Raw genomic sequence first — 69658 nt, forward strand, 5'->3', positions numbered from 1 at the left:
CACATAATGAAGGGGGGGGGGGGGGGGGGTAAAGAGAGGAATTGGTCATGTTACAGGACTCATCACTGGATCTGCACAAGACTAATGTACAAACAACTGCATTGAAAAATATGTCCTGCTCAATAAGAGGGAAGTGAAACTCTTGCCTGTATTTTGATTTGGAGGAAGTTTTGTCCAACAATAATCTTACACATAGGAGCTTCTTGCTGACGAGGCTCTGTAGTTATTCACAACTCGAGGTGTCAACAGCTTTTTCAAGGTTGCAATAGATAAGCAGGAAACTGATCAACTGGTTTCTCATTTCTTCTGCTTGGGTATCAGTGGGTAGCTGGCTGGGATTTCCCCCTCCCCAACCCATGAGGTCAACTGTTGGGCCAGGATCAGCTAGGGATAACCTGGATCTTGTGACTCATTTTCCCCCTGGCAGTGCATTTAACCCACTGAGCTATGAGGGAGGCTATTCCTCACTCTGAGCTTGGAGTGTTAACATTCCAGCAACTGTGCATTCAGCTGACAGTGCAGTACACAAACAACCAGCAATGTGCAAGATTGAAAGCTGGAGCTCCAGCCCTCCTCCTTCCCTCCACATTAGCTTCCAAGCCGGAGGTCTGAAGCTAAAGGACTTGCGCGGAGAAGCACCAGTAGCTGTTCTCTTGGATAACAAAAACTGGGAAAATATACTCTCAGTAATGATCTTACCCCCAGTGATATAGTCATAAGATCAACTTGCTTGTGGAGGAGTTACATCATACTTGGCGTGACCCTCCAGTTTAGCACCTCTTGGGGTGGGCAGAATCTCAGGGAATGCCATGTGTTTTGCAACTGGGAATGTTCCAGGACAGTCCAAATGCTGACCAGAAGTCCATCAAACTAAAGTCCAGCACTTCTGCAACATCTTCCAACCTCAGGCATCCACTCCTACCTCACCACCCTCCTAATTTAATTGGTGTATTCCAATATTAAGCAGCGTTCTTCAGAGAAGTGCCAAACTCTCCCCACCCCGCTAAAAAGGCAACAATCACCACCCCGACCCCCCCCCCAAACACCGACTCGCTTTCAACACACTGCACATCAAGGGACGTGACCTCAAGCCTGAGCAGAACTGTAAAGAACAGATTTAAAAACACATCTGTAAAGAGCTCGGAGAGGCTCAGCAGCCCCTTGTGCCTTCCTCACTTGGAAAATTGTAGACAGTTTATGTTTATCACAACACATGGAGAACCATCAATGCAGATTTATTGAGCAGGACAGAAGACTTAAAAGGATGAATCGGAGGAGACTCAAGTGTGTGTGCATCTATATATAAATTAGTCCAAACCATTTGAAGTGGCCTTTTGTAAAAAAACAGCCCCATTTGTGGTAGTCAAGGAAGTTCAAGTGTGGCTCTGTTTTAGCCGGTCACCTAGAAAACAGACCATTAAAAAGAGACAATTAGAAATTTCCACACATTGAAGAGACCAATACTTTCCCTGCAATTGATTAATAGCAAAGACAGATATAGGTGTACATATCCATATATAACACAAATGGTGAATTCTTGAAAATCAAAGACATCAGTAAATCTAATAAATAAACTAATATTCAACAGGGATTTATTCAGGAATGATGAATTGCCTCAAAAGAAAAATGAGAAAATGCTCCGCAACCCATCCCTCCAGTACCTCAACTCCCCACTGAAGCCCATTCCTCTAAATATTCTTAATCTCCCTGCCAAAGTTTACCCCTCTAGCACCTCAACATTCCTAGCTAGACATCCAACTGTGTTTTGAATATTGCTGTCACTATATTGTGCCTGGTGGATTATTTCAGACATTTCTCACCCTTAAATGTGGAGAAAATCCTACTTGTATTCCATCTAAATTTATTTTCACTGGTTTATATTGATGACCAGTGGTTCTACTAATCTAACTTGCCTAATGCTTTCACTATTTTACATGGTTCAACAAGGCTGCTCCCTTTAAACAGTTTGCCCCAAGGTTGTAGTGACTGAGTCTCAGAACTCTTTGGATGCAGGACTTACTTGCTGAAGGTGGTGCTCACTGCGAAGATATCTGGGTCTTTCCTACAGTCTGTCTTGTGTCTGTAGTCGAATTTATGACCAATCCACTTTTGGACTTCATCCGTTCCTGAACTGATCCTGGCTGCCGAGAGAGAAAGAGAGGGGGTAAATTTACCAGCAGGTAAATAATTTGTTTAAAAATTTTTTTTTTTTATAAAGAGATACAGCACTGAAACAGGCCCTTCGGCCCACTGAGTCTGTGCCGACCAACAACCACCCATTTATACTAACCCTACAGTAATCCCATATTCCCTAACACTTACCTACACTAGGGGCAATTTACAACAGCCAATTTACCCATCACCTGCAAGTCTTTGGCTGTGGGAGGAAACCGGAGCACCCGGTGAAAACCCACGCAGTCACAGGGAGAACTTGCAAACTCCGCACAGGCAGTACCCAGAATCGAACCTGGGTCCCTGGAGCTGTGAGGCTGCGGTGCTAACCACTGTGCCGCCCCAATTCATTCACAGCATGTGAGAGTCACTGGCAAGGCTGACATTTTTTGCCCATTGCTAATTGTCCTTGGAGAAGGTGGTGGTGAGCCGCCTTCTTGAACCGCTTCAGTCCGTATGGTGTAGGTACACCCACAGTGCTTTTTTTTTTTAGATTTAGAGATACAGCACTGAAACAGGCCCTTCGGCCCACCGAGTCTGTGCCGACCATCAACCACCCATTTATACTAATCCTACACTAATTCCATATTCCTACCATATCCCCAGCTGTCCCTATATTTCCCTACCACCTACCTATACTAGGGGCAATTTATAATGGCCAATTTACCTAACAACCTGCAAGTCTTTGACATGTGGGAGGAAACCGGAGCACCCGGAGGAAACCCACGCAGACACAGGGAGAACTTGCAAACTCCACACAGGCAGTACCCAGAATTGAACCCGGGTCGCTGGAGCTGTGAGGCTCCTATGCTAACCACTGTGCCGCCCTGTGCTGTTAGGGAGGGGGCCGACATTAGAACCTGCATCATCAGGTCCAAGCTATTCTCTCAAATTATGGAATAAACTTCACGGTATTAAACAAGCAATCACTGGGGAGTTCTGAAGATTTGCACCAACAGCCTAGGATCAAGTTAGCTGTTAACATTTGTTGTGGACTGTTCACCATAAATGGATGAGGGGACAAATGCCCAGCTCCAATGTAGAACTGAGCCCCACAGACCAGCTTCAATCTTCAGCAAAGAACTCTCATTTACAGGGGAGCTTTTACACCCTGTCACAAGCAATGAAGGAAGTGAGGTTACTGTTCATCGGCACAAACAGCAGCTAATTGGCACAGAGTAAGGTCCCGTGAATGGCAAAATAAGATGACCGAGTAATGCTTTGACGGTGTTAGCAGATCCCAGACAGGGCAGCCTCTTTAGGCAGGAAATAGATCTTTCTTCCCGGCCTCTCTTTGGGAGCTTTGCTTCAAACCCAGATCCTCAAGGAGGTGAAAGAGTAGTTTTTAAAAAATGCTGTGCCACCCCAACCCTTCTTTCTACTTCTCCTCCAATAGTAAGATTTTCTCCTGTGGCATTGAGAACTGTTACTGTGACAGACAATGTCGGCTAGCAGTCCGGAGCAATGTTGAGGAAGCGTTGTGTCAGAGGTGCCATCTCTCGGACGGGTTAGTAAATAATCGCATGGCGTTACTCTCAAAGCATCTTCTTTTCCCCTATTCATTCACAGGATGTGGGATTTACTGGCAAAACCAGCATTTGTTGCCCATCCCTAATTTCCCTCAAGAGGGTGGTAGTGAGCCACCTTCTTGAACTGCTACAAGGTGGTTTGCTGGGCCATTTCAGAGGGCAGTTAAGAGCCAACCACGTTGCTGTAGGTCTGGAGTCTCATATAGGCCCAGACTGGGTAAGGGCAGCAGATTTCCTTCCCTAAAAGACATTAGTGAACCAGGTGGGTTTTGTGACCACCATTACTGAGAGTAGCTTTTTATTCCAAATCTACTTAATTAAGTGAATTTTAATTCCCCAGCTGCCATGGTGGGATTTGAACTCATGTCTCCAGATCATTAGCCCAGGCCTCTGCATTACAAGCCAGTAACATAACCACTATGCTACTGGACCAGTATCCCTCCCTCTACCAACACCACTGGTCATTCGCCCAACCATAATCATACTGCACTACAGAAAATCATTGAGTCACAGTTATATTCTAAGACAAATGCAAGTTTTTCTTTCATATAAAGAAATTGCTGTGCTGCTGAATGAAATACTCCCTCGACCAAGTTGTATTTACGTGGGAGCAATTTTTTTTCCAAAAATATACTTTATTCATAAAAATCCGTAAAAAAAACATTGCAATGTCAACTTGGAACTGTTTTGTAAAGAGTGCAAAATAAATCAATTTTCTTCACTACAGAACGCAAGTTGCCTCACAACCCTTCCATTCCATTTTACATGCAATGTACACTTGCATACAAACCATATTTTGGTGTATACAGCCAGAGGGGTTTTACACAGGTACCAGCCCCTCAGTTCCTCTGCATCTCTTTCCACGTGTGCTTTGCAAAGGCACATTCGAGAAGGAGGTGGGCAACAGTCTCTTCCCCACTACAGCCACCTCGAGGGCAGCGTGCGGAGGCAGAGATATTCCGGGTGTGCAGGAAGGATCTGACTGGTATGGCCCTTCTCACCACCAGCCAAGCTACATCTTGGTACCTGTTTGAAAGTTCTGGTGATGAGGCATTCTGCTAAATGACTTTGGCAGTATGCTCAGGGAACTATCCGACAGGATCCACCATCTCCTTTTCCTATAGGGCCTTGAGGACATTCCTTGCAGACCACCGCCTGATGGATTGGTGGTCAAAGGTGTTTCCGGCACAAATTATCCACGAAGGATAGGTGGTAAGGCACGGTCCAACTGGATGGAGCGTTCCACGTTAATGTGGCCAGACCCATCCTTTGCAACACTGGGGACAGATAGAACCTCAGTTCGTAGTGACACTTGGTGTTTACATACTGGGGTTCTACGCACAGCTTGATGCAGCCGCACAAAAAAGGTGGTCAACAGGAAGAGGGTGGCGTTGGGTACCTTTTTTCCCCCTTTTTCCCCCCGAGGTTTGAACATCGCGTCCCTCCGGACCTGGTCCATTTTGGATCTCCAGATAAAGCGGAAAATGGCTCGGGTGACCGCCACGGCGCAGGAGTGGGGTGTAGGCCAGACCTGCGCCACGTACAGCAACGCGAGCGTCTCGCACCTGATGACCAGGTTTTTACCCACAATGGAGAGAGAACACTGCTCCCACATGCTGTTTATGGTGTACCACGGCTCCTTGCACCTTCCAGGTCTTGGCGCATGTCCTGGCCCCTCCAAACCATATCCCCAGTACCTTCAGATAGTCTGACCTGATGAAGGGGACAAAAGGATTGGTTAGCCCAGTTCCCAAGGAACATGGCTTCGCTCGAGGTGATTTACTTTGGCTCCCGAGGCCAGTTTGAAATGGTCGCAGATGTTAATCAGTCTGCGAATGGACAGCAGATCCAAGCAGAAGGCAGTGACGTCGTCCACGTACAGGGAGGCTTTGACCAGAGTGCCTCCGCTGCCTGGGGTTGTCACACCTCTTATTCCCGCATCCTTCCTAATGGACTCAGCAAAACGTTCGATACAGCAAACAAACAAGGCAGGGGAGAGAGGAGAGCCCTGTCTGACTCCAGATTGGATCGGGAAACTTCCTGGTTCCCACCCATTGATTGAGACTGCGCTACTGATGTTTGTGTAGAGCAGTTGGATCCAATTGCAGATCCCCTTCCCCCCCCCCCCCCACCCCCAAACCCCATTTTGGAGAGCATGTAGGTGTGCGATATCCTGTCAAAAGCCTTCGCCTGATCCAAGCTGATGAGGCAGGTGTCCACCTCCCTGTCCCGTACATAGTCTCGTGCTACTCAGGGATACGATCGCCTATCAGAGATCTTCCTGCTGGGTACAGTGCAGGTCTGGTCAGGGTGAATCACCAACTCCAGAGCAGACTTGACCCGACTGACAATGACTTTGGACAGAATCTTGTAGTCTACATTAAGCAGTGAGATGGGACGCCAATTTCTGATTCCGCCTTCTCCCCCTTCCGCTTGTAGATGAGGGTAATGATGCTTTTCCTCATGGATTCTGACATGCTGCTGGCCAGAAGCATACTCTCGTACGTTTCCAGCTGGTCCGGGCCGACCCAGTCCCAGAGTCAAATACAACTCAACTGCTAAGCTGTCGTTTCCAGGTGTTTTATTCGTCTCAAAGGGCCCGACGACCTTTGTCAGCTCATCCAGAGTTAGCGGTTTGTCCAGACTCTCCCCAAGACCGCTGTGATTTTTTCCCCAAAAATATACTTCAGTCATAAAAAAAAAAAATCTGTAAAAAATTACATTACCTCCACGATAGAGGACAGGAAGGACTGGGAAGCTGCGCAGCCGTGCAGCAACCTGGAAGGTACCGTGCAGGCCACTCTGAAGTTGTCCCCTTTAAGATACTGTGCGCGTGTTGCGGCTGTGCAAAAAAATTTAAAAAGGAACTGCGCATCGAAATGAACAGGCCACGCAAAACAAAAACAAAAAAAATTTAGAGGGGACATTGATTGGGAGTTTCTCGTTCTTTTGGTGAAAATAATTAAATGTAAACGAACCTCTGCTTTTCACAGCTGCTTTATTTTCAGTACCCGCTCCACCCCCAATATAACTTCTCATTCTGTGGCAGCAGAAATGGTCACATCTGGAGTGCATTTACTCCAGATGTCAGTACTGGTTTTGCTAGCATGGGATCAGCTGCTGGAATTGCCAACCACCATACCCAGACTGGGGGAGTGGGACAAAAAAAAAGAGATGGAAGTTTACGCTGAGCCACAGCTCAGAGCTATTTTAAGATCCATGCAAAACTGTCCTAGACTCATCTGACACCTAAAAATCAAGCACCTGGTGTCTCACTCCATTAATCTGCTTCAGTTAATCCACGTTAAACTAGTGTCAGTCACAATGCATTCCTTTTGTCCCCATTTCACTGTGTAATCATTCCTTTCCTATGTAAAATCCCTAAATGCCATTGTGGATAGCGATTGGCACAGGAAAACCAGCTGATTTTTAACCCCTGCTTGACACCCAGGGGAACTGCAGCCTATTTATTTATTTTATTTACAGATACAACACTGAAACAGGCCCTTCGGCCCACCGAGTCTGTGCCAACCAACAACCACCCATTTATACTAACCCTACGTTGATCTCATATTCCCTACCACATCCCCACCATTCTCCTACCACCTGCCTACACTAGGGGCAATATACAATGGCCAATTTACCAATCAACCTGCAAGTCTTTGGCTGTGGGAGGAAACCGGAGCACCCGGCGGAAACCCACACAGTCACAGGGAGAACTTGCAAACTCCACACAGGCAGTACCCAGAACTGAACCCGGGTCGCTGGAGCCGTGAGGCTGCGGTGCTAGCCACTGCGCCGCCCCATTGTAGTGCCCCTACCCCAGTCCTGGCTGAGACCAGCTAATGGAGCACAGAGCAGGGAGCTTCCTAGTCTGCAAGGTTCAAGACTGCACCAGACTCTAAACACACCCACATAATCCAATAGTTAAATGTTTCAGCTGCTCATTTGCAATCATGGTGTTTGACAGTGTAATGGGCCCAGCTCTTGTTTTAGTCAACTACTAATGGAACAGTTACGGTCAATCACTTAATAGTAGCGTTTCAAGACACCAGGATACCCCAAAGTGCTACAAATGCCAATGAAATACTTTTGAAGTGTAATCACCGTTTGTAATGTAGGGAACGCGGCAGTCAATTTGCGCACAGCAAGCTCCCACGAACAGCAATGTTAGTTACTAGCTTACCTGCGTGAGTGATGTTTGTTAATATATAAATTTTGGCCCAGGACACCAGGGGAGAACTCCCCTGTTGTTCTACGAATACTGCAGTGGGATCTCTCAAGGCCACCAAGGCAGGAAGGGGGTTGCGGGGGGTGGAAGGCAGACTTAGAACTCCACTCCTGCCCCCTTTCGTCCAAAAGACGGGCACCTCAAACAGTGCAGCACGGGCCTGGATTGTGCGCTCAAGTTCTGGAGTGTGGCTTGAACCCACAACTTGCTGACTCGAGGGGCAAGAGTGCGACCCAGTGAGCAAAGCCAATATGCAACAGGGAAGCTACAGCAGTTTATTAACCCACAGGTAGTCAGAGATTGTGGATTGTCTATAACTAAGGAACAGCAGCCAGCAATCTGTGTCCTTCAGGGGGCTGGAATGAGTGGAATGTTGCTGACTATTTATAGATGGGGTGTGTATTTTTAGTAACGTCAGGAAGGGATGGCCCTTTTATAGATTCAGTGACTGTGACTCCTTTTGAAAGTGCTACAAAGGGTGAAATTTAAGACTTTAAAAAAAAAAAATCTTGGCACAAGTTTACATCTGGTGACCGGTTTGGAGGACTGATCGAGGGAGCTGAATATATATTCATGTGTGTACACACAGAGGGTACCATTCCGCAAATCACTCATCTGGGCCTAGTCTATGTTCACAGAAAGTAGGTCATCAATCTGCCAGTCCAGTTCTGTACCAGGGGGCACTATATTGTTAAAGGGGGCAGTGACAAGAGGGGAAGGCATCCTGTTGCTGAAACCCTTGACCACTCCTTCATTACCACTAGATGACTATTCCAAAGCTCGCTTGGGTGGCTTCCCATTTCCCACCCTCCATAAATTGAATGCAACATTGCCCTGATCCTAACTTGCACCAAGTCCTGTTCACCCAGTAACCTGTACTTGCCCGACAGCACTGTGGGTGTACCTACTCCCCAAGCTCTGCAGTGATTTAAGAAGGCAGCTCAACACCAGCTTCTCAAAGGCAATTAGGGATGGGCAATAAATGCTGGCCTAGCTGGCGATGCCCATATCCCTTGAATGAATTTTTTTTTTTTTTTATATAAAAAAGGCCCTCTATTTTAAAATTCTCATCCTCATTTTCAAATCCCTCCATGGCCCTCACCATCTCCCTATCTCTAACTGCCTCCAGCTTCTCCGATTCTGGTCTCTTGAGCATCCTGATGCCCATCGCTCCACCATTGGCGGCCGTGCCTTCAGCTGCCCAGTACCAATTCTGGGTCCTGCCTGTGTGGAGTTTGCAAGTTCTCCCTGTGTCTGCGTGGGTTTTCTCCGGGTGCTCCGGTTTCCTCCCACAAGCCAAAAGACTTTCAGGTTGGTAGGTAAATTGGCCATTATAAATTGCCACTAGTATAGGTAGGTGGTAGGGAAATATAGGGACAGGTGGGGATGTTTGGTAGGAATATGGGATTAGTGTAGGATTAGTATAAATGCGTGGTTGATGGTTGGCACAGACTCGGTGGGCCGAAGAGTCTGTTTCAGTGCTGTATCTCTAAACTAAACTCTGGAATTCCCTCCCTAAACTCCTCCATGCTCATTTAAGACACCCCTTAAAATCCACCCCTTAAACCAAGCTTTCAGTCATCTGTCCTAATATCTCCGTAGATGGGTCGGTGTCAAATTTTGTTTGATAACACTCCTATTAAACGCCTTAGGGCATTTTACAACTGTTAAAGGCGCTACATAAACACAAGTTGGTGTTGTAGTTGATGTGCTCAAGTCTCTGGAGTGGGACTTGAACCCACAACCTCCTGACTCGAAGGCGAGAGTGCAACCCGCCTCAGAGCTGAGAAAGCGTTCTATCCTCCAGCACAAGCATTTAAATTCATGTTAAAAGCCTCAAATGCATTTAACTGATACTCATGACGTGGCCCGTATTCTCAAACGATGCAACGACCAATTAGATCAGAACATGTTAATTGGAATTAAAAGCATTTAATCATGAACTCCCAGGATGGAGCCACTCCTGGCTATTTATCTATTAATCAAGTTACAATGCATACAAGCTGACCCATTTCCGACCAAAGTGGTGTATGCATATTTCAATGGAATGGTACCATCCTGTGACACGATACATGGGATGCAGTCACAAGATTAATCGGGGAAAGAGACATCACTCAACAATCAAGGGCCACTATTGTCATTCCGGCCATGTGATGTGCAGTCAGGAAATATCAGGAATCCTGAACTGTTCGTAAACAAGCACAGTATCGTGTTAATGATAATCTGGTAAACACTGTTTAACAAGATTTCCTACATTACGACAGTGACTACACTTCAAAAGTACTTCATTGGCTATAAAGCACTTTGGGAGGTTCCGAGGCCATGAAAGGCACTATGGAAATGCAAGCTTTCTTTGAGAGCGAGCAAGCAAGAAAGGTATAGCTAGTGCGGGAGGGGGAGGAAAGATAGAAAAGATAGAAAGATTAAGATCATATAGAGAAAGGTAGTGAGAGATTTAAAGAAAGATTTAAAGAGAGATTGAAAAAAAAGAGACATTCACTTGGAACTGCTTCAGGGCATAAACAGGATTAAATTCTGCAAACTGAACTGACTCAGCTGGTTCAGCAAGTGTTGAGCCGACCACACAGATCTGGAAGTTCCCAGGTTTGAGTCCTGGTCCGGGCTGAATTTACTGAACTGAGCAGGGTTTTAGTACAATAGCAGGAAAACAAAAAAGTGGGTGCTGACAGAATACAGGAGTGGGCTCTGCTGCGGTGACCCATGTGGTTGAATAGCCCGACACTCACCGTGTAGGCTCACCCACAAAGGAACGCCTGCTTTGTTCGGGTACGGGAGTTTGTCCCAAGCATGGAACCAACGCTGCAATGAGTCAGAGGTTGTGGGTTCGAGACCCACTCCAGACACACAACCCCAGGCTGACATTCCCAGTGCCAGTACTGAGGGAGTGCTGCACCGTCGGAGGTGCCGTCCTTCGGGTGAAACCGAGGCCCCGACTGCCCCTCTCCGGAGGGCGTAAAAGATCCCATGGCCACTATTTCGTCGAAAAACAGCAGAGTTCTCCCCAGCGTCCTGGGGCAAAAGATTATCTGCTCATTTACCCCATTGCTGTTTGCAGGATCTTGCTGTGCACAAATTGTTCGCCACATTTCCTACGTTAGGACAGTGACTACACATTTTTTTTTTTTTTTTTAAAAAGTACTTTGGTGGCTGTACAGCACTTAGACACGTCTCAAGCTTGTGAAAAGCACAAGATCTGCCCTACCCAAGTCCAATAAAACTGGGGGAACGAAACGGAGTTGGCACAGGCCAACTAGAAAGTTCCCTGGTTTGTTATTCGGCTCAAAACATTTCACTCGCTCACTTATTTGAACTTTGAGCGGTCAAGGTAGAGCACTCACCTGTCATAGAAACAAGAGGAGGCCATTCAGCCCCCCGAGCCTGTTCCACCATTCAGTTTGATCATGGTTGATCTGCATCTTAACTCCATCTACCCACCTTTGTTCTGTACCCTTAATCCCCTTCCCCAACAAAAATCCATCAATCTCAGTTTTGGCATTTTCAATCGACGACTCCTCCCCCCACAAGCCTCAGAGTTCCAGATTTCCACTCCCCTTTGTGTGAAGAAGTGCTTCCTGACATCACCCCTGAACAGCCTGGCTCGAATTTTAAGGTTCTGCCCCCTTGTTCTGGACTCTCCTCTGGCAGGGGGGGGGGGGGAAAAGGGGATAGTTTCTCTCTATCCAGCCTATCGAATCCTTTAATCATCTTAACACCTCAATTAGATCACCCCTTAATCTTCTGTACTCATGGGAATGCAAGTGGTAACATCAGCATGACTGGTTTGGAAGGATTCCCGAGCTTAAGACCCCATGTTACCAGTACAACTGGCGGCACAGTGGATCCAAATTATACAGGTAAATGTATAAATCTGAGAGAAGGTACTGACCCTCAAGGAGTAGGAAGCTGAATTATTTTAAAAAGAGAAATTTAACAACAGGTTTGCGGGGGTACTTCATCTGTTAATCACACTCCCATCGACCCACATGGGGAGATCAGAATTCCATATACCCAACACCACATTCCAAAAGGGAGTGGAAAAGATCCTACGGTCACTACTGGAAGAGGAGCAAGGGTTCTCCCTGATGTTCTGGTCAAAATTTTCCCTCAACCATCACTACAGAGATGTAGTGGGATATTACTATGCGTAAATTGGCTGCTGCATTTCCTACATTACAACAGTGACTACACTTCAAAAAGTACTTCATTGTCATTCTGTAGTACACCAGCCAACTGGCCACTCTTCCAAACAATCAGCACCCACCACCACCCCCCCCCCAACCCCACAAAGATGGCCATCACAACCAAGTGCGATCCCATCTTCGTTCAATAGAAATGCAACCAGGAGCAGGAACCTTGGGCGATTCATCCCTTCCCCAAGTTGCCAAAGTCAGCCTTGGGGGCTGCTGCCCCAACCCGACAGACTGCGGATGGCCTTCCGATGGCTCCAAGGTGGAGACTTTATTTCCAAGGTGTCGGAATGCCCTCTTACGTACGTACGAACATACAAACCAGAAGCAGGAGTAGGCCATTCGGCCCCTCGAGCCTGCTCCACCATTCCATAAGATCATGGTTGATCGGTTTCCACTTTCCTGCCTACCCCCGATACCCTTTGACTTCCTCATTTGTCAAGAATCTGTATACCTCCGCCTTATAAACAATCAATGACCCTGCCTCCACCACTGTCCAGGGAAGAGAGTTCCACAGACTCGCAACCCTCAGAAAAAAATTCTCATCTTTGTTCTGAATAGGAGACCCCTTATTTTCAGAATGTTTGCTAGAAAGGGAAGTGCAAATGCAACTGCGCAAATGCCCCCCACCCATGCTTGTCCACTTGAGGCCCTCAACTCAGACAGACTCACTCTCTCCATTATGAGGCCAGGAGCAATGGGAGATACGATAAAACTCCAAAGTGCAGCCCCAAGTCTCACCATTGAATAGCCTTGGCTCGTCATGTCTCCTGATCCAACATGCGTCAAGTGTACGAAGTTCATGGGCTCACCGATCATACTCCTGTCGATCCGTTTCCTCTTTTTCTGGAATACAAGAACACGAGTTAACACAGTAAGACAGCACACTATCTGTGCCCGCTCAGTCCTTTCTCCCCACACAGTCTCAATTGAATCCTCAGCCAAGTTTAGAGCAGGCAAATCCCTTATCTCTGCAACCTCCTCCGACCTTACAACTCAGAGATCTCTGCACTCCTCCAATTGTGCCCTCTTGCATATCCCCCAATTTCCATCACTCCACCATTGGCAGCCATGCCTTCAGCTGCCTGGGCCCCAAGCTCTGGAATTCCTTCCCTAAACTTTTCTGCCTCTCTCTCTCTTCCTTTAAGATGCTCCTTAAAACCTACATCATCTCTCCTCCTTTGGCTCTGTCAACTTTTCTCTGATGATGCTCCTGTGAAGCACCTTGGGACATTTTGCAACATGAAAGGCGCTATCTAAATGCAGGTTGTTGCTTCCAATGCACTTTGCAGTCAATGGAGTACTTATGAAGTGTAGTCACTGTTGTAATGTAGGAAACACAGCAGCCAATTTGCAAACAGCAAAATCCCACAAATAGCACGGTGACAATGACCAGGTCATTTTTTTTTTTAAGCGATGTTGGTTGAGGGATAAATATTTGCCCCATGACACTGGGAAGAACTCCTCCCTGCTCTTCTTTCAAATGGTGCCATGGGACCTTTATGTCAATGACCACCCCCCCCCCCCACCCACCACCACCTCCCCCCCCTGCCGAGAGAGGGCAAATGGGTGTCAGCCTGGATTTTGTGTTCAAGTCCCTGGAGTGGGACTTGAAACTTTAGACTCAGAGGCGAGAGAGTTACCCACTGAGCTCTGGCTGACACTTACAACTAGCCAAGTGCTCCCTGGGCTAGGGAGGACATTGGAAATGGACAGGGTCAGGCTTGCCTGTTCTGACCTACATGCACAATAGCCTGTTAACTCTGTTTAGGCTGGTAGGATGATGGAGCCACACGAATGAGTCTAGACTGAGGGCAGTTCCAGTGGAACAGTGTCCGTGACTGTCAGAGAGAGAGAGAGAGAGAGAGAGAGCCACAGAGACGGAGTGAGGGTGGGCAGACAAAAAGGGTGACTTAACCCCCTTCCATATTCCCATAAGGGACTTTAGCCAGGTGAGTGTTCTGAATCTTGAAGTTAGAGGTAGATCAGCTCCCTTTAGGTTAGGCTTGGGTTTGAGTTTCCAAATGAGTCCCATGGTTCAAAGGTCAGTGTTTCCAGAGTCCAAAACAATTTAACTCTTTCAGCTTTTAACTTCATTTACCATAGGTTTCCTGAATTCAGTTCTCTACAACAAATCCCCAAAGCATTTGCATTAAGAGTTGGGTGACTCCGATGCATCTGTACAGGTCTACAGGCAGTAGTACTCTGCTCAAGGGACTATCTAAGGTTAATCCAGCCAGGTCTATCCTCTCAACCTGCACTCATACTGTCTCTCTTCGTCTGAGATTTCCTAAGGTTCATCTGAATTGCCCTTCGCCATCCTGGCAATAGCAAGAAATGTCACTTTCCAGTAAGGGCGACACCAGATACCAAGCAAGAGGAAGATCAGACTTACCTTCCTTACCCTGACATTCATCGTCTGGGGTCACTGGAGAAGCTGCTTTGCTCAGTTTTGCCCTTCTCCCCCATCGACTCATCTCCTCTAGCTTTAAAAGGCAAAAATTACTTCTAATCGTGTCCAATTCTGGGCACCACACTTTTGGAAGGACGCAAAGACTTTAGACGGTGCAGAAAAGCTTCATGAGAATGGTTCAAGGGACGAGGAACATCAATTACATGGTTAGGTTGGAGAAGTTGGGACTGTTCTCCTCGAAGAGAAGATTTGATGGACGTGTTCAAAAATCATGAGGGGTCTGGACAGAGTAGATGGGTAGAAATTGTTTCCATTGGCAGAATGGATCGAGAACTAGTGGATTTAAGGTGAATGGCCAAAGAAGCAACAATGACATGATGAATTTTTTTTCAAAACATGAGTGGTTAGGATCTGGAATGCACTACCTGAGAGTGTGGTAGAGGCAGATACAATTGTGGTTTTCAAGAGAATTGGATAAGCAACTGAAGGGGAAAAATTTGCAGGGCTACTGAAAAAGGAAGGGGAGTGGGACTAGGCGAGTTGCTCTTCCAGAGAGCTGGCATGTACTTAATGGGCCGAATGGCCTCCTTCGATGCTGTGACCATTCTATGACAATTTCCTCTGCATTACTGACTTGAGCCCATAATCCAGGCCAACATTCTCAACACTAAGGGAGTGCTGCCTTTCGTTGAATTGCTAAACCGAGGGCCCCTCTGCCCTCTTGGGTGAACGTAAAAAATCCTATGACCACTATTTTTGAAGAAAAGCATGGGGAACTATCCCCAGTGTCCTGGGCCCAATATTTGTTCCCCATACGTCACTAAAAATGGATCATTTGGTCATCATCACATGCTGTTTGTGGGAGCTTGCTGTGGGCAAACAGTTGTAATAGAAACGCGGCAGCCAGTAACTGCACTTCAAAAGTACGTAATTGGCTGTAAAGCGCTTTGGGACGTCCTGAGGTTGGGAATGTTGCTATAAAAATGCAAATCTTTTTTCTTTCTGGGTTGGGGAGGGGCAGGCAGGCTGCAGGTATGCGATGCGATCGTCTTTTACACACATACACTGAAAACACGTGGAGGGCAAGCCAAGCCTCAGCAAAAGGCTCCTCCTCCTTCCGTTTTGTTTTTATAAGCTGCATATAATCCCTTAACAGTGCCCAGAAACATTTCCAAATGCAAAGACTGAGCTCTTCAAATGTGCAGTGCAGGGAGTCACACCCAGTATAATCACAGGTGTGTATCCTGAAAATATACAGCAGAATCAAATACAATGGGCTCTGCTTGTTTGGAATTATTTCTTTCTCTCAGAGTACAAATGACATCATTGGGTGCAACATCTTCAAGAATAATAAATAAAGAGGACTCTGCACCAACTTCCTGCCCTCTCCCCTCCCCCCCCCAGGGTTAATGATCTCACTTAGCCAAATATTAAATCAGCTTTCTCACGTGGTCAAGCTCAGCAAAGCCCTGAACCAGCCCCGATACACCAATCGGCAAAAGCTAATGTGACACATAAACATGAGCACAGGTCAGCTGGGCCAAATGGCCTGTTTCTGTACATTAAATTCTAAGTAATGCCAATGACAAGGGCACCAGACAGTGTGGATCAATCTCCCAGTCAGTGTTGAGTTAACCAATCCCATCTAGGGAGCTGGAAAGAGGAACTTGCACTTACACAATGCTTTTCATGACGACATCAGGAGGTCCCAGAGTGCTTCACACTTAAAAAAAAACTTAATTGGCTGTAATTTCTGTTGCAATGTAGGAAATCAATTTACACACAGCAAGCACCCACAAACAGCAATGAGGTAATGACCAGATAATCTGTTTTCAATGATGTTCGTCAAGAAATAGGTTCAGGTCCCACCCCAGGAATTGAGCGTTCTATTCCAAAAAGCCTGCTGGTGAAAGGATAGAACTGGAGCTAATCTTTACACACTTTTATATCATTTATTTACAGAGATACACACTACAATCACCACCTCCTAACCCAACAACCAGTTTGTCTGTTCCTATTTATAGGAGCTCAAGTGAAACCCCACTTAATATCCACCACCTGCATACAATTAAATACAATTAATATACCATTAACATTGAGCACAATTATGTTGCACTGCCGGGGGTGTCATTTTTCAGATGAAATCTTAAACCGAGCCCTCGCCTGCCCTGTGGCATGATTCTAAGAGAAGCGGAGAGTTTTCCCATGTGTCCCGGGGCCAAATATTTATCCCTCAACCAACATCACAAAAAAAAATAAATAAATCTCCTGGCTATTTTCCCTCACTTGTTGTTTGTGGGATCTTGTGCGCAAATTGACAGCCGCATTTCCTACATTACTTTCAAAGTGTAGTCACTGCTGTAATTAGTTAGCTATTCAGTTAGACCACGATTGGTCTGCACCTCAGCACCTTACCCGGCTTAGCTCCATATCCAACAAAAATCTATCACCCTCAGTTTTAAAAGTTCCTATTGACCCTCAGTATCCACACCGTTTGCTGGGTGAAGGATGAGAGTTGCAGACACACTGTGAAAAAGATATCAAAAACATGCATCTGCAAGCACAGTCAATTTTTTTCTCTGTTATAAATTCCTACGTCAACATTTAGACTGGAAACTGCAGTGATAAAGTTTACTTATGCAAGTACCCTCTTTTTCCCCCCCGCAACATTGATGTACTGTATGAAACGAGGACAAATGTAAATGGGGACTGAATTAGGTCTGTGCGCTTGGGTCCCGCCGACCCCCTCAAAAAAAAACCTCTCTAGGTCTCCACTTCCCCCAAATGCAATAAAATATTATTCACTTAGCAAACTGACTGCACACCCAAATCTAAAGAAAAAGGCAAAGCTTAAAACAAAAAAAAAAACCTGTGAGCGTTTGCTTGACTTCATCCACCCAACTGGAGACTTGCCAGGTTGTCATGGGTCCCTTAGGTACTTTTACACTGCTGCACAAGTTTCAGGAGAGCACACTCAGCTCATCTCCCCGGCCCTAGTTTCCAAACCACTCACCCATATACTGTATGGTCCAGTGGGGCTCACTCCTCCAGCAGCACGGTGCTCCATCAGTACTGGCACCGGGAGTGTCGGCCTGGATTTTGCGCTCAAGTCTCTGGAGTGGGACTTCAACCCACGACCTTCTGACCCGGAGGCAGGAACGAAAGAGTTACCCGCTGAGTCACATCAGGCACCTTAAAATCACCTTTAAGAGCGTTTCATGTCTATTTAAAAGTGGAAGTCCGTTGTTGAATTATGGCCAACTGCAGCAGCCATTCAGAAAGCAAGTGACTACTAAATCTTTTGTTTTTGTCCTTGGACTCTGCTTTCGAGTCCTGGAGCGGAACGCGAATCTACAGCCTTCCGACACAGGGGTGGCAGTGCGACCAACTAAGCCAAAGCTCCAAGCTCCTCTCGTTTTCACAATACTGGGTCAAGCAGATCATTTCTTTCTCCATCCCCCTCATGCCCCAACTCCACAGAAGTAACACCTGAACTGCACACATTTGCCAAGGAAGAGTCTGAAAGGGTGCATTGTATTTTTATTTTTTTTTTAAATTACACCACATTCAGGTGGGCGTCAGTCATTCCTCATTGGTTACCACTCTCTCCCAAGTCAGAAGGTCATCAATTCAAGTTCCACTCCAGACTTGAGCGCGTAATCCAGGCTGACGCTCCCAGTGCCAGTACCGAGGGAGTGCTGCACTGTCAGAGGTGCTGCCTTTCAGATGAGAAGATGGATTTAAAGATCCCGTGACCATTATTTTGAAGAGGAGCAGGGGGGCAGTTCTCCCCGGTGCTGATATTTATCCCTCAACCAACATCACTTTTGAAAAAAAAAGTGAGTTTAAAAGGTCATTACCACATTGCTGTTCACGGGAGCTTGCTGTGTGCAAATTGGGTGCTGTGCTTCCTACATTTACAACAGTGGCTACACTTCAAAATTACTTCATTGCTGTAAATCGCTTTGGGATGTCCTTAGGCTGTACAAGTGCACGATTGCAAATCATAGTACAGCACAGAATGAGGCCATTCGGCCCATCGAATCTGCACTGGCTTTCTCGAAAAGCAATCTAGTTATTCCCACTCCCCTGCTCCTTCCCCGTATCAGTGAGATTTTTTTCTTTTGAATCTGCCTCCACCATACTCTCAGGCAGTGCATTCCAGATCCTAACCACTCACTGCGTAGATGTTTCACATCATGTCACCTCTGGTTCTTTTGCCAGTCGCCTTAACTCTGTGCCCTCTGGTTACCCTTCAGCCATTGGAAATGGTTTCTCTATTTACTCTATCTAAATCCTCCAGGATTTCAAACACCTCAATCAAATCTCCCCTCAGCCTTCCCTCCGAGAGCAGCCCCAGCGTATCCGCTTATCTGTAATCCTTCATCCCAGAACCAATCTAGTAAAGCTCCTCTGCACCCTCTCCAAAACTTTCATATCCTGCCTAAAGCCCAGAATAGGACACAATACTCCAGCTGGGGCTGGTCTTACTTTTGAGCCTGTAGTTAAGATCAGAGGAATAAGGAAAGATTCAGAAAAAAAAAACACAGTAAATGGTCATTCTGTACTTACCGGCTGGGCCTTCTCCACTTCCGAGCAGCCAAAGCACAACCAAAAGTCACTCATTTCCTCAGGCTTGCACAAACACCTCCCAGACAAGTTCGATCAAGCTTATGTACAAGTCTCTTGCACACCCTCTTCTTGAGAAATGCGTGTCAACTGGGGTCAGGAGTACATGGGGCAGTTCAAGACCCAAGCTGGATTTACCCCCCTCCGCCTGCAGTCAAGTGTTTGGGGGGGGGGGGGGGGGGTTGGGGGCACTCGTGTCTTTGAGTGAGCTTGCAGCTGTCGAAGGTCAAAGTTCCGGACAGTGGTTCTCTGCGACCTTAAAAATTCTCTTCCCTTCCGCCACCCCACTCTTCCACTCGGGTCTGGACCTGTTTTGGAAGAGAAGCAGGTTAGTAACTGTGACTCAGGACTGACGCCAGGCAGGAAACACAGCTGAAACAAGGATAGAATTCTTTCCTGGCGCACAAAGCATTTAACTCCTTCAAGACTTCAGTGGCCTCCAAGAATGGGATCAGTCTTTCCTCTGCTCCACTCCCCAAGGGGCTGAGCCCTGGAGCATCTGAAAAACCCCTCCCCCACCCACCCTGGTGCCTCTGATCCAAATGGTCATTTTTCACCTGCAAGCCCAGCCCCGGAGTATCAGCAGACTATTCTACCATGGCAGGCATCACAGCCACACCCAATCTAGTGCTCCTTTCCCACCCTGGGTGCACACTTTCCTGGAAGGGGTAATTGGATAGTGGTTGGGATCAGGGATTCCAGCTGATTCGATCACAATAACCCCCCCCAACCCCAGCTAACTCCTGCCATAAAAGGTGGGGGGGGGGGGGGGGGGCAAGGTCAACAACAGTGTTCCGAACTGTCTGAGATTGTGCTCATTCAAGGGTCGAACTGGGGCCTCATTGGTGTGGAAAAGAACCAACCTTTACCCTGTGCAGTTCCCTCAGTCCTCTTTCAATTGTTACCTTGTGCCGCCTCCCTTTCCTCTGGGACTGTCATTAGCAGAGACCAAGAAAAGCCATTCAGAAACGTTAAGTAGCGAAAATACAACTGAAGGTGCTACCGGCCCAGCCATGACAGTCCAGACAGGTCCACTGATCAAGTGCTTGCTCCCTAAACCCCTCTCTCCTCCTTCAAGACCTTGCTTAAAACTGACCTCTTTGACCAAGCTTTTGGTTGCGTGTCCTGATATCTCCTTATGCAGCTCAGTGTCAGATCTTGTTTGATAACGCTCCAGTGAAGAGTCTTGGGATGTTTTGTGTTAAAGGTGCTGTATAAATATAAGTTGTTGTTGAGATGTTAACAGCATTATCAGAAGGGGCTCCTGGTCAATATTCCACCCTTTCCAGCTAAGCCACTGGTGTGCAGAGAAACTGCCATAAGCAGATTGTCTGCAGCCTTGTACAAGTGACCCTTCCACAACCCAAACTTACATGATGTGGAGAGGGGCTTTTTGACCTGTGGGCCAACACAGCCAGTACAGTACGGAGTGCTGCTTCACATACCCTGTAGTTATAATAATGAACCCAGTTTTAAAACAAAAAAAGGAATGCTGCAGGGAACAAAATGCATCGCACAGCCTGGTGAAGGTCAGTATAGGAGCCTGCCGTTAGCTGACCAAATGACCAGACCCTCGCGCTCACTGTCAGCAACGCTGCCTTTACACAAATAACGAAACGCAAAGAATGGGGAGGTTGGCACAGGGAGGAACAAAAGGAGATAAAGGTGAGCAAAAGTATATTTAAAGAGTTTCAACCCAAGCAAAAACAAAAAACAAACAGGAGGGAGACGAGGAGCTTTTCTTTTCAACTTAGTGCGTTGAACTGGAATGCGCTGCCTGAAAGGGCAGTGGAAGCAGATTCAATAGTAACTTTCTAAAGGGAATTGGATAAATACTTGAAGGGGAGAGAGTTGCAGGGCTATGGGGAAAAGAGCAGAGGGAGAGTGGAGCCTAATTGGATAGCTCTTTCAAATAGCCAGCACAGGCAAGATGGGCTGAATAGCCTCCTTCAGTGCTATTGGATTCTATGAACACTGTTGGCTGGGATTGGGAGACACCAAACTCTGAACAGGAGAATTATACACCTTAATTTCACCATTCTCCCACGAGAATAACCGAGACACCACTGCCCTGTGACCTCAGTGTAAAAAGAATCACAGCCCGCTAATGGGGGACTCCAAGCGAGACTCTCGGACTTGGAATTCCGCGTATTTCATATTTCCTTTCCCACTTTGATCTACAAAGTCATTTTTCGTGAGATGATAATGCGAGCACGATGACAGGATGGCCCCTTCACGAAAATCATCGCCCAGACTTGTGCTAAGGAGGCTCAAACTGTGCTGAGTTCAGCCTGGCATGCCTGTGCCAGCTCTTTGGTAAGAACTGCCCAATTTAGTCCCACTCCCCTTGCTCTTTTCCCCAGTAACCCTACAAGTTAACCCTCTTCAAGTCCATGTCCTAATTTCTTTTGAAAGATCCTCTGGAATCTGATTCCATCGCCCTTTCAGGCAGTGCACTCCGAATCTTAACGACCCTCAAGTGCAGAAATTCCTCCTTATTTCCCCGCTACTTCTTTCGCCAAGTGAGTGGACCCCAGCAGATTTCCCACTCCGTGCCACCACCTCCTCCTCATCACAATAATCCAGCTGAACAAAACATTCCCAGATATCTGCCAAAGGAATCTGATATATTTTTTGAGCGGCGGGTGGGGTGGGAAGGGGAAAAGAGAAGGAATGGGACGATGAAAGAATGGGAACGTGGTCCGAGAGATTCCCACTCGAGTAGGCTCCAGCCCGGAGTTCTGCCCCGATCAATGGACAGGAGGCACCTCCATAGCAGAAACCAGCAGCAGGCTCTCTCACCCTGTCAAGGAGGAGGAACAGGGTGAGACATATCTGGCAAAACATCACGAGAACTGACGCCCACAGGAGATCAGCAGAGACCTGTTTAGAAAACCCATGACAGGCTGATTGTCTGTTTAACCCATGTACCTTCCATAAGCTGTGTTCCGATCCCGAAGAGTGCGTTTTTTTTCAATTGAGTCAAGCGACCACATTAAAAAAAGACAAATTGCTACAACGGGACAATACAAACCACCCGCAAAATAAAACAAACCGGCGTTCATCCAATCAGGTTGTGTTTTTGTGACTTGGACTGATTTCTTCGAGTGTTGTGGGTTCGAGACCCATTCCAGGGCTTGAGCAAAAAAAAAAAAAGAGGCTCACACTCCAATGCTGACCTGAGGGAGCGCTGCACTGTCGGAGGTGGCGTTTTTCAAATGAGGCATTAAACCCAGGCCCCGCTGCCCTCTCAGTTTGGACGCAAAATATCCCACTTTGCAGGTGTCTTGTATCTATCCCTCAATCACTATCACCAAAATAGATGACCTGGTCAACACCACATTGCCATTTGTGGGATCTTGCTGTGCATAAATTGGCTGCTGTGTTTCCTACATTACAACACTGACGACACTTCAAAAAAGTACCTCATTGGCAATAAAGTGTTCCGGTTTGTCCCTCCAGTTCTCTACTTCAACTCCACCCCCACCTATTGCCCCCAAAGGGGTTCATGCCCCTGCTGGAGTACATTCTGCCTTGAGTGGCAACCCTAACCGCAAGAACCCAGGCAGCAGGCAATCCCCATGCTGTTCTTGGGGGATGACCTTGCACTAAGTCACATGTATGCTTTCCAGGAAGGATCACTGGAAAAGCAATCAGGAATTGGAGCCCTTGCTGATTCTTTTCCTTTATCCCTTCCCTCCCTCGAGCCCATGGTCATCACTTCTCCCCCTGTTCTTTATCAGCCTTACAAAGCACAAGGCAGGGAACCCTCTTGGTGTACATGGCTCAGTACCACATCATGAGGTGCATTCCTCAACTGGTAATGGGAACTTTGCCCATTGGTGAGTTAGAGAGGGCATACAGTCACGAGTTACGCAAATAAGCAGAGCTCGAGGCATCGGTTAAGAGGTTTAAGTAAACAAGTTTTTTTTAAATTCATTCATGGGATGTGGGTGTCACTGGGCGTCATTTATTGCCCATCCCTAATTGCCCTCGAGAAGGTGGTGGTGAGCTGCCTTCTTGAACCGCTGCAGTCCATGTGAGGTAGGTACACCCACAGTGCTGTTAGGGAGGGAGTTCCAGGATTTTGACCCAGCGAGAGTGATGGAATGGCGATATAGTTCCAAGTCAGGATGGTGTGTGACTTGGAGGGGAACTTGCAGGTGGTGGTGTTCCCATGCATCTGCTGCCCTTGTCCTTCTAGGTGGTAGAGATCGCGGGTTTGAAAGGGGCTTTCGAAGGAGCCTTGGTGCGTTGCTGCAGTGCATCTAGTGGAGAAAGTGAATGTTTGTAGATGGGGTGCCAATCAAGCAGGCTGCTTTGTCCTGGATGGTGTCGAGCTTCTTGAGTGTTGTTGGAGCTGCTCCCATCCAGGCAAATGGAGAGTATTCCATCACACTCCTGACTTGTGCCTTGGAGATGGTGGACGGGCTTTGGGGAGTCAGCAGGTGAGTTACTCACCTCAGGATTCCTAGCCTCTGAACCTGCTCTTGTAGCCACGGTATTTATATGACTACTTCAGTTCAGATTCTGGTCAATGGTAGCCCCTAGGATGTTGATAGTGGGGGATTCAGCGATGGTAATGAATATTATACCTACCTCATTAAGTGTTTACATAAATAAGCATGGTTTAAACAGGGAGTCACAGTGGACCCAACACATGAACCCCATAGCCTATAGTTTTATCTCCTTATTCAATGCCCTTTTGAAAGTTACTATTGAATCTGCTTCCATTGCCCTGTCAGGCAGCACGTTCCAGATCACAATGCGCTGTGTGAAAAAGCTTTTCCCTCACTTGCCTCAGAGTATTTTGCCTCAAATCGGTGTTTCGTCTGGTTACTGACCCTCTTGCCAGTGAAAACAGTTCTTCCCTATTTACCTCCATCAAAACCCCTCATAATTTTAAACTCCTCAGTTTAAACGTCTCATCCAAAAGATAGCACCTCCAACAGTGTAGTACTCCCTCAGTACTGGCACTGGGAGTAGGGCTTTATTGTCATTCCTTCACTATCGCTGAAACAAAATCCTGGAACTCCCTCCCCAACAGCATTGTGAGTGTACCTACACCACACGGACTGCAGCAGTTCAAGAAGGCGGCTCATCACCACCTTCTCAAGGGGCAATTAGGAATAAGCAACAGACCTTACCAGTGATGCTTACATCCCATTTCAGAATTTAAACAACTGCAACCCTCTGAGGGGAAGGCGCTACCATCGGAGTCATCGCCAACAGCCTGCCGACACGCACTTGGCCAAGACCTGACCCGTATAATATTTTCCACCGGCAAGAAGGGCTCTCTACTTCCTCCAAACCACCACCCCCCCCCCACCACACTTCCGACTGTGCTCCATTAAACCCTTCGTTCTGGGAAACATACTGTGACCTCCTCACCTCGCTGAGACAGGAGCGTGAAAAACAACAGGAAGAGGACAGTGAGCTGGGGGTCCAGTTTAACACAGCACTGTCTGGCTTCACACACTCTTGCCGCTTGTCGAGTTGGCCAGCTTCCTAATTGGGAGCAGGAGGAAAAGGTTGGCTGAAGTTTAAATGAGTACAGTCAGATTTTACAAAAAGTTCAAAGTGCAACCCAGTTCAGGCGTTTCATCAAAGCTGACAGCAGGTCAATGGAAAATTCATCCTGAAAACACACTTGAGGTCTAGACAGGGACTTACTTTGTCTGATGCGTGTGCACTTTTGACAGATTCAATCCTCTTGTTGGAAAGAACTTGTTTCTGCAGCACCATTTTCAATCCCAAAGCACTGTGGACCATATACAAGACGATGTATGTGTTGATGATCCATCTCGGCCCCCTCCTGAAGTCCCCAGCACTACAGATGCCAGACTTCAGCCAATTCACTCCATGTGATATCAAGAAACGACTGAAGGCACTGATACTACCAAGGCTATGGGTCCTGACAATATTCGAGCAATAGTACTGAAGACCTGTGCTCCAGAACTTGCGGCACCCCTATCCAAGCTGTTCCAGTACAGCTACAACACTGGCATCTACCCGGCAATGTGGAAAATTGCCCAGGTATGTCCTGTACACAAAAAGCAGGACAGGTCCAACCCAGCCAATTACCACCCCATCAGTCTACTCTCAATCATCAAAGTGATGGAAGGTGTCATCAACAGTGCCATCAAGCAGCATTTGCTTAGCAATAACCTGCTCAGTTTGGGTTCTGACAGGGCCACTCAGTTCCTGACCTCATTACAGCTTTGGTTCAAACATGGACAAAAGAGCTGAACTCAAGAGGTGAGGTGAGAGTGACTGCCCTTGACATCAAGGCAGCATTTGACCGAGTATGGCATCAAGGAGCCCTAGCAAAACTGAGGTCAATGGGAATCAGGGGGGAAACTCTCCGCTGGCTGGAGTCATACCTAGCGCAAAGGAAGATGGTTGTGGTTGTTGGAGGTCAATCATCTGAGCTCCAGGACATCACTGCAGGAGTTCCTCAAGATAGTGTCCTAGGCCCAACCATCTTCAGCTGCTTCATCAATGACCTTCGTTCAGTCATTAGGTCAGAAGTGACGATGTTCGGTGATGATTGCACAATGTTCAGCACCATTCATGACTCCTCAAATACTGAAGCAGTCCGTGTAGAAATGCAGCAAGATCTGGACAATATCCAGGCTTGGACTGATAAGTGGCAAGTAACATTTGCGCCACACAAATGCCAGGCAATGACCATCTCCAACAAGTGAGAATTTAACCATCTTCCCTTGACATTCAATGGCATTACCATCGCTGAATCCCCCACTGTCAACATCCTAGGGGCTACCATGGACCAGAAACTGAACTGGAGTAGCCATATAAATACCGTGGCTACAAGAGCAGGTCAGAGGCTAGGAATCCTGCGGCGAGTAACTCACCTCCTGACTCCCCAAAGCCTGTCCACCATCTACCTGCCTGGATGGGTGCAGCTCCAACAATACTCAAGAAGCTCAACACCATCCAGGACAAAGCAGCCGCTTGATTGGCACCCCATCCACAAACATTCACTCTCTCCACCACCGGTGCACAGTGGCAGCAGTGTGTACCATCTACAAGATGCACTGCAGCAACGCACCAAGGCTCCTTAACCAGCGCACCTTCCAAACCTGCAACTTCTACCACCTCGAAGGACAAGAGCAGCAGATGCATGGGAACATCACCACCTGCAAGTTCCCATCCAAGTCACACACCATCCTGACTTGGAACTATAATCGCCATTCCTTCACTGTCGCTGGGTCAAAATCCTGGAACTCCCTCCCTAACAGCACTGTGGGTGTACCTACCTCACATGGACTGCAGCCGTTCAAGAAAGCAGCTCACCACCACTTTCTCAAGGGCAATTAGGGATGGGCAATAAATGCTGGCATAGCCAGTGAAGCCCACTTCCCATGAATGAATTAAAAAAAACAAGATGCACTGCAGCAACTCACCAAGCCTCCTTCGACAGCACCTTCCAAACCCACGACCTCTACCATCTAGAAGGACAAGAGCAGCAGATGCATGGGAACACCACCAGCTGCAAGTTCCCGTCCAAGCCACGCACCATCCTGACTTGGAACTATAATCGCCATTCCTTCACTGTCGCTGGGTCAAAATCCTGGAACTCCCTTCCTAACAGCACTGTGGACATACCTACATCATACGGACTCCAACAGTTCAAGGCGGCAACTCACCACCACCTTTTCAAGAGGCAATTAGGGATGGGCAGTAAATGCCAGTAACACCTACATCCCATGAATGATTAGAAAAAGTGTAGTCACTGTTGTAACACAGCCAATTTGTGCACAGCAAGCTCCCACAAACAGCAATAACCCAAGTGACCAGCTAATGTGTATTTTTGTGGTGTTGATTGAGATATAGATTGACCAGGAGATTGGGAGTGAATACATGCCAAAGGTACTTCATTGGCTGCAAGTGCTTTGGGAATGTCAGTTATGGCTCAGCATGGGACCACTCCAGTTCCGAGTCAGAAGGTTGTATGTTCAAGTCTCACTCAAGTCCTTCAGCCCAACAATCAAGGCAAACACTCCAGTGTCAGTACTGAGGGAGCGCTGCACTGTCGGAGGTGCCACATTTTGGACAAGCTGTTAAAATAGAGGCCCCGCCTGCCCTTTCAGGTGGATATAAAAGATCCCATGACACCATTTTAAAGAAAGGGAAAAGGAGTTCTCCCCATTGTCCAGGGTCCGAATATTTCATCCCTCAATCAACATGACAAAAGAAAACGGTGATCTGGTCATTATCACGTTGCTGTTTGTGGGATCTTGCCGTGTACAAATTGGCTGCTGCGTCTCCTACGTTACAACAGTGGCCACACTTCAAAAAGTAATTCATTGGCTGTAAAGAGCTTTGGGAGATCCTGAGATTGTGAAAAGGTGCTAACTGCCTTTTCCCTTCTGCCCCACCACCCCCCCACCCCCCCCCCCCTCTCCCACAGACCCATCTCCTGCTGATGGTCATCAGCCAGGGGAGGAGGAAACAGTGACACGACAAAGAGAGAGAAAAAAAAAACAAGTGAAATCTCTAACTTCGCCACAGACCTCTTGTGACTCAATGTGTAGGAAAAAGAAAAGTTGTCCGACCAGTTTGTTCTATGATATGTACATTGGGAGATAGTAACTAAATCTGAGAGACGGAAACCTAGTTATGACATAACCCAAGAGAACAGTCCCGGGGCATCACAGTGGGTTTGCTGCTATTGGAACATGTTAAAACACTTCAGTTCTAATCTCCCTTGGCTTGGTGGCTAGATTCACTCCCCCGGTGCTGCTGTGTGACACAAACTAGGAACTTGCTACCTCCTAGCCATGATGTTTTCTTAAAAAAGGGAAAGAGTAAAATCGCGCAAGTCCCCCACTCCTGGTCGCTAGTTAGCAAGCCCTCCCTCCACCTCAACCTTTTGGTGACACACTCTTCAGCTGCCTTGGCCCTTACTTTTGAGTCAGCATTTTAAACTCCTCTGCTTCCTACCTCTCTTCTCCAAAAGCCCATCTTTCTCGATCCAGCTTTTAGCCACTTCCCTCCGTGCTTGCTCCTTGCCAGCTGTAGCTCAGTGGGTAGCACTCACCTCTGAGGCAGAAGACAGTGGGTGCGAGTCCCACTCCAGGAGACACGAGCACAACAATCTAGGCCAGTGCCAGCACTGAGGGAGCGCGCTGCACCATTGGTAGCACCGTCTTTCAGATGAGACGTCAAACCAAGGACCTGTCTGCCCCTCAGGTGGATGTAAAAGATCCCATGGCCACTATTTCAAAGAAGAGCAGGGGAACTCAATTGGGACATCCTGAGGTCCTGAAAGGCGCTATATAAATGCAAGTCTTTCTTTTAGTATATTACTGCACCTCCTCCTCTCCTCATTTCCACCCCCACCCCCCCCGATTAATTTAACATAGACTTGGGCCAAACTCAAGACTGTCATAGGTCATGAGGCCCAACTACACAACTGGGTCAGTTATTGTGTTTTCTCCTCCTCATTCCCCCAAGTATTTTTCCAGTGGAGGCTGAAGGAAAACTGCAGAGGACCCCCTTGCGGGTGCTGCAATGAGATAGTTAAGTACGAACACACAGTGGGTGGGGGTGGTCCTTTACATCCAGACGAGAGTTGTATTTGTTTGGTTGGGATACGTCAACGGACACCCAAGAACAACGTACAAACTGGAATCTGATCGAGGGGTTCAGATGGTTTTCAATGTACGGGTTACCAACCTTCTGTGAATTAAAGATGGATCACACAAACACTGATAGTCAGGAAATATCCAATCAGGCAATGAAGATCCACTTTCTGATTGGCCCTGGGATGGCGGGGCACCACGAGGATTGACACGTTTGGCTGTCAGTGGCGACTGAGAGGGAGGTCAGTGCCTGGCAAACATCCCACCAGAGTTTTACTGATATGCAGAACAACAATGATTACCCGATAATAAGTTACAGTAACCTTGGAAGCTAATCCAGAGTTCAGACATCATAAATGTTTGGAACAGAGTTCAGAAGTTTAACGGCCTTCTCTAAAGCACCGAGCTCAAATTTATTGCTGGGATTTCCAGGGGAGGTTATTTTTTTTTTAAAAATTGTCCAATATTGTTTTTGCAAAACACAGTTGCCACTTTACCATGGTTTTATTCTATCCATGCCCATTGCTGTGGCAGTGCCAGTTGCAAGAAGAGATTCTGACTGCCTCGGGTCTCCACATTATTGGCCTGTGATGACGATCACAGAGCAGGATTGAAAATTATTGCAACATCCTGATTACAAAGGAAGTTCAGACTGCATGAGTCGAGAGAGACGAGGAGGCAAGACACCTTGTCTCAATTGCACACAAATAGTGATCCAACACAATGGCACCACTGATAGGGCATCCCTGTGCCATTATGCCCAGCCAAATTGGCCAAAACTTACTAAAATGTATAGCAAGGTCTTCCTAAAAATGGAAGTTGGGAAACAGAAACGGACAAAGGAACGGCTGAAAGGGTAGGTTTTGAAGTAAGAGGTATAGTATGATTGATCAAGTTGGAAGGGAATTCCAAAGTGTCGGAGCAAGTAGGTTGAAACTATTTCCATTGGCGGGAGGATCAATAATGGATTTAAGATAATTTGGGGGGGGGGGTGACAATTTTATTTTTTTAAATAAATGCAGCGAGTTACGATGATCTCACATTCACTGCTTGAATGGCTGGTAGAAGCTGATTCAATATTTTTTTTTTAAAAAAGGGAATTGGATAAATACTTGGAGGAAAAATTTGCAGCTAAACTGTGCTGTAAGAGTCTATGAAAACACGCAGTGGCTGAAGGCTCTCTCTACCATCTGCAAAAAAAAAAACACGCCCTGTCACAAAGCATGGAATATTTCCATACTTGTAGATACGAGAAACACCAACACCCGCATTTACACAAGGTAAAAAGCTACACTAACCTCAAAAGGGTCTTTAGAAAAACACTGCCGATGCTTGTTCCCAATGAAAAATTCTATTCAATCCCCAAATCGCAGAAGCCAACTTGTTCATTCACTGTAAAATCAGTGGCTCTGGGAAGGCTACATCAAGATCCATGCTGACATTCCCAACACAGTAGCGAGGGAATGCCACATTGCCTTTCGGATGAGACCTTAAAGCGAGGCCCCATCTGTCCTCTCAGGCGGATGTAAAGGATCCCACAATCACTATTCCAAATTAGGGCCAATATTCACCCTTCAGCTAACATTTCTAAATCAGATTATCTGGTCATGACCCTATTGCTGTTTGTGGGAGCATGCTGTACACAAGCTGGCTGCAAGGTTTCTTACATTACAACAGCAATTACAATTCTGAAGCACTTCATCGGCTGTAAAGCATTCTGGAAGGTCCCGAGGCGGTGAAAGGCGCTATATAATTGCAAATCTTTCTTTCGAAGGAAGTGCACCTGATCGTAACGATTAGCAACCAAACATCAAAAGGTAAAACTTGCAGATTCAATGGACAAGGACGTGACCTGGTCACACTTTTTCACAAGCCACATGTGGCTGACAAAAGGACAGAAATCACTGGCAAAAATAATTCTTTTTTTTTTAACAAAAAGAGAAAACCCATCAAGAAATCCAGGCTTCCACAGCGCTAGACACCACCGGGGAGGGCCGAGGGTAAAAATAGACCAGGTCCAATCAGGAGTGAAAGAACCTGCATTTATATAGTCCCTTTCAATGACCTTGGGACTTGTCAAAGCACTTTATAGCCAACTAAGTACTTTTAAAAAGTTTAATCGTTGCAACAGAGGAAGGAGGTTAGGCGATGGCCACCTTGGGTCTGGGAAGACAGTAGGAAGAGGGTGCAGAGGCTTTTTTGCAGTCCTGGGAAAGAATGGGTTCCAGTAGGAAATGTGGTGAGGTGGTAAGTGGAGAGGAAGAGCAAGTTTTGAAGCTTCAAGGCAGAACAAATAAACAAGGGGCAAGGTGATTTTGCAAGGGAGAGGGAAGGAAGTGTTGCTTTAACAAACTCCACAAAGTCTGACAACAGGCCTATTACTCAACCACTGCCTGATAGGAGCCATTGTATGATTGACTAGATTAGTAATGGCTCAGTTTTTGCTACATTAGAAGTTTCCAAATTGCATGGCAAAGCTAACAAAGGACTTTACACCCCCACCGCTTCCAAAAGTGAAACATTTGCCTTGTTTTAAACTGAAGAACTGAAATGGGTCGCTTTCAAATCAACAGCATTCAACATAAATGCAACTCCCTCTCTTTCCCGCCCCCACCACCACACACAACCCGCTTTTCAAAAGGGTCGTACACATTGTAACAAGTGACTTTAAATCAAAGCTTCCATTTTTAATGAAAAGTACAAACAGCGCCTTTGAAATTCACAACTTGCTCTCTGCCTCAGAGAAAATATCTCGGTTCTATCACATGTTTAGGGAAGTAACAGAACCGCATTCTAACCCCCCCCCAAAAAAAGTCGTTACTTTTTTAATGAAAATTATTCCATTTCCCTCTCTTCTCTTAGTCCCTTTTTCCACACCAGTTTTATATAGAGTTTCACCAATAAAAAATTTTAGCCACGAATCCCATTCCTCAGTCCCAGCGACAGGGAAAACTTTTTTCTCTCTCTCTCTCTCTCTCTCTCTCTCTCTCCAGAAGTCGAGAAACTTTTGACAAAAGAACTTGGAGGAGTTTCAACATCTTTTCACCCCCACTTACCTTTTGTTAGGCTATCTTTCCAAACGAATGGAGAAGTCGAGAGTTGGGTTTAAAGTTTTTTTTTTGTACAAATCAGCCCACCTTTTTCAACAAAAAAAAAATCTTCTATCCTTTGCAGCTCCGGGTTTTGTTTGCTGGGATTTCTTCCTTGTTCGGTGCCTACTTTGAGGTGTGGCTCCAACTCTCACTCATTTAGCAGTGACTCATTGTCCCTTCATCTACTTCGAGACGAACTGAACCTTTCAATTTCCCATCGCTAGAAAACGAGGAGCGGAGAGGGGAACTACAGGACGCCACCTCTGGAAAGAACTGGTGCAGACAACTATACATAGAATTAAAGAAATTTGAAAGGTGTGCAAATTTAAGGGTGTGATCTGTTGTGCTTGTTTTTGTTTAAAGGGAAAGAGAAGTATTTAGCATCAAACCAAGAGCTTGTATTTATGTATCCCCTTCTATACTGCTCATTTAAATCCAAATTCACAGCTCAGAATTGTTTTAATGGGGCAGAAGACACCAATCTGGGAAAAAACAGCATTATTCACATCTCCCAGAACCATCCCCGTTCCACTGATGGCCTGAATCCTAACTCGCACCGTGCCCCATTCGCCCGTCTCCCGGTCCAGTAATGGCTCGATTTTAAAATTCTCATCTTCGTGTTCAAATCCCCTCCACTGCCTCGCGCCCTCCCTATCCCTGTAACCTCCTCCAGCCCTACAATCCTCCAGGATCTCTGCACTCCTCCAATTCTGGTCTCTTGTGCATCCCCCGATTTCCATCGCCTCACCATTGGCAGCCGGGAATTCAGCTGCCTGGGCCCTCAGCTCTGGGTTTCTGTCTCTAAACCTCTCCGCCTCGCTCTCTCCCCCTTTAAGACGTTCCTTAAAAATCAAATTCTTTGCTTTCTCCTAATGTCTCATTCTTTGACTTAATGTCAATTTTTGTCTGATAACGCTCCTGTGAAGCACCTTTGGACATTTTATTACATTGAAGGCACTACCTAAATGCAACTTGTTGTTATAGGACAGACATGGTCCAACACTGCAGCCATTCTGCACATGTCTGAGATAACTGACCAGATAAAGTTTTTCACTGCTATTGGTTGAGGTATAAATACTGGGCAAGGACATCAGGCAGATTGAACCTGGTCTTTTACCAAATAGTGGCCATGGGATCTTTGCATCCACTTGTAAGGGCAGACGGGGCCTCGGTTTAATGTGTTCCCTGAAAAATGGCATCTCCGACAGTGCAGCATTCTCTCAGTACTGATCCTCTGACAGTGCGGCACTCCCTCAGTACTGACCCTCCGACAGTGCAGCACTCCCTCAGTACTGACCCTCCGACACTGCGGCGCTCCCTCAGTACTGACCCTCCAACAATGCAGCACTCACTCAGTACTGACCCTCTGACAGTGCAGCTCTCCCTCAGTACTATACTGGGAGTGTCAGTTGGGGGGGCGGGGTAGGAATGGTAGGAACAGAGGCAGGCAGGCGCAGAATTGCGCACCATTGGCTGGTGTACCTGTTTCCGGCTCCATCCCGCCCCCTGGACCATATTCCCAGACATGGGATTAGGGAGGGATGGGTGGGGGGGGCCGTTGGTGGGGACCAGGGCTTCCCGCCTGCAAGTGGCAGGTCACCAATTGACCTGGTTAAGAGCCTATTAAGGCCTAATGTCGGAGGCTGACTGAGATTTTCCAATTGGCCTCCAGGTCCCCACAGGTGGCGGGGAACAGAGTGCAGCTGGAGGCAGCTTTTCAGCAGCAGACCATAAGAGGGATAGCGCCCCAGGCAGACTTCGAGGCCCTCCCTGCCTCACTGCAGCTGCAGCCTCAGCAACCCCTCCCCCTCCCCTTATGGATGCCTCGTGTCAGCCCTCCAGCTTCAAGAGCCCACCCGCCTGCTGTCCTTAATTGGACGCCAAGCCTGCCCTCTGGCTATTAATTAGTCAATTCGGGGAAAATCACAGGTGAGTGACTGATCCCTACACAATGACCCCCATTTGAGGGGGAGTGAAGTCTCTGGAGCGGGACGCGAACTCACAACTTTCTGACTCCAAATGCAGGAGTGAGTGGTTCACTGAGCCAAGGCTGTTACTTTGGTGTCCAAGCGTTAGACTCAACCATACTACCTCCACGGAGGAATAGCCTGCTGATACTCTTTATCACCAGGGCTGTTACTCTCTGCGCCAGCTCGCACGGGGAGAATGGACCATTTGGCCTCAGTACCAGGCTGTGGAAGTGGGACCCCAGCAAGAGTTAATGTTTTCCTTCACAGCCCAGTGATGTTGGTCTGCCTGACTTCAGTGAAAGAAGGCGAGACTGGGAACTGAAACTGAGCTGAGTCACATCCATACCAACAAAACCACATAGAGATCTTGAAGTTACATTGAATTTTGCAGCACCGAGACAGGCCAATCTGCCAAACTGGTCCGTGCCGGTGTTTGTGCTCCTCATGAGCCTCCTCCCATCCCACTTCCTCCAACCCTATCAGCATATACTTCTATTCCTTTCTCCTGCGTTTGTTTATCCGGCTTCCCTTTAAATGCTACTCGCCTCAATCAAGGAGGGGAAAAAAAACTTACAAGCCTATATTGGATAGCTCCACCAGCACAGCCACGATGGGCCGAATGGCCTCCTTCTATGCTGCATCATTCTATGATTCTATTCTAACCATTCCTTGTCAGTGTCTGCAGGAGGGGAGCACAGAATTGGAGAGGAGAAATTAATGAAGTTTTTTTTTTGTTAAACAATGCAGTAGTTGCATAATCTTATTTTGTGCAAGCTTGTAGCCGTATTGCTGTGGGTGTGGTGATGGAGGCCACTCATTACGTAATGCACTGTTTGCTTCTACACCTCCAGCAAGCTTTAACACCCAACTTACCGCCATCCCCTTCCTCGAGACCAGTTCACTTACTGGTCCCAGCGCCCACGTCAAATTGATTCTCATCCTTTGTCGTCTGCCATGGCTCAGTTGGTGTCGCACTCTCTCACTCTCTCTTTTGTTTCTCAGCCAAAAGACTGTGTGCTCAAGTCCCGCTCCAGTGACTCGATCACCTACTCCAGGCTGACACTCCCAGTGCCAGTACTGAGGGAGTGCTGCACTGTTGGAGGTGCCATCTTTCACTTGCGATGTTAAACTGAGGCCCTGCCTGTCCTCTACTACAAGGGAGAGCAGGGGAGTTCTCCCTGGCGGCCTTAACCAAAATCACTTTTTAAAAAAAGCAACAAAATATCTGGTCATTATCTCAATGCTGTTTGTGGGATCTTGCTGTGCATACATTGGCTGCCACATTTCCTATATTACAACAGTGACAACTTCAAAAGTACTTCATTGGCTGTAAAGAAAGTGCTTTGGGACATTCCGGGCTCATGAAAGGTGCTATAGAAATGCAAGGCTTTTCTTTCATGCTCCCTGCAATGGCTCAGTAGCTAAATGTACCACGCCATGTGGTTCTCAGCCAGACATAACATAAGGAAGTCAGTCAGCTTCAATCGGAGTTGCTTGAGCTCATCCAAGGCAGCACAGGATGGTCTTACAACCGAGCTCAGCACCTCTAGCCTGGGGAAAAAGGGGATATCGAGTAGGGGTCCCAATCCCAATCATTATCCGGTGACTGCTGGAAAGTCACTTTGGGCAGAACTGAAAGGCCATGGTGACTAAAGAGGAAATGTAACTGTGGTTCAGTTCATAGCACACTTGCATCTGTGTCAGAAGGATGTTTGTGGGTTTAATTTTCGACTTAAAACACGTAGTCAAGGCTGAGTACTCTCCAGTGGTGAGGGAAAAGCCTGGTCCTGTTTTCAAGAGATTCCCTTACCTGTCTCTGCGTTAGATACTGCAAAACTATTTATAAAGATCAGGCTTCAAATTCTGTTACACATGGTGCCTCCTCATAAGCTCTGTCATTATTACATGATGCTAACATCATAAGTTACATGACGTTGACATCATAAGCGTTGCCATTGTCACATGACGTGATGCTGACATCATAAGACGCTGGCACACGACATCATTGTAACTGACAGTAGTCTGATTAACTCACGAGTAAGTTTGATTTGAATTTCAGCATTTACGTATGATACAAATTATATTCACGTATTCGGGATAATTAATATTTGACTGTACGTTTATTACTAAATTGAAACACTTAGAAGCCATGTGTGTTCCGAAGTGCAAATAAGGGCGTGTGGTAAAATAGGCCAAGGTGGCTGACTGGCCATGTAACAAGATGCAAACAAGAATGTTTTTATAAACCAAAAGTACACACAATACCCAGAAGAAAAACAGGCAACGAACAGCTAAAGGAGGCTAAGGATTATAGTTGGGCCTCAGCTGGAGTATTGCATTCAGTTCTGGGCACCGCACCCTAGGGAGGATGTCAAGGCCTGAGAGAGGGTGCAGAGGAGATTTAGAATTAGAATTAGAATTAGAACATTACAGCGCAGTACAGGCCCTTCGGCCCTCGATGTTGCGCCGACCTGGGAAACCATCTGACCTACACTATTCCATTTTCATCTATGTGTCTATCCAATGTCCACTTAAATGCCCTTAAAGTTGGCGAATCTACTACTGCTGCAGGCAGGGTGTTCCACGCCCTTACTACTCTCTGAGTAAAGAAACTACCTCTCACATCTGTCCTATATCTATCACCCCTCAACTTAAAGCTATGTCCCCTCGTGTTTGCCATCACCATCCGAGGAAAAAGACTCTCACTATCCACCCTACCTAACCCTCTGATTATCTTATATGTCTCTATTAAGTCACCTCTCCTCCTCCTTCTCTCCAACGAAAACAACCTCAAGTCCCTCAGCCTTTCCTCGTAAGACCTTCCCTCCATACCAGGCAACATCCTAGTAAATCTCCTCTGCACCCTTTCCATAGCTTCCACATCCTTCCTATAATGCGGTGACCAGAACTGCACGCAATACTCCAGGTGCGGTCTCACCAGAGTTTTGTACAGCTGCAGCATGACCTCGTGGCTCCGAAACTCGACCCCCCTACTAATAAAAGCTAACACACCATATGCCTTCTTAACAGCCCTATTAACCTGGTTAGCAACCTTCAGGGATTTATGCACCTGGACACCAAGATCTCTCTGTTCATCTACACTACCAAGAATCTTCCCATTAGCCCAGTACTCTGCATTCCTGTTACTCCTTCCAAAGTGAATCAGCTCACACTTTTCCGCATTAAACTCCATTTGCCATCTCTCAGCCCAGCTCTGCAGCCTATCTATGTCTCTCTGTACCCTACAACATCCTTCAGCACTAGAATGGCACCAAGGATGAGGGACATTAGTTGTGGCGACAGACTGGAAAAACTGGCACTGTTCTCGTTATAGTAGAGAAGGTTAAGGGGAGATTTAATAGAGGTGTGCAAAATAACAAAGAGTTTCCATACAGTAAATTAGCGAGGAACCAAATTCCACTGGCAGTTGCGGGGGTAATCAGAGGGACACGTATTTAAGGTAATTGGCAAAAGAACCAGAGGGGGCGATGAGGAGAATTTCTTTTCACCCGTGCTGTTGTGATCCGGAATGTGCTGCCTGAAAGGGCGGTCGAAGCAGATTCGAGAGTAACTTTCAAAAGAGAAATTAGTTGAAAAGGAAAAATTTGCAGGTCTGCCGGGGAGGGGGGAGGAGGGGGGGGGGAGGGAAGCAGTGGGGGGAGTGGGACTAATTGGATAGCTCTTTCAAAGAGCCAGCACAGGCACAATGAGCCAAATGGCCTCCTTCTGTGCTGTCTCATTCTATTAAATCAGCGAAAAGGTTAGCGTAAAATTGGATAGTGGATAACTGCGGGAGCAGCTAGAAAAGATCTTTCAGCTACATTCAGAGTCAGAGGACTAGCAAAGGCTGTCTCGGGCCATTGGAAGATGCTTAGGAAGAGGGTGGAAATGACTCTCAGGGTATTGCGGACATACCAAATGAGTACTTTACACTGGTCTTGACTCTTGAAGATGACGCTCAACAGACAACACCGTGTGGTGCTATTAATAGTGAAATTGCTAATAGGAAAATAGATAAGGATGTCACGTTAGACAGAATAAGGAACCTTAAAATAGATCGGGCTGTGGCCCGGCTAAGGAGGAATTTGAATTCAATTAATAAAAAAAAAATCTGGAATTAAAAGCTAGTCTAATGATGGATGGCCATGAAACCATTGTCGATTGTTGTAAAAACCCATCTGGTTCACTAATGTCCTTTCGGGAAGGAAATCTGCTGTCCTTACCTGGTCTGGCCTACATGTGACTCCAGACCCACAGCAATGTGGTTGACTCTTAAATGCCCTCTGAAATGGCCGAGCAAGCCACTCAGTTCTATCTAACCGCTACAAAGTCAATAAGGAATGAAACTGTACGGACCACCTGGCATCGACCTAGGCACCGGCAACGACAATGGCAAACCCAGCCCACTCGACCCTGCAAAGTCCTCGTTACTAATATCTGGGGGATTGTGCCAAAGTTGGCAGAGTTGTCCCACAAGACTAGTCAAGCAACAGCCTGACATAGTCATACTCACGGAATCATATCTTACAATGTCCCAGACACTGCCATCACCATCCCTGGGTATGACCTGCCCTACCGGCAGAGGTGGCGGCACAGTGGTATACAGTCAAGAGGGAGTTGCTCTGGGGAGTCCTCAACATCGGCTCCAGACCCCATGTAGTCTCATGGCATCAGGTCAAACATGGGTAAGGAAACCTCCTGCTGATTACCACCTATCGCCCTCCCTCAGCTGATGAATCAGTACTCCTCCATGTTGAACAACACTGAGGGTGGCAAGGGTGCAGAATGTACACTGGGTGGGGGACTTCAATGTCCAACACCAAGAGTGGCTCAGTAGCACCACTACTGATTGAGCTGGCTGAGCCCTAAAGGACATAGCTGCTAGATGGGGTATGCGGAAGGTGGTGAGGGAACCAACTAGATGGAAAAACATACTTGATCTCGTCCTCATCAATCTGCCTGCCGCATCTGTCCATGACAGTATTGGTAAGAGTGATCACCTCACAGTCCTTGTGGAGACGAAGTCCCACCTTCACATTGAGGATACCCTCCATCATGTTGTGTCGCACTCCCACTGTGCTAAATGGGATAGATTTCGAACAGATCTAGCAATGCAAAACTGGGCATCCATGAGGTGCTGTCTGCCATCAGCAGCAGCACAATTGTACTCAACCACATTCTGTAACCTCATGGCCTGGAATATTCCCCACTCTACCATTACCATCCAGCCAGGAGACCAACCCTGGTTCAATGAAGAGTGCAGGAGGGCATGCCAGGAGCAGCACTAGGCATACCTCAAAATGAGGCGTCAACCTGGTGAAGTTACAACTCAGGACTATTTGCGTGCCAAACTGCGTAAGCAGCATGCAATAGACAGAGCTAAGCGATCCCATAACCAACGGATCAGATCTAAGGTCTGCAGTCCTGCCACATCCAGTCGTGAATGGTGGTGGACAATTAAACAACTAACTGGTGGAGGTGGCTCCACAAATATCCCCATCCTCAATGATGGGGGAGCCCAGCGCATCAGTGCGAAGGATAAGGCTGAAGCATTGCAACAATCTTCAGCTGGAAGTGCCGAGTTGATGACCTATCTCGGCCTCCTCCCGAAGTCCCCAGCATCACAGATGCCAGTCTTCAGCCAATTCGATTCACTCCGCGTTATATCAAGAAACGACTGAAGGAACTGGATACTGCAAAGGCTATGGGCCCTGACAATATTCCAGCAATAGTACTGAAGACCTATGCTCCGGAACTGCCGCACCCCCAGCCAAGCTGTTCCAGTACAGCTACAACACTGGCATCTACCCTGCAATGTGGACAATTGCCCAGGTATGTCCTATCCTCAAAAAGCAGGATAAGTCCAACCCAGCCAATTACTGCCCCATCAGTCTACTCTCAATCCTCAGTAAAGTGATGGAAGGTGTCTTCAACTGTGCTATCAAGTGGCACTTGCTTAGCAATAACCTGCTCAGTTTGGATTCCGCCAGGGCCACTCAGCTCCTGACCTCATTACAGCCTTGGTTCAAACGTGGACAAAAGAGCTGAACTCAAGAGGTGAGGTGAGAGTGACTGCCCTTGACATCAAGGCAGCATTTGACTGGGTATGGCATCAAGGAACCCTAGCAAACTGGAGTCAATGGGAATCGGGGATGGTTGTAGCTGTTGGAGGTCAATCATCTCAGCTCCAGGACATCACTGCAAGAGTTCTTCAGGGTAGTGTCCTGGGCCCAACCATCTTCAGCTTCTTCATCAATTACCTTTCTTCAATCATATGGTCAGAAATTGGGACAATCGCTGATGATTGCACAATGTACAGCATTATTCACAACTCCTCAGATACTGAAGCTGTCAGTGTAGACATGCAGCAAGACCTGGACAATATCCAGGCTTGGGCTGATAAGTGGCAAGTAACATTCACGCAACACAACTGCCAGGCAATGACCATCTTCAACAAGAGTGAATCCAACCATTTCCCCTTGACATTCAATAGCATTACAATCGCTGAATCCCGCACTACCAACATCCTAGGGGTTACCATTGACCGGAAACTGAACTGGAGTAGCCATATAAATACCGTGGCTACAACAGCAGGTCAGAAGCTAGGAATCCTGTGGCGAGTAACTCACCTCCTGACTCCCCAAAGCCTGTCCACCATCTACAAGGCACAAGTCAGGAGTGTGATGGAATATTCTCCACTTGGCTGAATGGGTGCAGCTCCAACAACACTCAAGAAGCTCGATACCATCCAGGACAAAGCAGCCTGCTTGATTGGCACCCCATCTACAAACATTCACTCCCTCCACCACCGACAAACAGTGGCAGCAGTGTGTACCATCTACAAGATGCACTGCAGCAATGCACCACAGCTCCTTAGACAACACTTTCCAAACCCACGACCTCTACCAACTAGAAGGGCAAAGGCAGCGAATGCATGCAAACACCACCAGTTCTCCGCTAAGCCACACACCATCCTGACTTGGAACTATATCACTGTTCCTTCACTGTCGCTGGGTCAAAATCCTGGAACTCCCTCCCTAACAGCACTGTGGGTATACCTACCCCACACGGACTGCAGCGGTTCAAGTAGGCAGCTCACCACCACCTTCTCAAGGGCAATTAGGGATGGGCAATAAATGCCGGCCTAGCCAGCAACGCCCACATCCCATTAATGAATTTTTAAAAAATCCATGTGAGGTTCTTTCAAGAAATGGGACAGGTGCTGTGCGAGTCCCTTGCCTTTGCCTTTAATAGCTCACTGGAATTGAGGACTGTTCCCCCAGAATTAAAGGATGCCAAAGGTGGTTCCAATTCCTGAAAAGGATAATTAGTCTGAACGGGGTAACTATAGGCCCATTAGCTAGACTTCAGTAATAAATAAAAGGGTCAATGCACTCATTAGAGATATTTTATATGACCACTCAGACAGAGCGAGCCTTATCAAGGCCACCCAACATGGATTCCAAAAGATGTCCTGCATTTGACAGGCTAAGTTGTCAGGTTACCAGTGTACAGGCTGTTGAGAGTAGTGAGGTAGGGGATAAGGTTACAGGGACGCAAGAGGGCACTGGCAAGCAAGAACTTGGTTTAAAGTGTGTCTATTTCAACGCCAGGAGCATCCGGAATAAGGTGGGTGAGCTTGCAGCATGGGTTGGTACCTGGGATCCTGATGTTGTGGCCATTTCAGAGACATGGGTAGAGCAGGGGCAGGAATGGATGTTGCAGGTTCCGGGATTTAGATGTTTCAGTAAGAACAGAGAAGAGGGTAAAAGAGGGGGGGGTGTGGCATTGTTAATCAAGGAAAGTATTACAGCGGCAGAAAGGACGTTTGAGGACTCGTCTACTGAGGTAGTATGGGCCGAGGTTAGAAACAGGAGAGGAGAGGTCACCCTGTTGGGAGTTTTCTATAGACCTCCGAATAGTTCCAGAGATGTAGAGGAAAGGATAGCGAAGATGATTCTCGACAGGAGCGAGAGTAACAGGGTAGTGGTTATGGGGGACTTTAACTTTCCAAATATTGACTGGAAATACTATAGTTCGAGTACTTTAGATGGGTCTGTTTTTGTCCAGTGTGTGCAGGAGGGTTTTCTGACACAGTATGTGGACAGGCCAACCAGGGGCGATGCCACATTGGATTTGGTACTGGGTAATGAACCCGGCCAGGTGTTCGATTTAGATGTAGGTGAGCACTTTGGCGATAGTGATCACAATTCGGTTAGGTTTACCTTAGCGATGGGCAGGGACAGGTATATACCGCAGGGCAAGAATTATAGCTGGGGGAAAGGAAATTATGACGCGATTAGGCAAGATTTAGGATGTGTAGGATGGGGAAGGAAACTGCAGGGGATGGGCACAAACAAAATGTGGAGCTTATTCAAGGAGCAGCTAATGCGAGTCCTTGATAAGTATGTACCTGTCAGGCAGGGAGGAAGTTGTCGAGCGAGGGAGCCGTGGTTTACTCAAGAAGTTGAAGCGCTTGTCAAGAGGAAGAGGGCGGCTTATGTTAGGATGAGACGTGAAGGCTCAGTTAGGGCGCTTGAGAGTTACAAGCTAGCCAGGAAGGATCTAAAGGGAGGGCTAAGAAGAGCAAGGAGAGGACACAAGAAGTCATTGGCGGATAGGATCAAAGAAAACCCTAAGGCTTTCTATAGGTATATCAGGAATAAAAGAATGATAAGAGTTAGAACAGGGCCAATCAAGGATAGTAGTGGGAAGTTGTGTGCGGAATCAGAGGAGATAGGGGAAGCGTTAAATGAATATTTTTCGTCAGTATTTACAGTAGAGAAAGAAAATGTTGCCGAGGAGATTACTGAGATACAGCCTACTAGGCTAGATGGGATTGAGATTCACAAGGAGGAGGTGTTATCAATTTTGGAAAGAGTGAAAATAGATAAGTCCCCTGGGCCAGATGGGATTTATCCTAGGATTCTCTGGGAAGCCAGGGAGGAGATTGCAGAGCCGTTGTTGTTGATCTTTATGTCGTCATTGTCGACAGGAGTAGTGCCGGAGGACTGGAGGATAGCAAATGTTGTCCCCTTGTTCAAGAAGGGGAGTAGAGACAGCCCTGGTAATTATAGACCTGTGAGCCTTACTTCGGTTGTGGGTAAAATGTTGGAAAGGGTTATAAGAGATAGGATTTATAATCATCTTGAAAAGAATAAGTTCATTTGCGATAGTCAGCACGGTTTTGTGAAAGGTAGGTCGTGCCTCACAAACCTTATTGAGTTTTTCGAGAAGGTGACCAAACAGGTGGATGAGGGTAAAGCCGTGGATGTGGTGTATATGGATTTCAGTAAGGCGTTTGATAAGGTTCCCCACGGTAGGCTATTGCAGAAAATACGGAAGTATGGGGTTGAAGGTGATTTAGAGCTTTGGATCAGAAATTGGCTAGCTGAAAGAAGACAGAGGGTGGTGGTTGATGGCAAATGTTCATCCTGGAGTTTAGTTACTAGTGGTGTACCGCAAGGTTCTGTTTTGGGGCCACTGCTGTTTGTCATTTTTATAAATGACCTGGATGAGGGTGTAGAAGGGTGGGTTAGTAAATTTGCGGATGACACGAAGGTCGGTGGAGTTGTGAATAGTGTCGAAGGGTGTTGTAGGGTACAGAGGGACATAGATAGGCTGCAGAGCTGGGCTGAGAGATGGCAAATGGAGTTTAATGCGGAGAAGTGTGAGGTGATTCACTTTGGAAGGAGTAACAGCAATGCAGAGTACTGGGCTAATGGGAAGATTCTTGGTAGTGTAGATGAGCAGAGAGATCTTGGTGTCCAGGTACATAAATCCCTGAAAGTTGCTACCCAGGTTAATAGGGCTGTTAAGAAGGCATATGGTGTGTTAGCTTTTATTAGTAGGGGGATCGAGTTTCGGAGCCACGAGGTCATGATGCAGCTGTACAAAACTCTGGTGAGGCCGCACCTTGAGTATTGCGTGCAGTTCTGGTCACCGCATTATAGGAAGGATGTGGAAGCTTTGGAAAGGATGCAGAGGAGATTTACTAGGATGTTGCCTGGTATGGAAGGAAGGTCTTACGAGGAAAGGCTGAGGGACTTGGGGTTGTTTTCGTTAGAGAGAAGGAGGAGGAGAGGTGACTTAATAGAGACATACAAGATAATCAGAGGGTTAGATAGGGTGGATAGTGAGAGTCTTTTTCCTCGGATGATGATGGCAAACACGAGGGGACATAGCTTTAAGTTGAGGGGTGAAAGATATAGGACAGATGTCAGAGGTAGTTTCTTTACGCAGAGAGTAGTAGGGGCGTGGAACGCCCTGCCTGCAACAGTAGTAGACTCGCCAACTTTAAGGGCATTTAAGTGGTCATTGGATAGACATATGGATGAAAATGGAATAGTGTAGGTCAGATGGTTTCACAGGTCGGTGCAACATCGAGGGCCGAAGGGCCTGTACTGCGCTGTAATGTTCTAATGTTAGTAGATGAGAGAGACCTGGTTAGACATAGTCTACCTGGACTCTCAAAAAGCTTTTGAATATGTACCTCAGAAGAGACTTCTCTACAAGACAGAATGTTAATGGATTAATGGTATTAGTGGATTGATAATGATTATCATTCATGGTATCAATGGATTGTGAATTGGATGAGTTGCTCGTATGTAGCAAGTTGGTGCTGCTGGATTTAGTTACTAGTTCTGCTTGGAGAACCAATTACTAGTGGTGCCCCTCAGGGATCAGTGTTAGGACTTTTTGCTATTCGTTATCTTCCTTAATGACCTAGATGTAGGTGTTGTGGGGGAATGATTTGTAAGTTAGCAGACAGCACCAAGATACATGCGAGGGTTGAGGACTGTCAAGGATGGTCAACTGAAAGCAGGCCCCGGTGTGTTGAGTGAATTGGCCTGTGCTTGGTAAATGATGATTAACTTAGGAAAGTGGAGTGTTATGTGTGTGGGCAATGCTGTAAATATAAATCTTAAGAAAATTGGGAAAAGCACCAAGGTTAAGATGAGGAGAATTTTTTTTTTACGCAGTGAGTTGTTGTGATCTGGAACACGCTGCTGAAAGGGCAGTGGAAGCAGATTCAATAGTAACTTTCAAAAGGGAATTAGATAAATACTCGCAGGGTTGGGGGGGAGCAATGGGACTAATTGGATAGCTCTTTCAAAGAGCCATCACAGGCACGATGGGCCGTATGTCCTCTTCCTGTGCTGTATCATTCTGTGAGTCTATGATACAGGCACCCTACAGGAAAAGAATTGAAAGCAGTGATGACAAAGATCTGGGTGTTACAGTGCATCACTCTCTATAGGCTCATGACTAATGCCATGAGGCTACAGCTAAAGTAACATGGATCCTCTTTTGTAATTGCAGGACACCTCATGACAAAACAAAGCATACTATTGTCCTTGTACAAGGCCTTGGTTAGGCCGTAGTTAGAATACTGTGTCTACTTTGATCTCCTCAGGTTGATGGAGTTTATTGAAGCTTTGGAAAGGGTGTGGAGGAGGATCACAGGATTAATTCTAAATCAAAAGGATTAGCTCAAAGAGCTGCGTTTGTATAGTTCAGAAAAGTGTAGACCCGGGGTGGGGGCAATTTGATTTAATTTTCTCCCTGTTTCTCTTTGTGTTGGAATCCAGTAGTTAATGCTGCACTCCGAACTGCCACAGGAGCAGAACATTCTCCGGTTCAGAATATCTTGGGACTGGATCTTTGAATGCTCAGACATGCTATAGCACTTTAGTATTGTGTTTTGGCTGTGGCTCAGTTGGTTGCATTCTTGCCTCTGATTAATAGAGTTCTGGGTTCAATTCCCACTCCAGGGCCTGAGCACAAAAATCAAGGCTAACACTCTAGTACAGTACTGAGAGAGTGCTGCACTGTTGGAGATGCTGCATTTTGGATGAGCTGTTAAACGAGGCCCCCATCTGCCTGCTTGGGTTGATGTAAAAGAGCCTATGGCACTATTTCGAAGAAGAGTTGGGGAGTTCTCCTCGGTGTCCTGGCCAATGTTTATCCCTCAATCAACATCACAAAGAGAACAGATGTTCTGGTCATGATCACATTGCTGTTTGTAGGAGCTTGCTGTGCGCAAATTGGCTGCCGTGTTTCCCACATTACAACAGTGAGTACACTTCAAAAGTATATCATTAGCTGTAAAGCACTTTTCGTAACTACGAAGGGGAAGGAAGACTTTCGACTTAAAATATTCCCCAGGTTGTCAAAGTGCAACAAGAAATAGTGAAGTGACTACTGACAATGCAGTTGGCTTACATTGGGCAGGCACTGTTCATTTCAATAGTAGGACAGGTCTGGGAGCTTCTCCAAACCCACTTGGACCCCAGTAAACAGGACATACTGGTAGCATACAGGGCCCAATTTTCAGCAAGCTGGGAATCGGGGGGAAACTCTCCACTGGTTGGAGTCATACCTAGCATAAAGGAAGATGGTTGTGGCCAATCATCTCAGCCCCAGGACATCACTGCAGGGTATCTTCAGGGTGTCCTGGGCCAAACAATCTTCAGCTGCTTCATCAATCACCTTCCCTCCATGTTCACTGATGATTGCACAGTGTTCAATATCATTTGCAGCTCCTCAGATACTGAAGCAGTCCATGCTTGCATGCAGCAAGACCGGGACAACAATCAGGCTTGGGCTGATAAGTGGCAATAACATTCATGCCACACAAGTGCCATGTAATGACTATCTCTGACAAGAGAAAATCTAGCCATCTCCCCTTGACATTCAATGGCATTACCATTGCAGAATTCCCCCACTATCAACATCCTGGGGTTCACCATTGACCAGAAACGTAATTGGACCAAAAACATAAATACTGTGGCTACAAGAGCAGGTCAGAGACTGGGAATTCTGCAGCAAGTAACTCATCTCCTGACTCCCCAAAGCCTGTCCACCATCTACAAGGCACACGTTAGTGATGGAATACTCTCCACTTTCCTGGATGAGTACAGCTCCAACAACATTCAAGATGCTTGACACCATCCTGGACAATGCAGCCAACTTGATCGGCACCCCATCCACCACCCGAAACTTGACCAGTGACGCACAGTGGCAGCAGTGTGTACCGTATCATATAGTCAGTTATTGATGGCATAGAGGGATGGCATTCGTCCCATCGAGTCTACGACGGCTCTCCGCAGAGCTATTGAGTCAGTCCCACTTCCCCACTCAATCCCCGTAGCTTTGCAAGTTTATTTCCTTCAAGCGCCCATCCAATTTCCTTTTAAAATCATTGCCTCTGCTTCCACCACCCTCATGGGCAGTGAGTTCCAGGTCATCACCACTTGATGCGTGAAAAAGTTCTTCCTCACATCCCCCTCCCTGCATCTGTTGCCCAAAACCTTCAATCTGTGTTCCTTAGCCCTTGTACCATCTGTTAATGGGAACAATTTTTCCTTGTCTAACTTATCTAAGCCTGTCATAATCTTATACAACTGTCAAATCTCCCCTCAATCTCCCTTGCTCTAAGGAGAACAACCCCATCTATTCCAACTTAACCTTGTAACTAAAATCCCCAACCTTGGAACCATTCTGTTAAATCTCCTCTACACCCTCTCAAGGATCCTCACATCCTCCCCCGAAGTGTGGTGACCAAAACCAGACACAATACTTTAGTTGTGGCCTAACGAGAGCTTTATAAAGGTTCAGCATAACTTCTCTGCTTTTGTTCTCTATGCCACTATTTATAAAACCCAAGTTCCCATATGCTTTGCTAACCACTCTCTCAATATGTCCTGCCACCTTCATCTTCAAGATGCACTGCAGCAACTCGCTAAGGCTCCTTCAATGGCACTTTCCAAAGCTGTGACCTCTACCACTTAGAAGGACAAGAGCAGCAGACTCATGGGAACACCAACACCCGCAAGTTCCCTTCCAAGTCACACACCATCCTGACTTGGAAATATATTGGCCATTCCTTCACTGTCACTAGATCAAAATCCCGGAACTCCCTCCCTAACAGCACTGTGGGAGTACCCACACCACATAGAGTGCAGGGGTCCAAGAAGGCGACTCATCACCTTCTCAAGGGCAATTAAGGATGGGCAATAAATGCTGGCCTAGCCAGTGATGCCCACATTCCACAAATAAAGCCCCCAGACTGCTCTGAAACAGCAATGCTCCCCCATTCACGAGCTGCTTCTGGTCAGTGACCTCACTGGCCTAGCCAGGCTTTGGATGAGAGAATCAAAATCACAATCTCTACCAGATGGGAGTTTTTGGGCATTGACATTGGGAGGATGTTGATTCTGGAAAGACGCGATCACATAAGCTGAAGTCTTGGCCTGTTCCCATACGGTATAATTGGTTCAAACATGTTACCCACATCCTATTCCGCAGCCCTGCCATTGTCAACCTCCATGGCCTCCCTATCCTGTACTGCATCAAAGTTGAAATCCTTGTGTACGAGTCCCTCTACAGTCTCGCTCCTTTCCACCTCTGTAACCCCCTCCAGCATTGTGTGCGAATGTGCGGCCTCCATTCTTCTGACTCAGGCCTGTTTTGCATCTTGCACCTTCCTTTGCTCCATCGTCTGTGGCAAAGTGTTCAGCTGTCTTGGCTACAGACTGCAATGGACTCTCTAAAACCCTCCACCCTGCCACCTCTTTCCCCTCAATTAAAACCATGAGGACCTAGAATGGTTACAGCACCGAAAGAGGCCATTCTGCCCATCTTGGCTGTGGTGGCTTTCTGAAGGAGTCATTTACCTAGTGCCACTCCCCCACCTTCTCCCCGCAGCCTTGCACATTCTTCTTTTTCAGATAACAATCCAATTCCCTCTTCAAATCCTTGATTGAACCTGCCTCCACCACAATCTCAGGCAGTGCATACCAAACCCTAACTACGCACTGTGTGAAAAGGTTTTTCCTCATGCCTCGTTGCATCTTTTGCCAATTACCTTAAATCTTTGCCCTCTGGTTCTTGATCCTTCCACCAATGGGAACATTTTCTCCCTATCCCCTCTAACCAGACCCCTCATGATTTTGAACACCTTTATCAAATCTCCTCTCAACTTTCTCAATTGACCTCTCACAACTCTTCTCCCTGCACTGCCTGATGGCACCCCTGAGATGTGCTTTGGGGTATTTTACCATGTTAAAGGAACTATGTATATATAATTCCCTTCCTTTTCAAATAAATGTTATGTTCTGGGAGTTGTTGGGATGTTAAATGTCTCTACAGATGATGCTGACATGTGACAGGGTCATGAGTGGGATGCAGCTGAGAACATACGTTAACACCCCATTTGCCACCTTAAACGCTCACTCCCTCCACCACTGGCTCATTGTGGCTGCAGTGCGTACCATCTACAAGATGCACTGCAGCAACTCGCCAAGCAGCTTCTTCGACAGCCCCTTCCAAACCTGCGGCCTCTACCTAGAAGGACGAGGGCAGTGGGTGCAATGGGAACACCACTACCTCCCAGTTCCCCTCCATGTCACACACGTAATCCCGACTTGGGCGTATGTCGGCCATTCCTGCATGGTCGCTGGGTACAAATCCTGGAATTCCTTACCTAACAGCCCCGTGGGAGCACCTTCACCACACAGACTGTTCACGAAGGTGGCTCACCACCACCTTCTCAAGGTGGCAACTAGGAAAAGGCAATAAATGCCAGTCTAGCCAGCGCCGCAAGGCAGTTAAGACCTCAGTTTCGTGTCTCATCCCAAGCTACAATAAGATTCAGAACTGAGCATCGTTTTGCCTATACCCAAGTGACACAATGCTGGATTGTACACCGCTGGATTACGCATTTTGCAAACAAATGGGAAAAACTGAGAAAGCAGTCTCTTTCCAAATTAAGTCTGCTGCATAAAATTTGTAGCACAGAAACAGGCCACTTGGCCCAACAGCTTTATGCACAAGCCTCCTTCCACCTTATTTCATCAAAACACCCTTTCTCCCTCGTGTACTTAATCTACCTTCCCGTTAAATGCACCTATGCTATCACATGGTAGAGAGTGCCACATTCTATTATCGCTAATTTTAATTGAGTGGAACGGGACAAGTTTTGGGATTCTGCGCTGTTAGAGAAAGGATGGAAAGAGTGAGGGAGGGCGAGTGGAGGAGGGGGCTGGGATAAAGGCGGCAGAATACAAGGCAGCTGGTGTTGGCACTGATCAAGTAGTTCAGGCGTGACCGTCTCAGCAAGCCTTGGCTGCATTGCAGTAGAGAGCGATCAGCTGGCTGAAGGGGGAGGGAAGGAATCTAAGGGCGTCTCTCACACTGTGTCTCACAAACACACAAAGAGCTCTCTTCAGCAACCAAGCCGGCATTTCCTGAAAGAAATAATTCCAATCTCATAAAAGGTCAGTATGTGTCTATTTTACCACAAATCATTTTTCTTTTCAAACGTTTCATATTTACCTGAGTCAGGATTCAGAATTACATTGTCATGCTCATTCAATAGATTAGCTACACCGCTCATTTGCCTAACTCATTATATCTGGAGATTAAAAAGCTTTGGCGTTATACATACTTAAAGTGGGTTCATTTTAGCAAAAGCTTTTTTTTTAAATTGCAGTGATTATTTTAAAAATGAAGTCAGAATTGGGTGCATGAAATCTTAGGGACAAAAGTCAGCCTTTCTCAAATCTATTTTTGATATGTATTTCAGGGTCAGATATTCTTCAGAGCTTGATTTGGGATTTGTAGTGAGGTCTAAATCGAGCATCCCTTAAAGATGCTGCTAATGGGTAGCACAGAAACAGAGCTAAGATTGCAACGTGTCCAGCTTTCGTTCACAATGGGGGAGGATATAATTTACGCCCCAAATATCACACCCCTCCTACACAGATTTTCCGCTGCAAATTTTATTCAGTTACCTGTTGACAGCACATATGGGGAAGTGCACACTGGGGTGCAGAGTGGGCTTTACTGAGTGGGTGAGGTTGTGAAGGGACCCCCGGGGGGCTTATCCAGCCAGTGGCGGTGATACTGATGCATTCTGTTTGTTTGCCTGCTTTGTCAGTGCTCGGTGGGATTTGGTTTTGCCACTGGAATTCTGGCTCGGTTGGGTGGGGTACAGCCCACCCTGTCATCTATGGTTATGCACCAGGGATTGACCAAGACTCTACAGGAATTGTGAATTAATTTCCGGGACACTCCAGGGGGCAGCCCAGGAAGAAAAATCACAGGGGAGGGTCTTTTTGGAATCCTTTTTGTTTATTTAGTTGTAAAAATATATTAGAGATGGGGGCGGGGCAAAGACAGTGAAGGCCGTTTGACTGACAGTCAAGAAGCATCCAGTCAGTCAACGTAAAGAGCCTGTCCATTTTGCAATTGGCTGCGGTAGGGCTAGATACCGGATGGATGAACATGTTGGATGGCTAATGGTGGGAGCTTTTAGTGCCAGAAGATCATTTGATGCAATGAAACCTCCAGGAATATGTCCAACCAGTGCTTGTGATCTTACTGGGGAGACTTGTTGAATTTTTCTTACTTTCGTCCATTCCCAGCCCGGCCCATCAACGGTGCAGGATAATATCACCATGTAGGCATTTCTGCAGGTGAGCATATTCAGTGGTCAACATCCCCACCCCTCATCTTGAGGATTAAAAAAAAAAATGACCACCTTTGTCTGCTTTGCACTCCTCCTTCCTGGCCAATCAAAAATCTTCTCACTCGGGCCACATCGTGGATGGCTGTCAGCTCATTCTGGGATCAGAACTAGTGGCTAACGGATCCTTCACGTCCACCTGAAAGGGCCTTGGTTTAACGTCTCGTCCTAAAAAACAGCACCTCCGACAGTGGAGCACTCCCTCGGTACTGGCACTGGGAATGTCAGCCTAGATTTTTGTGCTCAGGTCTCTGGAGTGGGGACTCGAACCCACGACCTCCTGACTCAGAGGCGAGAGTGCGACCCGCAGAGCCTAAAACTAAATCATTTGATCATTATCTCATGTGAAAAGGGCTGTATAAATGAAAGTCTTTATTTTTTTCTCCCTTTCTGTCACCTCTCCAAAGTGGCTCTCTTCCACAGCGAGCATCAGTAAACTAGGCTATCCCAGTTGAACCCAAACCGAGAAGGATGGGTCACTGGATGGTGATTGGGAGCAGGAAGGTTAGCCAATTCCTCTCCACTTTACCCGAGGACATGAAGCGTGGCAGGTCGGTCACTGTTTTACCCAATACCTACCCTAATAGCACAGACCAGAGAAACAACTGCGCTGAGCAGGAAAAAAAATCAATTAATCTGAGCGAAAGTGTGGTCAAAATCTGTAACAGGCTCTCTGGGGATAGATCCATCCAAACTGAAATTAGTCACATTTCTTTTCAGAAAATGAGACTTAACAGATACTTTATATGAGTAATTTGAGACATGAGGTGTGGTTAAGTGTAGTGTGCTTGAGCGGAGCAGGTGATTTATGGTTCCCAAATCGCTGTATCACCTGGGGATTTTCCTCACCTCTTGTCCCAGGTCTGTTTGGTCCACTTATGGTTGCATCATGTGACAGTAGAAGGGGAACTGCATGGACCATGTCCTTTTATCGATGAGCGAATCCTATCTCTCGTTCTATAAGCTTCCTCTGAAAGCTGAAATCGATGCCCTTCCACTCAACTCAAACAGAAGACACTGACATTGCTCACCAGACATAATGAGGGCACCATCTGCCATGTCCCTGGAATCAGGGATTGCCGTGGCAAAAATGCCAAATACAGTCCTCAGCAGCGAATGAGTCATGAATTTATTACTGGGGCAAACAGCTGCTCGCCATAAACAGATGGCTTAACATTGAAATGTTATTCTGGTCAATTTCTCCTCCCAAGCTTTTTGATATAGACCTGCAATTATAAACCACTATGCATCATCTCGCTATCTGTATATGTGCGTGTGTGTAGATGTATGTAGCCTCATGGGACAGTCCAGCGTCTAGTTCAAGTGATCACTCATGGTATGAGCCTATAGAGTGTAGGCAGACTATCTGATCACATCACAGCCCGGTCCTCCCCTCGGATGCACTTTTCCACGGGGGGAGACGTGGCGATGAGGCGCAAGAAATCTAGGTGAATTTTTCTCTTTGCCCAGTGTTTGCTGAAGCCACTTGCATCGCCTCATGAGCTTGCGGAGCTGACTCTCAATTCTGTCCCCACGTTGTCCAGTCTCACTTGGGGGAAGGGAGTGTTATTGTTATATTCCTGCCATGTTGGAGGTCTTGCCCTAGATGGACATACAGGCATGACAATACAGAATGTAATGTGCAGTACAGATAGAACCAGTATTTTAATTGCATGCACAATGCAGAATTTAAATGGCATCTTGGTTCAGTTGGTAGTAACCTTGGCTCCCACTCAGCAGGTTGCAGGTGCAAGTCCTACTCCAGGCCTTGAGCACATAATGTAAGTTGATGATTTCAGAGCCAAGGGAGCATTGTATTAGCAATTAGATAACAGAATTGTTACAGTGCAGAAGGAGGCCATTCGGCTCATCGTGTCCGCACTGTGGCTAGTCTGTGTCTTACTCTCATCTATCTGCCTTGGTTCTGTAGCCGTTGATACCCTTACCCAACAAAAATCTATCGTTCTCAGTTTTGAAATTTTCAATAGACTCCCCCATCTTCATGGGGGAAGAGAGTTCCAGATTTCCGCTCCCCTTTGTGTGAAGAAGTGTTTCCTGACATCACCCCGAATGGGCTGGCTGTAATTTTAAGGTTCTGCCCCTCGTTCTGGACTCCCCCGCCCCCCACCCCCCCAACCCCTCCAGAGAAAATAGTTTCAATCTACCCTATTTAATCATCTTGAACACCTTGATTAGGCCACCCCTCAATCTTCTACACTGAAGGGAATATAAGCCGAGTCATTGTCAGTCTACCTATTCCAATGGACCAGAAAGATATTAACGGATCTCTTGACAATTTGGCATCCTGGCCAATATTTCTCCCTCAAGCAACATCAAATGCAGAATAACCCACCATTCATCTTACTGTCACTCTTGCTGTGCACATATTGACTGCCGTGCCTTTACGCATAGCCGCAATGACGGCATCTTCACAGAAACTTAATTTACGCAGACTCTCTGAAGTTCCCAATGCACTTATGTAGCACCTTTCACTACCTCGGGACATCCCAAAGTGCTTCACAGCCAACAAATTACTTTTTAAAGTTGTTTTGTAGGAAACGCTGCAGCCAATTTGTGCACAGCAAGCTCCCACAGGCAGCAATTAACTTGCATTTGGAGGTGATTTTTGGTTGAGGGAAGAACGCCGCTACTCTTCTTCAAATAGTATCATGGGATCTTTTACGTTAACTGAACAGCAAGACGGGGCCTCGTTTCAATATCTCATTGGAACAACGGAACCTCTTGACGGTGCAATACTCCCTCATTAGTGCTGGAATAGCAGGCTAGGCTAGCCTAAACTGCAGACAGGCGCGATGTAAATGCAAATGCTTTCCAAGCAAATTTTTAGAAAGTATTTGTGTTACAGTGAACCATAAAGGCCACAAATGCCCCAGTCCGTGCCTTGGCAGCTGATCTCAGGGTACGGACATGACAATTGGACAAGGGGCCAGGGTGGTGGTGGACTGGCAAGAGAGGAGAGGCAGGCAAATATCCCAGAGTTGCCATGACTGATCGCTCCTCACTAACCACTGCCAGAAAGAACATGGAAGAGGGCCAGGTCAGGCTCATCCGTGATGCACGCTACAGCTGAATAGTCTTCTAACACACCCACCAACACGAAGGTTCACTAAATTAGTAAAAGTAGCAACACCTGGTAACAAGGTCATGAAAAATGCAAACAAAGCACTGGAGTACACTTCCAGAACAAGAGACTTGAGAAGCTACTGTTACAAACAGGTAGTTAATTTTTTTAATTCTCATCATTTCATGACACTATGTTAACTTGAATAGAACCTTGGTTCTACCACACTTAGTTACAGTGCACAGATCTAGTCCCCATTCACTAAAAATATAGAGGCACTGGAGAAGGTGAAAAAAAAGATTTACAAGGATGATACCAGAACTGAGATGATTACTATCAGGAAAGGCTGAACCGGCTGGGGCTTTTTTCTCTAGAAAGACGAGGGCTGACCTGATAGAGGTCTTTTAAGAATATGAAAGTGTTCAATAGGTGAGATGTAGAGAAGATGTGAATCACTTGTGGAGGAGTCCAAAACTAGGGGTCATAAACATAAGACAGCCACCAATAAATCCAATGGAGAATTCAGGAGAAACATCTTTCTCCAGAGAGTGGTGAGAATGTGGAACTCGCTACCACAGGGAGTGGTTGAGGGGAATAGCAGGGATACATTTAAGGGGAAGCTGGATTAAACACATGAGGGAGAAAGGAATCGAAGGACATGCTGATAGGGTGGTAGGAGGCTTGTGTAGAGTATAAACCCCAGCACGGAGCAGATGGGCCGAATGGCCTGTTTGTGCTGTAGACTCGTCATGCTTCACAGACTAACAGTGATCACCTCGATGAGGCACTGTTGTCTTCCCATGCCGTGAAATTGTACATCAGCAGGACATGGACCCTGCCTGATGGTTTTGGCTGGACTGTAGACTTTTGATACAATAAGCATTGTTCCTGGTTTCCATAAGAAATAAATAATTCCTTATCAAAGGAATTGTGCTCTGAAACAATTCTTCCTGTACAATTCCCAAGGTAGGAGCTGTACAGAGGAAAACAACTTAAAAACAAAAAAATGATTGAAAAATATGGGAGTGTCGGCAGTCAACAAAAAAAAAACAACCATTTATTTGGCAAGTGAGGAATGACGAGCTTCAGTGGATGAGTCACAGTCATCGCTTCTGCTGTTCCTGGTCACCGTCCAGCCTCAGCAGTTGAGAGGTCATGGGTTCTAGGGCCATTCCATGACCCTGAGCTGACAAAACCCCCAAGCTGACACTGCAAGGGTGGGGAGGGATTGTCACGGGTGCCGCCTTTGGGATGAGACACTACACTCCAGTCACCCCAACAAAGAGATTCACCTACATGTTTTGCTGGGTGTCGAACCCCCCAAGGCCCCCTATTTGAAGAGGTGAAGCAGGGGTAGCTTTTCCCGGTACGTGGCCAACAGTCCTCCACCAACAAAAGTGGACTAACTGGTCATTCATCCTGTTTACTCTTGTACGGCATCCTGCTGCCCACATAAACAGCTGCAACTAACACCTACATCACAGTATGCGCAGTTCTTTGGGACATCCCTTTCAGACTTACTAAAAAAAGACTTGCATTTCTACCGCGCTTGTCACAACCTCTGGACAACCCAAAGCACTTAGAGCCAATGAAATACCTTCTGAAGTTGTGATGTAGGAAACGTGGCAACCAATTTGTGCACAGCAAGCTCCCACAAACAGCAATGTCATAATGACCCAGATCATCTGTTCTGGTGACGCTGGTTGAGGGATAAATATTGGCCGCAGGACCCTGGGCAGAACTCCTGCACTCTTCCAATGGTGACCCTGGGATCTTTTATATCCACCTGAGAGGGCAGACAAGGGCCTCAGTTTAACGTCTCATCCAAAAGATGGCACCTCCAACTGTGCAGCAATCCTTCAATGCTGCACTGCCAGCGTCAATCTCTATTTTGTACAGAGTGAGGCTCGAACCCGCGACCTTCTGACACAAACATGCAAGTTGCTGCTGTGACAGGCACCATATAAATGCAAGTCTTTCTTTGCGATGTACTGTTCCATTTGTACCTGTTTGTTTCTCCCCAATGACACTTACCCAGAGAGTTAGGCCAGTTCTGTAATATTTTTTTGACAGCAATGACTGAAAAATTCCTGTGCCCCTTCTTTTCCAGTTGAAGATGCTGGACCTGCTGAACAGCCAGTATGACTCCTTCCTCTTCTGGAGGATGCCCATCCCCATGATCGACCTCGCTGAGATAGAGGTGCTGGGGCTGGCCGTCCCAAAACCCGGCTCCGGAGGCCAGACCTCAGCAGGCAAACCTCATGCATCGCAGAGCCTGTCAGAGGAGGACGACGAGACCCTGGCTGAGTACAACACGTTCAACTTCTGGAGAGCCCCCATCGCAAGCTTCAGCGGACTAGAGTTGGAACTGCTTGGAGCTTGTTAAAACAGAAGTCGCCTTGAATGAGCTGATAACGTGCTATTCATAACATAAATTTTACTCTGTGTGTGTGTGTGTCAACAGGTTCACTTGCCTTACTACTCCCCCATTATATTTAATCACCCTTCAAAATGTACTTGGGAATCAAAGCCTGCGCACATTTTGAGTTGCAATGGTTGTACAGGGCTCCAATTCCCTCCTCGTTGTAAGATGTATCATCAATCAATGTTCAGCTTCCTATTAGAATGATACAGCATAGGAGGCCATTCGGCCCATCATGCCCACGTTGCTTAGTTGAAAAAATGATCCAATTATTCCTATTCCGCCTGCCCTTCGCCCCAAAGCCCTGCATAACAACTCACTGCATAAAAATTCTCCCCATCTTCCCCCTCTGGTTCTTTTGCCGATTACCTACATTGTGAAAGGCATAGGAACAGGTCCATTCAGCCCATTAAGCCTCTCCCACCATTCAATTACAGCAGAGTGGATCTGTATCTTAATTCCACTTACCCACCTTGCTTCCGTATCCCTTAATACCCGACGTTAACAAAAATTTATCTCTCTCCGTTCTGAAATTTTCAATTGAGCCCCAGCCTCAACAGCTTTTTGGGGAGAGGGTTCCAGATTTCCACTCCCCTTTGTGTGAAGAAGTGGTTCCTGACATCACTCCTGAACGGCCTGGCTCTAATTTTAAGGTTCTGCCCCCATTGTTTTGGAAACCCCACCAGAGGAAATAGTTTCTCTCTGATCTACCCTATTGAATCCTTTAAATCATCTTAAACACCTCAATTAGATCATCCCTTAATCTTCTATACTCAAGGCAGCCCAGAAGAACAACAGGGAAAAGGGAGGGGATGGTTGGACCATGAATGCCTGGGAGCAATATATGCAACAGATATCACTCGCATACTGCTAATTGGTTTATACAGCCATCTGCCTGGCTGCCAGTTCCCTCTTCCATTCTGAAACATAAGAGATTGTGGGCAGCCTGACAATAACCCCCGGGGCAACCTCTCTCCCCCGCCCCTTTTGCTATGGTGACAAAGACCCAGTTATAGCTGAAGGGAGCAACACTCGCTGCAGTGCAGAGCCAAAAGCAATTTGCCATGCCAAGAAATTAATTCGGCCGCCCTGGCAAACACTGCAGCCGGTTTGAACAGTGTGTCAGCCGCAGTGTGATCTTTTCGGATGTGGCTTCCCAATTTTTGTCCCCTCCTGTTTTATTTTTAAAACATGAAGCTAAGGTCAAAACCATACCCTATATGTCCCAGGTACAACCAGAGCCTCTACATATAACCCCTCAGTGCGCCCTCTGCTGTAGATGAAGTGTCCAACACAGCAGCACTACCCCTATAAGGCAATGCTATGTGCTGTCCCTTTAAAACAACACTTTTGTGGTTAAAGATCCAGCTTTCAGGATAGGGTGAAATAATAAATGGGGGCGGGTGGGGTAAATAGTGACGGTGGGGGAATATTTGCGACAAATCAGTCTGGTCAGCACATTTCCCTGGATGAACAAAATAGAAACCTGCGCCTTTAAAGATTAAAGGAGGTATCGTCAGCCTTGTGGAGAGTGCCTCCGTTGCCAAAGCAGGGTGCTCTGACAACACTGAACTGGGGTATCGCAATCACAGCTCGTAGTTACGTGACTGCACCCCCTCCCCTCCCCCGCCAGCAGTTACAATGCACAGCTGCTACACCTCAGAGCTGTGGGTTTTTTTAATTAATGAAGTGGCCACAATCAGCAATGTAAAATATATATTAGAAACCTGACAAAAGGTGGTCAATACAACACCTTTGAGAGGCGAGAACAAACTCAGCACCTCGTTAATTAACATACTTCGTAACAAAACTCAGTGCACTCGGTGATAATGTCAAAAATTATTGTTTTAAGCTCTTATTAATGTGAATTATTTATTTAATGGGTTTTTTGTGTCTAATGTTTAAACATTTATTTATTTATTTATTGCATTTTTATTTTTAAAAGTTTAACTTACAAGACAACTGAGGGACACTGGATTTTCCAGGCAAGACTTCTGACGAGTGCCCAGGAGATGGGAAGGGGGGGGGGGGGGGGGAGGAGGAATGTCAAGTCTGAACATGGGATGCCACCCAAGGCTGAAGAATAAGAGAAGAGGGAGGCAATGTCAGAAAAGGAGAAGCTTGTTAACCTTGGGTTGTAAAAGCTCAGAATGCAGGAGGAAGGCAAGGAGCTCCAAAGTTTGTCAGAGGTGCGAGCAGTTTTGCTTTCAAAAGAGAGCCAGGTTTGCAGAAACGCGCTGCTAGAGAATATTACATAAGTAAATACAGCACAGAAATAGGCCATTCGGCCCTATCACTCCAAGCTGGCATTTACTACTCCACTGGAACCTCCTCCCATCCTTCTCACACCTATCAGCAAATTCTTCTATTCGTTCCTCCCTCATGTTTATCCAGCTTCCCCTTAAATGGATCTCTGCTATTCCCCTCAACCACTCCCTGTGGTAGCGAGTTCCACATTCTCACCACTCTCTGGGCAAAGAAGTTTCTCCTGAATTCCCCATTAGATTTCTTGGTGACTATCTTATATTGACGGCCTCTTAATTTCGCTCTTGCCCACAAGTGGAAACACTTTCTGTGTCTACTCTTCTGAAAACCTTTCATAATTTTAAAGGCCTCTATCAGTCATTAAAGACCTCTACTGGAACGAGCTTCATGCAGCTCGTTAGACTCAAGTCCACCCGTTAAGTTGACCACAATTTCAAAAGTACGTCATCGACTATAAAAAGCACTGGGAGGTCCTGAGGTCGTGAAAAGCACTATAGAAATGCAAGTTCTTCCTCTCCATTGGAATTCCGGGTGGAACTGCTGAACTATTTTCCCCACCAGTTTGTTCTCCCTCGCACAAAGGCACGTGCCACTTGCCGAAAGATGGTTCCACAGGCACCGGGCACTCCCTGGTACCTTGTCAAAGTGGCCACTATCTGCATGCGAGGCTAACCCGTGAGGCTTTAGAGGGCCTAATCAGTTACAGAGGACACCACAGCTGAGATTGAAACCGTCCTCACCCACCAGCAGGAGTTAGAATCATCACAGAATAGAATCAGGGAACATTACAGCCCGCAAGGAGGTCATTCAGCCAGTCATGCATGCCCTTACTGGCTCTTTGAAAGAGCTGTCCAATTTAGTGCTGCACCTCAGCTTTCCTCCCCCCCCCCCCCCCCAATTACCCTTCAAATTAGTCCCTTCAACTACGTGTCCAGTTGCTGGATAACAAGCAAGGGTGGGAAACTGGGCTGATTCTGGTCCTCCCTATCTCTAATCAAATTGCAGCACCACTGCACCAGTAGCGTGGCTGTGATCACCTAACATTGCACCAACTCGGGATCATGCCTGGGAGCTTCTGGTCTGTACAGTTCAGAGTTGTGGGAGCATTTCAATTGTGTGCATGTCAGTCAATCATTTCTGTTCACTTGCAAGGATGGTGGTAAAAGGAGCTACAAAAGTGCCGAATTCAGCACTGGTTGCTGTACTGTCGAGCAGTCAGATCTATAAAAACTACATAGTGTTATACATAGTGTAATGATTCATGCAGCAAAGTCGCAACTGTGCGATTGGGATTTTTATGGGCCAATAGCCATCTCTCTTCCTCTCCCTGCACCCTCACTGCACTGTAATCAGGGCTCTCAATGGCTGCTCTACTTCATTCTTTCCCAGAACTGTTGAGCTCCCAACTTCCCTCAATCCTTCCCTTCTGCCTACAATCTGCAAAACCCCAAGATAGGCTGTCGGCAAAACACTGCTGCTCTCTTTATTTACCTGACCTTCTCTCCTACTCTTCTCAAATTCACTGGTGTCCATTTGTGATGACCCTCCGCTCTTCACCCCAAGTTCCTAAACAAGACATTTAAAAAAAAAAATACTTTAAAGTGTGATCCATACCTTTCCACGGGATTGATAGGAAAAGGGAACAACCAGTCGTTTAAAATTTGCAAAATGCCAAAGTGTTTCAACTCAGTTTAGTAGTTTTCTTAGCAAACGGCACTCTTTGCCTTGTACATCTGTCCGAGAGAAAGGTTGTGTGGGGGAGGGTGCTGACCTCTTGTGTGGCAGAGCTCCCATCGAACCAGGAATGCAAGTCTGTAACAATAAATCGCCCCATTACGTGGATTCTCGTTATTTTCCAATGTTCCCTCCTCCTCGCACGGATGGATTGGCAGGTGGAAATGACCCTGCGGTGGTCACGTGGCCAAATGGCAACCATTGGTGGGGTTGGCAGTGATATCACCAGCTGCTCCCCTCTCCCACCGGTCACGTGGGTGCACTGGTGCCCAGATTCTGAGGGGGAACTTACTGCCCATGCAAGTCACGGCATGGCATACTTGTCACCACCAGTCTCACAAATTTGCAAAGGTCAGTCGAAGTTTCTCCCAGTGACTTTCAAAGGGTATACATTCCTCCTTTTATGAAATAAAAAGTGTCAAACACAGGAGGGACTAACTTCCTAACGCACCAGAGAGGGAGAGTGCCTGGTTTGATTTCACCTTTGCAACCAACCTCTTAAGGAATGACTGGCTTTCCATACTTGAGGAGTGAAGCCAGTCGCAGGCACAGTCACAGAGAAATAGACACTGAATTCAGAGGGGTGGTTTGACTTGCTTTGGATGTTTCCCCCAAGAGACACTGGCAGTGCGCCATGTAAAGGCAGATTCCTTTGTCGCTTTACGTTCCCTGACAACCTACACAGTGCAGCCTTCAAACTAACCCCGACACTATCCCCGCCAAACATAAGGCAGCAGTAATTAATTGTTCCTAGCTCTTCAATGAAATGCCCCTCCCATTGATATCTGGAGGCACCTACCTTAGCACAGTGTTAACGTCCCTCTGCTGCTATGTCCACTGCAGTTACTTTGTTTGAACCGCATAGAACTAACCAATAAATTGAACTCATTAAATAAAAGGAAAATGTGTTGTCGAAGTTACTTGTGCTATTTTCTGGTGACTCCAAACAAATCCACTTCTGTTTTCATGACAAGAATCCAGGATCTTTATTGGTGTTTTGGGAGGGGGGTCGGGGGGGAAGTCGCATCCCGCCAATTTATAGTCAAGGCAGGTTGGTCAGCAGTAACTGATTGAGTCAAATTCCATTATTACTCGGGATTACAGATTTTTACCAGTTTTCAGGGGATCATTCTTTCCACTTGCATAGGAGCAGACTAAGCCACATACTCCCTCGAGCCTATTCTGCCATTCAATTAGGTAATAGCTGGTTTTCACTCGGCAAAGTCTTCTTCCAACAAGCCCCCACAGCACAACACCTCCCCAGTCAATCAAGACGGTGAGATCCTGGAAAATGTGGACCAATATCCACATACTGGGAGCCTCCTCTCAGCGAAGGCAGAGATTGATGATGTCATCATTGCCTCCAATGTGCCAGCTCAGCCTTTGGCCGACTAAGGAAGAGAGTATTTGAGGATCAGGATCTCAAACCTGAGACAGCAGTGTCCTCTCCCAAGCCAACCTGCCCAGCATCGGGGCGCTAATCACTCAAAACCAGCCCTGCTGAGTGGGACGTGTTGTTTGCATGCCTGACACCAGACTCCCAAAGCAGCTGTTCTACTCAGAACTTGGTCGCGGCAGGAGACTCCCAGGACAGCGGAAACGCTTTAGAGACGTCCTCAAAGCATCCCTGAAGAGGTCAGACGTCCCCATCGACTCGTGGGAGTCCCTGGCTCGTGTCCATCCTAAATGGAGAAAGCTCATTCGGGAAGGCAGCGTTCACCTTGGGGGACTTTGTCGGGAACATGCGGAGGCAAAGTCGAGGCGTCGGAGAGAGCTCACAAAACTCCAAACTATTCGTCTACCTGACCCTTCAAGCACCACCTGCCCCTCACACGGCAGAGTCTGCAGTTCACGCACTGGACTTATCAGCCATCTCAAAACCCATTGAACTGGAGTGGAAGCCAGGTCATCCTCGATCCCGAGGGACTGCCCAAGAAGAGAAGAGGCTGGTCTGTATCTTAACTCCATTTATCAGCCTTGGTTCTGTAACCCTTATTACCCTTGTCTAACAAAAACCTCATCAATCTTGGTTTAGAAATTTTTTCTTCTGACAACAGCTTTTTTGTGGGCGAGAACCTGCTGGACAGCAATTGGAAGTGGGGGACCCAGGCTAATTTTGACCTCCCTTGCCCCTGGTTTGAGGCCAACTGGTGCTGCTCCATCCCCACCCTAGCTGACAGCACAGACCAAGGTTTAAACCTGGAATATTCCCTGGTCATGGTTCAATCCCACATTGCCTGGTGCATTTATAACTTCAGCTGATAGGGTTAGAAGAGGAGGGGTGGGAGGAGGCTTCTGTGCAGCATAAATGCCAGAATGGACCGAACGGCCTGTTTCGATGCTATTCTACACCACCCCACACCTAGGTGCTCTGTGCTCCTCCATTTCTAGCCTCTTGCACAACCCCAATTATAATCAAAAGCAAAATACTGCAGATGCTGGAAATCTGATATAAAAGCAGAAAGTGCTGGAAATACTCAGCAGGTCAGGCAGCATCTGTGGCGAGAGAAGCAGAGTTAACATTTCAGGTCTGTGACCTTTCATCAGAGCCGGCAGAGGTTAGAAGCATATTAGGTTTTAAGCAAGTGAAGGAGAGGGGTGGGGAGGAGAACAAAAGGGAAGGTGTTTGATAGGGCAGAGGGCAGGAGAGATTAAATGACAAAGATGTCATGGGACAATGGTTGTGGTGAAAGACAAAGTCCAGAGGGAGTGTTAATGGCAGAATAATGAGCAGCTCTGTGCAAATGCACAAAATGAAAAACCAAGTTTAAGGCAGGCACATGGTTTAAAAAAAAAAAAAAAATTTTTTTTAAAGTTAAATTTTTTTTAAAAAAAAGGCCAGTCATGCTCCGAAATTGTTGAACTTAACGTCGAGAGCGGAAGGCTGTAGAGTGCCTAATCGGAAAATGAGGTGCTTCTGCTCAAGCTTACATTGATGTTCATTGGAACACTGCAGCAGGCCAAGGACAGAAATTGACATGAGAACAGGGTGATCAGTTGAAACGACAAGCAACTCGGGGTCGTGCTTTCGGACTGAGTGGAGGTGCTCCGCAAATTGGTCACCCAATCTACGCTTGGTCTCCCCACTGTAGAGGCGACCGCGTTGTGAGCAACGAATACAGTATCGTAAGTTGAAGGAAGTACAAGTAAATTGCTGCTTCACCTGGAAGGAGTTTTGGAGGGAGGAGGTAAAAGGGCAGGTAATTACAGCTCCTGTGATTGCATGGGAAGGTGCTGTGGGAAACTTTAATCATTTCACCATTGGTGGCTATACCCCTTCAACTGCCTGGTCCCCAAGCTCTGGAATTCCCTCTTAAACCTTTCCACCTCTCCCTCCTCCACTTCTTAAAGCTTTCCTCTTTGATCAGGCTTTTGGTCATCTGTTCTAGTATCTGCATATGTGGTTCAGAGCCAAATTTTGTTTGATAACGCTCCAATGAAGTGCCTTGGGATGCTTTACCGTTATGAACATGCAAGTTCACGTCAACAAGAGGTGAGCGTAGTTTGCCAAACGTGCCGATCTGCCCTTCATCCACATCAAGGAAAGCCTTCAATGCTGGTTCAGCGACCGTCCGAAACTCAGCCAGGTTTCTTTGAAGAGCTGTGGTCACTGAAAGTCTGATCAAAAATAAACTTTAATATAGCAAACTGGGGGGGGAGGGGAGTGGGGGGGGGGGGGGAAGAATTATTTCTGGGGATTTGTTCTAACCATCAAATCCATGAGAAAGAGAGTTAATAAGGTATAATCAGTAAATTAGTATTAAAAAAATGAACAATCACGTTGTGAAGAGGCAACTGGACCCCCGGACTTGCAAAATGTTCGGCTGGTTTTCAAGACAGGAGAGAAAGGACAGCTTAAAAATCAGGCAAATCAAAAGGGAAATAGATAAATACTTTGCATGTTGCGGCTGCCTGATTGGGAAAATGCTTTGCAGGAGTATGGGGAGAGGAGGAGTGGGTCTAATCGGATAGCTCTTTCAAAGAGCTGGCACAGGTGCGATGGGCCAAATGTCCTCTTTCTGTCCTGTAGGATTCTATGTTCTTTGGGTCTCTCGAGCTGTTCCAAGGTCTCCATTGAATCCATGCGGAATGATTATTTTCGCCAAGTCTTCAAATTGCTTCAGTGGGGATCAGTCACCTGGAAATCCCAACCCACTGCCAGCAATCCCAATGTAGTTTCCATAAGCCAGTGTGAGCTGTCCAAAAGAAATCAGGACACAGGAACAGGAGGAGACCATTCAGCCCCTCAATCCTGCTCCGCCATTCAATTAGAGCATGGTTGATCCAACTACTCTCCTTTGCTCCATATCCTTTGATGCCCTTACCCAACAAAAATCTATTGATCTCAGCTTTGAAAGCTTCAGTTGTTCCCCCCCCCCTGCCATCCACAGCCATTTGGGGAAAAGAAAGAGTTCCAGATTACCACTACCCATTGTGCGAAGTGTTTCCTGATTTCCCTCCTAAATGGCCTGGCCCTAATTTTAAGAAGAGGTCCCTTTGTTTTTGATTCCCCCACCAGAGGAAATTGTTTCTCTGCAACTACCCTTCTAAATCCTTTTTTGCCCATTTTAAACACCTCAAACGTCTATGCTCAAGGGACCGCAAGCCAAGTTTAAGGAATTTACCGTCTTAAGCTCCAATATTGCTCTGGTGAATCTGCGCTGCACCCCCTCCAAGCAATATATCCTGAGGGAAGATGTGGTGTCCAGAACTGAACACTGTTACTCGAGATGGGGTCTGATCTATAGCTCTATACAACTAAGCATAAATTCCTCTCCTTTGCACTCTGCTCCCCTTGAGATAAAACCCAATCGAGTCATAGAGTTATACAGCACAGAAACAGGCACTTCGGCCCATCGTGTCTGTGCTGGCCATCAAGCACCTAACTATTCTAATCCCTATTTCCAGCACTTGGCCTGTAGCCTTGTATGCTATGGCGTTTCAAGTGCTCATCTGAATACTTCTTAAATGTTGTGAGGGTTCCTGCCTCTACCACCCCTTCAGGCAGTGTGTTCCAGATTCCAACCACCCTCTGGGTGAAAAGATTTTTCCTCAAATTCCCTCTAAACCTCCTGCCCCTTACCTTAAATCTATGCCCCTCGGTTATTGACCCCTCCGCTAAAAGTCTTTTCCTATCTAACCTATCAATGCCCCTTATAATTTTGTATACCTCAATCTTGTCCCCCGTCAGCCTTCTCTGCTCTAAGGAAAACAACCCGAGCCTTTTCAGTCTCTCTTCAGAGCTGAAATGCTCCAGCCCAGGCAACATCCTGGTGAATCTCCTCTGCACCCTCTCCAGTGCAATCACATCCTTCCTATAGTGTGGCGACCAGAACTGTACACAGTACTCCAGCTGTGGCCTAACTAGCGTTTTATACAGCTCCATCATAACCTCCCTGCTCTTATATTCTGTACCTCGGCTAATAAAGGCAAGTATCCCATATGCCTACCTTATCTACCTGTACTCTTACCTGCATTAAACTCTAACTGCCAGAGTTTTGCACTCTCACTTAATCTGTCTATGTCGCTTTGCAATTTCTTGCTCCCAACTGCACCACTTACTGTTCCTTCTAAGTTGGCATCATCAGAGAGGATCTGCCCTCTCTGGAGGTTGCAAAAGATCCGACGGCACTCTCTGAAGAGCGGGAGAGTTCTCCCTGGTGTCGTGCCAAACATTTACCCCCCCAAACTCAGGGTCAACAACCATTTTTACCTGAAGAGCCTTTATAGAAACATTTGCCGAAAATAAAATTTGCACAGAACAAACTCCCTCACACAGCAATGAGATAAATGACCAGAGTATCTGTCTAATTCAGAATATACCGTCTCAGCTATATTAGAAACAATAATGGTCACAACCAGAGAACCTGTTCCTCAAACAAAGGCATTATCTATAACAGATCTATATCGGGAGCTGCAAGGTGAAATTTCAGCATTTCTAAACCAAATACTCAGAAATTACCGAGTGCCTCCAGTAGAATGCATAATTTACATGTATAATAAAATACACGCATTGAATTTATGCATCAATGGAAAAGAAAAAAAATTAAAACAGAGCTAACTCTGAATTATCGCGTTTTAAAAACTTTTTTAGCCATAATTTTGTCAGTAAAGTCATCTTTAAAACAAACTACAACTTAAGAGACGTAGAATTAAGACAATTTTGTCCAGCTATTGATTCTCGTGAGAAAATAGCCTCTAATAGCGCATTCAGAATATACCGTCTCAGCTATATTAGAAACAATAATGGTCACAACCAGAGAACCTGTTCCTCAAACAAAGGCATTATCTATAACTATGATTATAGCTATACCACTCAAACAAGTTTATTTACAGCACAAGTGAGATGTTAGCCAGCTGCAAGTTGCAGATTCCTGCCTTGAACCGACACCTAAAAACAGATACTCTGGTCATTTATCTCATTGCTGTGTGAGGGAGTTTGTTCTGTGCAAATTGGCTGCCACACATTACAACAGTGACTTCCATTCTAAAGTACTTCATTGGCTATAAAGCGCTTTGGGACTTCCCGAGGTCATGAAAGGAAAGTACTTTCTTTCACAAGAAAGAGCATCGAACCCTGGTTGGTTCAGTTACTCTCTGGCATAACCAGTTGAGTCAAAGGACCCAAAAAAAGCACATCCAAGAAGGACGTTAGTGTCTGTTTTCACATTTTTAGGAATGTTCGAATCTCAGGCGATCTAACCGGGAGTGACATCTACTTGTTTTCATTTACATACCTGAGTGCTGCAAGTCACTCAAAAATGAACGCAACTCCCATTTGTGTTGGGTTTATAAGCTGTTGATGGGCACCAAAGGCAAAGAGATTGTGGACTTGCATCTGAAAACAAAGCCATTTGCTCTCCTGCCTCATTCCGCTCCTGTCCATGAAGTTTTTCCTCCATCTCCCAACCAAAACTCACTACATTCCTCATCCCTGAAGCCCACCGCCACTTGCTCCCTTGAACCCTCCAATCCCAGTTTCTGACTATTCAGCTTCTCCATCTCGAACCTATACTTTCTGACTTCTCGCTTACCCAAGAGGAACCCCCCCCAAAGCTATCACTCCGGTCCTCAAAAACACCCCTCCTCAACCCTTCCCATTTTCCCAACCTTTAACCTTTCCAACTTATGCTTATCTCACTCATTTAATGTAATGAAACACCCCAAGGCTCTCCAAGGAGCGTTATAAAGCAAAAGTAAAAATCAAGCTACGTAAGGCAATATTAGGGCAGACGGCCAAAAGCTTGGTCAAAGAGCTTTTAAGGAGTGACTGAAAGGAGAAGAAAGTCAGGTAGAGAGTCAGAGAGGCTTAGGGGAGGGAATTCCAGAGCTTCGGCTGCCAAAGACACAGACAGTAGAGGTGGAGCAATGAAAATCGGATGCTTAAGAAGCCAGAATAGGATAACTGCAGATATCTGAGCATTGTGGTGCTGGAGATTACAGAAACAGGGAGGGGCGAAGCCTTGGAGGGATTTGAAAACAAAGATGAGAACCAGCTCAAAGGCTTTCTTGACCCTTATTTCCTTCATTAATCACATGGCTTGCCTTGTTGATGCTAATAAGAAAGATAGGGTCAGCTTCCGCACGTCATGCTGACAAGGCTGAGCTACACCTTCGGCTTTGATCCTAGGCTCTTCAACTGCCGGATCAGCCATGATCGTATCAAATGGCGCAGCAGGCTCAAGGGGCTGAATGGCCTACTCCTGCCCCTAATTCGTATGTTCGCACATCAGGATTTGAAATGGAGATTGGGTTTCCTCCGGCTAAATCAAAGACACCCTCTTAGACTCCATCAACCTCCCGGACTGCCATGTCAAACCAAGCCCAGAAAGTGGTACCTTGGCAGAGTGCTCAAACGCAGCTTCTTTCACCTCAGAAATCTCGCCTGCCTCTCCGCAGCTAAAGCCATAAACCTACAACCTTAAATAACCCATGAATGGATTTCTCCAACACTCTACCATTTCGCAGCTCATTCACAATACCATGACCTGCGACTTCACCCCCACTTACCCTCACAACCGGCACTCCATGCCCCATGAGATTTATTTTTCAGATTCCCCGACTCAAATCCTTCCGTGGCCACATCCCGCCCTACTTCAGCGATCTCCAGCCCTGCGCTCACCCTCCTCCTCGGAACTCAACTTCGCGGTTACTCTGGCCGCCCTCAAACCTCTCCTCGCCCGTCCTCTAAACACCTTTCCCTTTGACAGCAGTTTCTCCCTATCTACTCTGCCCAGACCCCGTGATTTCGAGCGCCTCAGTCAAATCTCCTCTCAACCTTCGCTTCTCCAATCTATCCATGTAACTAAAGTCCCTCATCCCTGGAGCCAGTCTTTTCTGCGCCCTCTCTATAAAGCCTTCGCATCCTTCCTAAAATGCAGTGCTCAGAATTGGGAAGAAACCCCCTTTTTAAACCCAATGGGCTCAACTGCCAGAACCAAAATGTCTTTCCAGTCTTTTGGGGGGGGGGGGGGGGGGGGGGGGGGGTGAAAGGATTTTTAAAAAGCAAAACTTTAGTTAAATTTCAACTGAGTACTTTCGATGATCTCCTTGTTACCTTACAATCAATAGTGAATGACTTAAAAATATATATATAGTCTATAAACTAACCAATGTATTAATTCCTCTCCTGGGTCTCTCAAGAGAGGAGAAAAAGAACGGGCATAAAATGCGCGCCAAAAATATTCGTCCGCACCCGGGACTACTTCCCCCCCCCCCCCCCCCCCCGGGCCCTCCTCACGCCGGCGACGGGTAGGCCGCCGCGCAAGGAAGA

The 69658-nt window shown here is 46.7% G+C and overlaps 2 protein-coding genes and 1 long non-coding RNA gene across 9 annotated transcripts; 1 reads left to right on the plus strand and 2 right to left on the minus strand.

The window, feature by feature from the left end:
* Nucleotides 1–1219: 1219 nt before the first annotated feature.
* LOC137356759 (CDC42 small effector protein 1-B-like) lies at nucleotides 1220–32153 on the minus strand. 7 transcript variants are annotated; one of them, XM_068022502.1, is made up of 7 exons: nucleotides 31928–32153; nucleotides 24574–24690; nucleotides 20279–20392; nucleotides 19126–19490; nucleotides 12882–12986; nucleotides 2021–2141; nucleotides 1220–1402 (listed from the first exon to the last, which is right to left on the minus strand). In XM_068022502.1, exons 4-6 carry the CDS (start codon nucleotides 19177–19179, stop codon nucleotides 2037–2039), a joined length of 264 nt encoding a protein of 87 aa, XP_067878603.1. In that variant the 5' UTR covers nucleotides 19180–19490; nucleotides 20279–20392; nucleotides 24574–24690; nucleotides 31928–32153; the 3' UTR covers nucleotides 1220–1402; nucleotides 2021–2036. The 7 variants fall into 7 exon arrangements, with proteins under 7 accessions (XP_067878603.1, XP_067878601.1, XP_067878602.1 ...); XM_068022500.1 differs by having other exon boundaries at nucleotides 31847–32153; XM_068022501.1 differs by lacking the exon at nucleotides 24574–24690.
* Nucleotides 32154–50021: 17868 nt separating this feature from the next.
* Nucleotides 50022–61761, plus strand: mllt11 (MLLT11 transcription factor 7 cofactor). Its single transcript, XM_068022461.1, has 2 exons — nucleotides 50022–50132; nucleotides 56575–61761. Exon 2 carries the CDS (start codon nucleotides 56581–56583, stop codon nucleotides 56848–56850), a length of 270 nt encoding a protein of 89 aa, XP_067878562.1. The 5' UTR covers nucleotides 50022–50132; nucleotides 56575–56580; the 3' UTR covers nucleotides 56851–61761.
* LOC137356734 (uncharacterized) lies at nucleotides 52527–69525 on the minus strand. The gene is made up of 4 exons (XR_010971098.1): nucleotides 69496–69525; nucleotides 64346–64503; nucleotides 60643–60717; nucleotides 52527–52984 (listed from the first exon to the last, which is right to left on the minus strand). It is a non-coding gene; the product is annotated as an uncharacterized lncRNA (long non-coding RNA).
* Nucleotides 69526–69658: the final 133 nt, after the last annotated feature.

Source organism: Heterodontus francisci, chromosome 46 (genome assembly GCF_036365525.1).
Source record: "Heterodontus francisci isolate sHetFra1 chromosome 46, sHetFra1.hap1, whole genome shotgun sequence".
Lineage (NCBI taxonomy): Eukaryota > Metazoa > Chordata > Chondrichthyes > Heterodontiformes > Heterodontidae > Heterodontus > Heterodontus francisci.

Coding starts and splice junctions, on each gene's coding strand:
- LOC137356759 (XM_068022505.1), bottom strand. CDS start 19,179: ATGAGTGACTTTTGGTTGTGCTTTGGCTGCTCGGAAGTGGAGAAGGCC. Junction 12,987..19,125: donor AAGTGGAGAAGGCCCAGCCG/GTAAGTACAGAA, acceptor CTTGTATTCCAG/AAAAAGAGGAAACGGATCGA. Junction 2,142..12,881: donor CGAGCCAAGGCTATTCAATG/GTGAGACTTGGG, acceptor CTCTCTCGGCAG/CCAGGATCAGTTCAGGAACG.
- mllt11 (XM_068022461.1), top strand. CDS start 56,581: ATGCTGGACCTGCTGAACAGCCAGTATGACTCCTTCCTCTTCTGGAGG.